Source organism: Coptis chinensis, chromosome 7 (assembly GCF_015680905.1).
Source record: "Coptis chinensis isolate HL-2020 chromosome 7, ASM1568090v1, whole genome shotgun sequence".
NCBI lineage: Eukaryota > Viridiplantae > Streptophyta > Magnoliopsida > Ranunculales > Ranunculaceae > Coptis > Coptis chinensis.
Genome location: NC_141462.1, coordinates 58201900 through 58273988, shown reverse-complemented (window position 1 = coordinate 58273988; position 72089 = coordinate 58201900). Strand labels below are relative to the sequence as shown.

Here is a 72089-nt window from a genome sequence, read left to right as displayed (position 1 = left end):
ATTTTAGGTCTGTTTGTTCTTGTAGATATTTTGCAGTTGTAAGTTGATTGTCTCTGACTTCCTCTAGAGTTTGCGCTATTTGGTGCGCAACTTCACTAACATCTCTTTTCTCAAACTTCCTTCCCTAATTTGGGCATTTCTCTGATCCGGGCACTTCACTCGATAGTTGACTTTCTTCATCTAACGAAATATTAGTTATTCCAATATTTTTAGTTGTTGATCCACCACTGAAGCCACCACTAACATCATTACTATAAGTGGTTTTCTGTATTTTTAAAACCAATATCACTTCTATCTTGATAGTAGTGATCATTTTGGACTTAAAATTAAAACCCAATAACAATGCTCAAATTTAAATGGTTCATTTACAATAGTTAAATAAATAGTATGAGCTCGTGACATTGTATCATCTGCATTCGTACCACTAGCATTCACTCTCGATTGTTGATCATAATAACCTTGAAATAAACTTACCGCATGTTGGATTTGGTGAAAATGAGCTTGAACCACTCGACCAGGTCGTGGTTGGCCTACATAACCAAGTTGACTCATATGCTTGTTCAGTTCCGTAGCAACGTTTTTTTTAAAAAAAAACAAATCTATTTTGCCCCGTTTTTCCAACAATTGCATATTTTTAAATAAAAATCCAACTATGACATAAAATTTCATCTCTTACAGTTGTGAAATTTTTTGAACAACCTTGAACATAGGTATGTTGGCTATTTTCTTGGCTTTGGTTTTGGCTATTTCTACCTATCATATTTCCTCTACCTCTAGACCTTTGTGAAGACATTTTGTTGAATAATTAAAGAAGAAAGATGAGAGAAAGATGGGTGAATTAGTGAAAATTAAGATAGACACTAATGCAATATATATCCGTTGGGACCAACGGTACAAAATCCAGCCGTTTCTATTTAGATAAATATTTGGACGGCAAAACTTATCCGTCTAAGTCATTGCTATAATTGTAAATATTTTGGTTGTGAATTTAACAATTAGAAACAAGGTTTTAGCAGCACCATTGGTGACCCAAATTGCCAAATTTATTGCTAACTATCACATTCGCAACTGGTTTTAGCAGCGCGTTGATGATGCTCTAATCCAACACAAATGGATTGCTACTTGATCTATCACTGTAATGGTGTATACCCCACTAGCAATTAGTAGTTGGTGTCTCATTTAATTTGGTCTCAGTATTATTGTATTGTTGATTTATCACAACTACAAAACTCTGTTTGTGTTTTCTTCTGAATTTCGTTAATTGCATGATTCTGCCATTCCAATTTTATATAATACGATAAATTCAGATGTCATTACCACGGGTTTAGTTGAAAATAAAACGATGATTGACAATAATCCCTAGCCTATAGAAATGTTAAACTACTTGTTGCAAAACACGCTATATCCCAAGTCCCTACCAAAGAAGTAACACTGCTGTTAACTTATATTGATTGTACCAAACAGAGATACGCGGATCCCATGAGTCTAATTATGAGACAGACTTGGGATAGGCTGACCAAAAGGATAGTAGCATGATGATCAACAAAACATAATAACGGCAATCTCTTCTACTTTAGTTTGCAGTTAACTGTGAGTTAACTGACTGTGAGTTAACTGTGATGTAAGTTGAAGTAGTAGTATTAGAATATGTCACTATTAGAATATGTCATATATGTAAAGTCTCACGTTTCTATAAGTTTGGACATCCATATCTAGTAATTTCTCTTATCATGTTTGAGATTAGTATAAATATGTAACTCTAGGTAGAGAACAAGATAAGAAATTCTAACCCTATTATTCTAGCCTCCTCTCTTATCAATTCTGTTTCTTCTTGATTTCTCTCAATATATCAATGTCGCAACTCTCCCATCATCACTAACATATAATTTAACATAGCACGACTTTGATCCATAGTACTCCTCCACTCTCTACGATTTTGTCTCATAAGATTCAATGACCCTTCCAATGTATGGTTATCTCATAGATGACACTGACATCTTTGGAGCATTGTTACTTCTAAGAATATGTTACGGACCGATTCGGATGATTGGGCCCAAATGTTCGGAAAAGCCCATGGGTTGAAGGGTCGTTGCGGACTAGGGTAGGCAGCACGTCTGGAGCAAAAATAGAGGGGATAAGCGTCTGGAGCAAAAATAGAGGGGATAAGGCAAGTATAAATAAGGGGGGAAACCCTAAGGAGAGAAAGAGAGAAAAATCTAGGAAAGAGAATTAGGTCACAACAGTATATATAATGCGGGAGAGGATAATTTTCATAGTTAAAACTTGAAAGACATTTACAAAGGTTCGCGTTGACGATTAATCTTAACTAATTAAGGTGCGAGCGCATACGCATTGTATGTGATTTCACCCCCTACAGCTATGAATATGTACGTGTGTGCTTGCATAATGTCGGTAGTAGAGGGTAGTAGAGGCTCGTGCATGCACCACTGTATAGTACAAAATATGGAAGCATAAAGTTTCCGTAAATATGAGAAAATGGTTCACTGTTGCTTCAACCTCCAAGCATAATGGATCCCCGGATCCACAACTAACCACTCTTCCTGTGATATAGATGGCAGAATCTTACAACCAAGTAGTGCTTGTTTAGTAGGTGGATATTTTAAGGAGAAGGTGTAGTGGTTGTCGCACTCACATGCTTTTACTCTGCAGTGCGATCTCAGGGATTGAGGGCACTCCATCTTGGCTGTTTACGTTACTGAAACAAAACGTTTTCCGAAACAAAAATAAAAATAAAAATAGGATACATCTCTTAAGAACAGGTCTACTAGTTCCAATTTTTAGTGGGGCATATAGATAAGTAGAGTAATAAGATGCGTATGTTAAATTGAAATGATTGTTGTGGCAATAAAAGTATTGGAGGGTTTGGCTTCAAGCATACTTTTTCTCATAATAAGGCCCTGGTCTCTAAGATCTGCTGGAAGCCTATTAGTGAACCCGAGTAAGCTTCTTAAGGCTAAGCATTTTTGAAATGTGCATTTCCTTAAAGCTAAAGCAACTAAATCTGCTTCTAAGTGGTGTGATTGTTATTTATGTTATTCCATACTGGATTATTACTGATGGTCAAGGTATTGGAGGACATTTGGTTCCCTTCCGTACCGTTTAAAAAGCCCTGTGGTTCTAGACCAACCTTCAGAATGATGTCCGGAATATGTGTATGGAAAAAAATAACGATGCTCATTCCTTGAACACTAACCTTCTTGATACTCTGTTTAGTACTGACACTAAAAATGATATTTTAGAAACAACAATTTATCCTTCTCATATTAGTTAATAGATGTTTTGGTCCTCGGAAAAAAAAATGGGTTATTTTCAGTTAAGTCTGCATATTTTTGTTTTTTGTTTTTTTTTCCATTCTAATCGTAAGTCTGTGTATCCCTATGAAACCTTTGTTAAGAAAATCTTTCACTCTTCTGCAAGATTCATGCTCTTCTCAGAATTAGACATTTTGTTTAGAAAATTATGAATCAAATTCTCCCAACTAGGAAGATTCTATATGATAGACATAGTTGTAGCTCTGAGCATTGTCCTCGTTGTTTAATTGAGATGAAACTATTGAACATGCTTTGTTTAGTGTTTGTTTTTTTTTTTTTGTTAATCATGATATTATATATATATTACTTGAAAAGGATCTATCTCTATCCAGATGGTCCCAAGCCATAGTGGCGGGGTATTACATATTCCTTAGAACATGTTCTTCCCTGACATGCCAACTTATGGGCAACTTTGTTTTCAGTTCGATTTACCCACTTGACCAACCTATATTTACATTCTTCTTTTCCAAAAACGTACTGAATGTTTAGTTGTCCTTGTCTTGATAAATTTGGTTTGCTTCTCTTTCAAGCTATTCTTTTTCATGACTGGAACAGTAGCTTCAAGATAAATGATGTGATTGTTGGGGAATATATCAATACCAATCGATTCCCCCACTACACAGATAATTTGTATTTGAACACAATTCAACTCCGGACAAAATCTAAATATCAACTACAACCTATACTAACATGCCCAACTCGCTAAACAACTATTAACAACAGATAATAATATAAAGCAGTAAAAGCAAACCACAACACAAAGATTTACCGTGGTTTGCCAATGATGCCTACTTCCACAAGAGCGGTTCTTAATAAAGTGGGAAGGAAGATTACAATCTCTCCTTTCAGTCTCTCACCTTACTTAGATCACTCTTATCTCTTTCTGGGGTTGTATCTCAGAAAGGTTCTCTCTCTTTGTTTTAGTCCGGATTCCAATCCTTCGACTTGTTAGGTTAGGTTTTCCAAAACCTTGATTTTTGTTTTATCTCCAAAACCAAATTTCGCGAAATCAGAAGCAAAGCCCTTTTAAAATTAGATTCGAAGCTGAAGGCCAATGTATCTTGGAGATCGAGCGGGTCGCCTCTATGGGCGAATTAAGCTCTAGTCTATTGGAACGACCGAAGTCGCCTCTATTCGAGTCTTGGGCGCTCGACCAGGTAATGCCGAATTCGCGTCGCTTCTGTTTTTTTTCTCTCATGTGAGGGATAACTCTAACAATCTCCCCTCCCGAACAAATGAGGGGCTTCCTCCATGCAATTTCCAAATCAATCAGAGGAGGTGGTGCGGTCGCCATTCCGCAATAGCACAACAAACATCAAACTTACCTTTCGGTAAGACTTTGGTCATCATATCCGACCCGTTCTTGTCGGTGATGGATCTTCTCGATACACAAATGCTTGTCTTCAAGTACTTCTCTAATCCAATGATAACGCGACGTATGTATGCTTGGATCTAGAATGAAAACTCGGATTCTTGCTCAAGTGAATGGCGCTCGACCGTCACATAGAACTACAAATTGTTTTCGCTTTTAGCCCTAGTTCGTCGAAGAACCTCTTCATCCATAGCAACTCTTTGCAACACTCGATTGGGTCGCAATATACCGGCTTCAGAAGTGGAGAGGGCAACACACTTTTGCAACTTAGATTGCCAAGAAACCGCTCCCCCCGTAAAAGTAACCGTGATAACCGAGGTGGACTTCATCGAAGTCAACATCACCGCCATGTCCGCATCGGTGTAGCCTTCAAGTAAGGGCTTACTTCCACCAAAGCACAAACATGATTTGGAAGTGCCTTTGAGATATCTCAATATCCACTTAACACCTTCCCAATGTTCTTTACCCGGATTTGATGAAATCGCTTACAACCCCAACGGCGAAAAGCAATATCCGGTCTAGTACACACCATGGCATACATCAAACCGCCCATCAGCGGATGCATAAGGAATCTTTTCCATCCGACTCGCTCATGCTCACCCTTAGGACACATCTCTTTGGTCATGCGGAATGGCCACCAAGCGGATTAACCGACCGGGCTTCGCTTGATTGATCCATGTTGAATCTCTTCAACACCTTTCAATGTAGCTTCTTGAGAAAGCCACAACTTCCCACTCTTTTCGTCACGACGGTGATCCGCGATCCCAAGTATCGCTTTGCTTGACCCAAATCCTTCATCTCAAAGGACTTACTCAAGTCTTTCTTCGAGCTTGATATCTTGTTGATGTTTTGGGCCAACTATCAACATATCATCCACATACAAAGAATAGACAATGAAATCCCCATCCGAAATCTCTCGAACAAACACACAATGATCGGAAGCGGACTTCTTGTATCCTTGTTTTCGCCATAAAGGAATCAAACTTTATGTACCAATCGTCTCGGTGCTTGCTTCAACCCATACAAGCTCTTTATCGCTTGCATACTAGGTGCTCCTTGCCTTTGACCTCAAACCCTCGGTTGGTCCATGTAGACATCTTCTTCAAGGTCTCCATGAAGAAAAGTCGTCTTAACATCTAGCCGCTTTCAACCTCTAGGTTCATACTTGCGGTCATACCCAATACCACCCGGATAGAAGTCATCTTCACTCGAGAGAGAGAAGATCTCATCAAAGTCAATCCCTTTCCTTTGACCCGAATCCCTTCACAACAAGGCGAGCTTTGTGCCTTGGGTGAGGATTGTTCTCCTCATGCTTGACTTTGTATATCCACTTATTCTTGAGAACTTTTCTCCCTGTGGGTTTCTCAACTAACTCATAAGTGTGATTCTTATGCAAAGAATTCATCTCGTCATGCATGGCCTTCAACCACTTTTCTTTGTCTGTACCTTCAAGTGCCTCTTGATAGTACATAGGTTCTCCACCATCCGATAGTAGCACGTACGTATGTGGTGGATACCTAGTTGAAGCTAGTCTCCCTCTGTCAGACCTCCTTGCCCCATCTGCTGGTGCCTCAGGAGGTTGCACTTCTGCTTGCTCTGGTGGTGGTTCATGCATCTCATCTGCATCTTCTATACCAATAGGTTCTATCCCATCATGAGCAATAGGATTCTCATCATGAGCTTCAAACTCATGGTTCTCTGCATTCTCAATGCCTTCGCGACGTTCCACGGTAGGAAACGGTTCTCAATCAACAAGATCATTGGTGAAAGCCTCAGTAACTTCTCACCCTCCTCAAAGTCCGCTATGGTTTGGTCTTCTAAGAACACAACATCTCGACTTCGGATTACCTTCTTGTTAATCGGATCATAGAGTTTGTAACCAAACTTTTCATCTCCATAACCGGAAAAATGCACCGCTTGGCTTTGTCATCAAGCTTGGATCTCTCATCCTTCGAATATGCACAAATGCCCCGCACCCAAATACCCTCAAGTATCCATAATCAACATCATTGCCGACCATACTCTCTCGGATAATCACTATTCGAGGCTTTGCGGCGATAAAGTTGATCACATGCACGGCCAGACGCATTGCTTCTACCCAAGAGCTTCTAGTAGCTTAGAGTGAGATAGCATGCATCTCATCCCTCTACAATGGTACGGTTCATTCTCTCGCTATTCCATTCTCATTGCGGTGTCTTGGGAACGGTGCGCTCATGATTTAATCCCATGACTCGGCAATACTCTTCAAATGGCCCAATGTACTCACCCCCATTATCCACGGCGAATACATTTCAACAACTTCCCCCAATCTCTTTCCACCATCTTTGTGGAATTTCTCAAACACGCCAAGTACTTCATCCTTGGTCTTCGACTATAGGCCCATATCTTTTTCGACGATCATCAATGAATGTCAAGAAGTATTTAAGCTCCCGGTGGGACTTTACTCTCATAGGACCACATAAGTCTCAGGTGCACTAGTTCAAGGACGGTGTCCTTTTCGTGGAGACGGGAATCTTTGGAAAGACACCCGTGTTGCTTTCCTACCAAACAATGAGTACATGTATTTAAATGTGTACCTTTAATGTCGGCATGGCCTTTTGCTTAGCAAGAACTTCCATCCCTTTTATGCCCATGTGACCACGTCTCTTGTGCCACAGTTCAGATGAAGCTTCTTCTTCTGCCACATTCGCTTCTGCTTTACACAAACTAGCCTGTGTTTTGTAAAGAGAGCAAGTTTTCTTTCCTCTGGCTGCTACAATGGAACCTCTGCTCAGTTTCCATACCCCGTTACCAAACGAGTTTACAAAGCCATCGTCATCTAATTTCCCCGCCGAAATTAGGCTTAACCGTATGTCAGGGACATGTCTTACATCCTTGAGTGTCAAGGTGTAGCCGACATTGGTTTCTATATGAACATCTCCAATGCCTATAATCTTCGAGACGCCACTGTTACCCATCCTCACTTCACCATATTCACCACAGCTGTAGGTAGTGAAGAATCCCCTGTGTGGTGTGACGTGATAGGATGCTCCTGTATCTATCACCCACTCTGTGTCTTGACATGAGGTACTAAGACAAAGACACACCACAACTCGACACAATTCCCACTCAGGTCGCCGACTAGTGCGGTAGTATCTCTGCTTGTGTTTCCGTTCCTCTGCACCATGTCTTCATGTACACAGTTATTCTTCTCATCCCTCTTCAGTGTTCTGCACTCATATCTGAAGTGGCCTTTGGTGGCACAATAGTAACATTGCCTCTCTGCCTTAGGAGTTCTAGCTTCACCCCTAGATTTACTTCTGTCATCACCTCTAGAACGAGATGGTTTTCTGTTTCGACCTCTCCCCCGTTTCTCTGTGAAAAGGACCTCTGAGTGAGAGGAGCTGCTCCTTGCACTCCTTCTAGTCTCCTCATTCAACAGAGACATGGTAGCCATCTCCATGGTAACAATTCCATCCTTGGCTGCTCCATGTAGAGAAACTGCTAATGTCTCCCAACTTTCGGGTAGAGAGCCTAATAGGAACAAAGCCTCAACTTCGTCTCCCAAATTGATCTTCATCAAATGCATCTGATTGATGATATTCTGTACTTCATTAAGATGCTCAGACATTGAAGAACCATCTTGGTACTTCGTGTCTGCAAACTTCTTAACGATTAGCACTTTGTTTCCACCCGACTTCCTCTCATATAGGTCTTCGAGTTTCTTCCACAAACTGAATGTTGTAGTCTCTTGAGACACATGGTGAAAGACACTATCGTCAATCCACTGTCGAATGTATCCAATCGCTTTTCTGTCAAGCATTTTCCACTCAGCCTCATCAGTCTTTTCTGGTTTTACTCCCTCATTCTCAATGGGAAGTGCCAAGTCCTTGCAGTATAGCAAGTCTTCCATCTTGGCTTTTCAGATGGTGTAGTTCTTCCTATTCAAATTTATCATGCGAGTGTTCACGGAATGGTCCATCTCTACAAGTTATTTAACCTCAAATCTTCTCTCAGGAATTTCGTCAAACACCTTCTGACCAAGATTTGGATAACACCCTAGGCTATTCTAACCAAGGCTCTGATACCACTTGTTGGGGAATATATCAATACCAATCGATTCCCCCACTACACAGATAACTTGTATTTGAACACAATTCAACTCCGGACAAAATCTAAATATCAACTACAACCTATACTAACATGCCCAACTCGCTAAACAACTATTAACAATAGATAATAATGTAAAGCAGTAAAAGCAAACCACAACACAAAGATTTACCGTGGTTCGGCCAATGATGCCTACTTCCACAAGAGCCAGTTCTTAATAAAGTGGGAAGGAAGATTACAATCTCTCCTTTCAGTCTCTCACCTTACTAGATCACTCTTATCTCTTTACAGGGTTGTATCTTTGTAAAGGTTCTCTCTCTCTTTGTTTTAGTCTGGATTCCAATCCTTCTGACTTGTTAGGTTAGGTTTTCCAAAACCTTGATTTTTTGGTTTTATCTCCAAAAACCAAATTTCGCGGGTACTGTAGCAAAGCCCACGAAAATTAGACTGGCCTTGGCGCCCTCTTCAGAAAGGCCAATGTATCGAGATCGAGCTGGTCGCCCTCTATGAGCTGTGGGTAGCCCCTAGTCTCATGGAAACGACCTTGAAGTCGCGCTCTATCGAGTCTTGGGCTCGACTTGTGCAATGCCGAATTCGCCCGTTTCTGTCCAGCTCTGTTTTCTCTCCTCATGTGAGGGATAACTCCAACAGTGATAAGTAGGATTATCTCACTGTATATCTAAGGATGGTATTCTAGAGATAGTCTAACTAATTAAGCCACTATTGTTTATATAATTTGGATGGATAGGAATAATATTTGTCTTTGAACCAAACTACAAACCCCTTGACAGAAACTAATTTCTAAATCTAAACCAAGCAGCCAGATCCCTTCTATCTACTAAACCACCTATAAACCTGAAGTAATCCCAGAAAAATAGGTGCAAAACCTTTTCATGCTTACATTTTGATGGAGAATTCGATCCGACTACAGAAAAAAGCTGGTGCTGGATTCACTATTAGCAAATGGAATTGTGAAATCACTTGTACAGGAAGCAAGCTCATTGCAGCCGATTCAGCAGAGCTGCTAGCGCTAAAAGTAGGATTGGGATATGTCTGACAAGAAGGAATTGACAATGTGGTGGTTTGCTCTGAAGGCAATTGTCAAAGACCCGAATGGTGTATCTTCAGAGGTGTCTTGGATGAGTATTTTGGAGGTCGTCTTTTGTCCTAGACAGCTGATTCAGCAAAATTTAAGTTGGCATGTATATTATATATTCTAGTCCTTATGTCCATTGCAGTTGTCTTGAAATTTAATAGATTGTGACACATATCTGCAACCTACAATCATTCTAAGTATAAGAGTTCATTCGAGCAGTTTTCACTCAGGCTGAAATTGCGCTCTCCTGCGGCTGAAAGCAGTTTTCTCTCTATCTGATTTACTTACTCTCTTTTCCCCCTCTTTTCTTTTTGAATTTTGAATGTTAAGACAAAGTTGCTAGGTAGAATATCCCACTTTTAGTTTTTTTAGTATTAGTTTCCCTTGGTGCATATCCTTCCATCTTTCCTTCTTGTCATTCCTTCTCTTCCTGCTCTGTCGTTCACCTTCTTGTATACTGCTCTCCCTAGCAGCCATACATCTCTTGGTTCTCTGGGATTCTGGGGTTGGTAGGAGATGGAAGTGATACAAGGTGATGGGCTGAAGGATAATGAAGAGGAAAATCAGGAAAAAACAAAACAAAAAATAGAAAAACTCCAAGCTGATATGAAAAACCTGTTCTGCTCAAAGGAAAAGAAAGTGGTTGCGATAGGATGCAAGAACTTAGAGGTAGACCCAAAAGAGCACACAACCCTGATAGGGAAGCTGTTTGGGGGTAAACACATTCCTTTGCAAGTTTTTGCGGATGAGGTACACAGAAATTGGCAAACAAAAGGTCAGACGAGTATAGAGATGATTGCAAAAGGTATGTACAAGATGGTGTTTGAAAATGGAGATGAATACAACTATGTTAGACAGAATGGGCCTTGGTTGATACAAGGTTTCATTCTGTCCATCAAGAAAGGAAAATATGTAGACCTCCTGGAAGATGATCGGAAGTTTGACAAAGTGGACTTCTGGATCCAGATATATGGACTTCCAAGAGATCGGATAAATGAGGAGAATATCAAAACCATTGGGATGAATCTAGGCAAAGTGAAGGGAGTTGATATCGGATGTTCATCTGAGTTTAAAAACCTAATGGCCAGGGTAAGAGTGAGTATGGACATCAAGGAACGCTTACTTAGGGGAATAGATTTATGCACGGAGCTGGGGGAAACTATTCCAGTGACGTTCAAGTATGAAAAACTAGACATTTTTTGCTATTTTCTGCGGATGTATAGGGCATGATTTGTACTATTGCAATTTAAGAGAAAAACTCTGTGTAGAGATGAGAAGCTTGGGGGGATCTCCTAGGGATATCAAAAATAATTTCTCCTTCCTCCAAAGGGCCAATGTATTCTTCAATGGCTTAGCTGCATCTTCTCCGCCAATTATTACCATTTCGGGGACGCCAAAAAAGCCTCGAGCCGATCAGATACCAGCTAAGGACAGGGGCTCACTGGGTAGACGCTCATGGCAAGGGACGGGGATCCTTGCTACACCGCCAAGAGCAGCCAAGGAGGGGGCTGGGGTGCTGACTAGGACTAAGGAGGCAGAGGAGCAACGGTCTGTTTTGACAGAAGTCAGAACGGTTGAATCAGAAATGGGGAAGGCAGAGTCAGTAGCCGTTGGGGATGTAGACATGGCAGGCCAAGCTGACGAAACCCAGATGATGGAAGAATCGGAACAAGCCCAAAAGATTGATATGACAGAAGCCCAAGCCCAAAAGTTTGAGAGGATAGAAGCCCAAGAAAGCAGCTGTGGATCAGGACAAGGGATGGAACATAAGGAACGAGCCTTAATTGTCTGGGGTTTGGCCTCTAGGGAGATGGACCTGGATAATATGAAGAAGTCTGAGGAGGATGGATTGGATAAGGCCCAAGAGGTTGGATTGGCATACCTGGAAGACAACACGAGAGACCTAGATCCTCTAGCTCTGAGAGAGGACTCCTTGGAAACAGAGAATAGAGCTGGAGATGAGCAGACTTTGCCGCTATCTATCTCACCAGTCTCCAACACAATCATACAAAACACTGAGAAGACCAACAGAGATGAGTTCTATCAATCCACTCCAACAGCTGGAAAAGCTCCACCTTTTTTCAAATTCTCTGGTTTACCTACACGTGGAAGGGGCTTTAAGACGGTGGTGTCTCGAGGAAGGCGTCAAGGAGCACCCAAACAAAGAATAGAGTTAGAAAGAGAGGCGAAGTGGAGAAAAAAAGGAAGAATAGCTCAAGATCTGGAGGTAAGGCAGAAACCATGGATGATAAAGAATGGACAGAGTATTGTCTGAGGAAGGTAGCAAGAGAATCAAAACGAGCAAAAAGAGAAGCAGATGCTCTAAGGGCCAGAGGGCTAGGACACTTGCTCATCCCAGAAGAAGCCCCAGTGATTAGCATCTCAAGTGATTCTATGGTCTCAACTGAGCCATCTAACTCGGGTAGATCTCTAGACTCTACCAACCCATCTGATTTCTCGGGACATTCAATTCCAGAAGATCAGATTCCTTCAGACGCGTTTACAGAATGGGGGGAAGACTATCAAGATATAGAGGTCGGAAATGAGATGGGTGCTCAGCATGAGGAGAGGCCAGAGGAAGTGTCTATTGGAAATGTGCCTGGGGATCTTGCTCAAGGTAGTTTGGAAGAAGATGGGTATGTATCAGAGGAAAGCATCTCGAAGGTGATGATTCCACAACCAAAGCCTTTAGCGGTTGATGACTCCTCAGTGGTACACAAGAGATCTGTTAAGAGTAATCAACAGTATAAAGGGGAAAGTTCAAGGCAGCCATATGGTAAGGAGGGGAGTTGTAGCACAGGTGGTGGACATGGGAGTGGTAGAGCTGAGTCTGGAAACAGTAGGGTCTGTTCTCTCCTCCAGGGTTCGCGGCAGCTGTCCCACAACAGCCGCCTCGCCAGCCATGATACAAGCCTGGAATTGCCGAGGAATAGGTTCCTCCGCGGCAATTCAAAATCTAAAGGACTTAATAGGGAAGTTCGATCCTGATATCATATGTCTGTCTGAAACAAAGGTTGGTGTAGATAGGATGAAAGGTATAAGTAGAATGGTCAAGTATAGGGGTTGCTTTTGTGTTCCAGCAGTTGGTCGGAGTGGGGGGTTAGCAGTTTTATGGAAAGAAGGGGTGGACCTGGAAATCTTGGGAGCTACTAGGAATCAAGTGACAGGTAAACTAAATAATTTTTTTTGCACTGAAACCTGGTTTTTCTCTTTTGTATATGGTGAACCTATTGCGTGCAACAGACATCGGGTCTGGGCTGAGCTCAGGGATGTGGCTACCCTGATCCCAGGACCTTGGTGTCTGTTTGGGGACTTCAACGCCATTACCTCGCTAAATGAAAAAATAGGGGGAAGAAACATGTTTAATAACAATATGGTTGAGTTCAATGGGTTGATAAATGACCTTGGGCTGATTGACCTAGGATTTAAAGGACCTATGTATACTTGGAGAAATAACAGAGCCCCCAACAGTCATATCCTAGAGAGACTTGATAGAGCTCTGGCTACTGATGCCTGGGTTGTCCTTTTTCCTAACATGCATGTGCACAATGTTGTTAATGCTAGCTCTGATCATCTGTCTATTATGATAAATCTCAAAGAAAAGGAGGAGAATAGAACTACACATGAAAAACCCTTTCGGTTTTACAATATGTGGTTTGCTGATAATGCATGCATGGCTGTTATTGAAACTGCCTGGAACTCTATTTATCATGATTTGCCTGACATTAATGTGATCCTAAAACACAAGTTGACACAACAACATCTTACTATATGGAATAAGAAGGTGTTTGGCAACATCTTTACAAATCTGAAAAAAAGTTAACAAGGAGCTGGAAGATGTCCTGACTAAACCTTTCTCCCTAGCCAACTATGAGATAGCAAAAGGACTTAAATCTGAGTTGCTTGAATGGTTGGTTAAGGAGGAAAGTTTCTGGAAACAAAAATCCACTGTTCACTGGTTGAAGGATGGGGGAAAAAATACGAGGTTTTTCCATCTCTCCACCATCTTTAGAAGAAGGAAAAACAGCATTGAGAGGCTGCAGAGGGTGGGGGGGGGATGGAGTGAAGGAAGAGCTGAAGTGGGAGATAACATTAACTCCTACTTCCAAGCTCTCTTCAAATCAGACCAACCCCATCAAAATGATAGCATTCTCAATCTGTTCACTCCTTGTATCACGGATAGGGAAAATGAGATGCTTACTGCCATCCCATCTTCTGAAGATATTTGGAGAGTTGTTAATAAGATGGGAAGCCTGAAGGCTCCTGGGCCTGATGGGTTCCAAGGGTGCTTTTACCAAAACACTTGGGAGGTTGTGGGGAATAGTATTGTGGCTTTTGTGAAGGATTTTTTTCCATAAGGGGGAGCTGAACCCTGTTTTTAATGAAACTTATATTGCTCTCATTCCTAAGATAAATAATCCGGAGATTGTGGCACAATTTAGGCATATAAGTCTCTGCAATTTTTGTTACAAAGTTATCTCTAAAATCCTTGCCAATAGGCTCAAGCAGCATCTGAATAAAATCATTTCTCCCTTCCAAGGGGCTTTCATCAAAGGTAGAAATATAGGAGATAACACTGGGTTAGCTTGTGAGCTTTTTCATCACATGAAAAACATGAAAGATAAAAAACATGGCTGGGTAGCGCTGAAGATGGATATGGCAAAAGCCTATGATAGAGTGGAGTGGTCCCTGGTGGACACCATCTTTGATAGACTGGGTTTTAGCCAGAAGTGGAGGAACCTAAAAAAACAGTGCATATCCACTGTATCTTTTCAAGTGCTTCTTAATGGGAGTCCTCTAAATAAGATAATCCCCGAAAGGGGCCTCAGACAGGGGGATCCCCTATCACCATATCTCTTTATCATCATGTCTGAGGCCCTTTCTAGGATGATTGCAAAAGCTGAGGCTGAGGAGAAAGTCCATGGGATTAAGATCCGGAGGGCTTCTCCTCCCATCTCCCATCTTCTGTATGCAGATGACCTGATCCTGTTCACCAGAGGAAACCTTGAGGATAGGGGGCATCTTAAAGATATCCTCCAAGACTATTGTGCTGCTTCTGGTCAGCTGATAAATTTTGACAAATCTAGCATATTTTTTAGCAGAAACATCAAGTTTCGCAATAAAATAAAGCTAAAGAAGTTTTGGAAAATGAGGCTTTTTGATCCAAAAGACAAATACTTGGGTATACCTATCATGCTATCCAAAAAAAAGGCTGAGGATTTTGACTTCCTAGTTGATAAGATCCATAAGAAAATAAAAGGTTGGAAGGCTAAAGTCCTTTCACAGGCTGGAAGGGCTACCCTGATCCAATCTGTGGTACAAGCTACTCCTCTCTATGCTATGTCTACCTATATGCTCCCCATGTCTACTTGCAACAAGATAGACAAAGCATGCAGAGAGTTTTTCTGGCATGGTGCTGAAAATTCTAACAGTGTCCATACCATTGGGTGGGACAAGTTATGTAAAACCAAACCTGAAGGAGGGTTGGGGTTTAGAAAGATGAGGGACATAAATGTAGCAATGCTAGCCAAGCTCCCTTGGAAAGCTGCTACAGATACTGAGTCTGTTTGGACAAAAAATCTTGCTAGTATATATAGTAAAAAATGGATAGGGGATGTCTGGAAACCTCCTGGGTATGCCTCTTACTTTTGGAAAGATATCCATAATACTTTCAATCTCATAAGTGGAGGGATAGTCTGGGGTATTCACAGTGGTAACTCTACCTCAGTTTTAGATGACCCTTGGGTGATCTGCAATGGAAAACCCCAGACTCTGAGAGAGTTAGGGGTGGAGGATCCCAGACTAGAAGGCCTTCATGTGGCTGACCTTTTCCTGGAGGATAGGACTGGATGGGATGAGGCCAAGTCAAAGCTTCTTTCACCTTTCCTTGTGGCAAGAATCAAAGATATAATGATCGGACCTCTGGGTCTTGGCAAGGATAGGCTGAAATGGAGTGGAGAGAAGGCTGGGAGATTGACTGTGAAATCTGTCTACAAGTACCTAGCCAAAGATAGTGGGGAAGGACAGAGCTCTAGTTTCAATACTAAAACAGTAAAGCTCCTTTGGAAAACCAAAATACCAACCAACATTCAAATGTTCATATAGAAAGCCTATATGAATGCCTTACCTATGGGAGATAGGTTGGCTTCGTGGAAGATGGAGGGGAACTTTTCTTGCCCCCTATGCAATACCAGTTTGGAAACAGAAAACCATTTGTTTTTTGAATGTGATTGGACCAGAAAATTGTGGTTCACTTAAAGCTTGGGATTAAGAATGGAGATTCAGGGTAGGAACAACACTAAGGATTGGATCTCCAAGTTCATAAGCTGGAGCAATAATAAGAGCCAACACATAGCTCAGGCAGGAGTTCAGGCTTGTTATCTCCTATACAACATCTGGAAAACTAGGAATGAAGCCAAGTTTGAACAGAGGCTCCCTAATAGAGAAAGAATTCTCAGAAGGAGTGAGATGGAGGCATGCAACTGCTACAAGGGCTTAGCTACTACCAGAATGCAGAATGAGAACTCTCTCCCTTCTGAAAACTATTTTAATCCAAACTTTTTTGAGTTTAATTCTTTGTTCCCTGTTATTCCTAATGAGTGTATTAATATAAGATATGATGCTGCCTTTCAGGGTATGTCAAGGGAAGCAGCTGCTGGTACTATAGCTTGGGATTCAGAAGGAAAAGTAGTAGGGGCATGTACTAGGAGTTTCCGAGCAAAGTCTGCAGAGGAAGCAGAGATGGTGGCTGCTGAGGTGGCACTAGGACTCACGTTGCTTCATGGGTGGACTGTTGTGTATATAGAAGGGGATTGCTTGGAGGTCACTAAGGCTCTTAATGGCCAGACATGTTCTTGGAAGTCTGAGAGTTTGAGAGACTTTGTAGTAAAGTTAAGCTCTAAATTTGCTTTCTGTAAGTTTAAGCGGATTTCTAGGAGGTTTAATGGAGAGGCACATTTGCTTGCACAATGGGCTTTCCATAAGCAGCAAATGGACCAGCTTCCTCTGTGTATCTTGTAGGACAAGTTAATCCCTGTTGTGGTTTGATGGATTAGTAATATATATGGTATTATCAAAAAAAAAAAAAAAAAATGTCCATTGCAGTTTGTTCAGTAGAGTCCAAACTTGTTTGCTATATGTTAATGAAAGTATCTTTTGGAAACGACAAAAAACAAACCTACTAAACCAGAAGGTTGTTTTACGGGGAACCATAATTAGCTCTAGATGAATAAGGCCACCATTGAGTAAGGCCACGAACCTCCCATCTGTGCGACTCCCTAGGTTCTTATTAGCTTCGCAGCCAAGGATAAATTTTTGAAAACCCAAGAAATTACACTACAATTGGTACAAAAATTCTTCAATATATAAGTCTTCGCCCCTCCGAAAATTCTGGGGGTGGTGTACTAGCTAAAGAGAGTCTCCTCATCAGCAATTTTACGTAATATACGGAAGAAGTTTTCAGCCTCGCCACATTTCAAATTTCTGGTATCTCTGTATCCCCTCTCCCTACTACACACACTCCACCAACCACAAACGAAATTGTTATAATTACATTTAGTTAAAATAATACAAGAAGAAAATAAGGAATGGAAATGACAACCTGAATCTAGGAAAAATGATGTGCCAAGATATTATAATCGTTGTGCAGGATTATCGCACTGAAGGCTGTACAATAGACTCGTCAAATAAAACATGCGACTCATTTGCACCAAAATCCATAGTGCCCATGCCTGTGTTGATGGAAGAGCGTAAGGAATTCCTTGATATATCATCAGAGTTACCTTCTCTACTTGCCTCTGCCACTCTCTCAATCAAGATAGAATCTTGAATCTCTTTCAGAACTTCTGATATTGATGGCCGCATACTCCCATGGGGTTGAACACACATCATGGCTTTCTCAGCTATCTTCCATACTGACTGGATGTTAAATTCATTCCTTAGTGAAGGATCAATTATTCCCTGAATGTCCCCACTTTGAATGTGTAGTTTTGCCTGTGTTAGCCATTAACATTTGATTAATAAAGAGACAAACATAAGTTGATATAAATGGAAGACATATCATATCAGGTTTCCCTATAAATAACTTTAGGGCAATACTGAATTTGCCACCTAAATCTATATAGTCCTAGCTAACTTAAGTACAACCATGCACCACTGCCGCTGCCACCCTCATCCTCCTTGTATGAGCATAAATTCAGAGTGTGTTCTTTCCCTGGAAGTATTTACATATGCACGAAAGCCTTGGGATACAAGCAACATGAAAATGGAAACAAATCAACAATAATATCCCGTATATATGACATGTGAGACACGTGATATAGCATATGTGCATTCTTAACCCTCCTTTTATGCCCATCTGTCCCCATATCTACACAATCATTGCCACCATCCGCCTCATTCTCTCTTCATCGAAACAAAATTTTCGGATTCAACAAATTTAGTTCTCTTCATTTCTCATTTTTCTTGGCAGAGATTACAGAAGCGAAATTCCAAAAGACAAGACAAGAAGAAGAGAAATGGAAGTTGCTAAAAACAAGAGATAAATTTCTGTTGATCCTAATTTTGGTGGTGGTATTTTCTCTATAACCGCTACATCAAATATCCGTATAATTGTGAGCTTAAGTTCTTCGTTTACTTAAGTAGAGAGGAGTTGTTCTTCGGAACAAAATTAGGGGCAGAAGTCTTCATTGGCTGTGGTGGATTGTGGCAGTGTGATGGTGGAAAGATGGGGAAATCATGGGTGATGGAGGGAAGGAAGAGGCCGAAAGAGAGGACGAGAGTAGGAGGGTGGCAGCGGTAGTCATTGGTGGTAGTGGGTACCGTTGTTGGTGAAAGAGAGGGAGATGGTCGGAAAGGAATGGACACATGGTGTGTAAATGTACCCGCTGAACATACTATCCCCTATCTAAATCACCAAATGAGGGGCAAGCAGAGTGAAAAGGTTTTTCCACCGCCTGGACGAAAGAAATAAGGAGTTTTTAGTATTACCCCCTACTAGATGAGCCAATTAGGATTTACCACAACTAGATGAGCAAATTAGGGTCTCCCCCCTGAGTACACACAAAAAAAAAAAAGGTACACGGTCAACCCAGGTTGACCGTGTTTTTTTTTGTGTACTCAGGGGGGAGACCCTAATTTCCCCATCTAGTTGTGGTAAATCCTAATTGACTCATCTAGTAGGGGGGTAATACTAGTTAACCCAAGAAATAATTAAGAAAAACTTTCAACAGTCCTGTATCAAGATAAATAACTGTGCTTACCCACTGGACAATGTTACGAAAGTTGATGCCAAAGCTTTCATTTGATATGGCCTCTTTACCCGTGATCAGCTCAAGAAGAATGACACCAAAACTATAGATATCACTTTTCTCTGTCAATTGCTGAGAGATATAATACCTGTGTCAAGAGATGAGGCCACCAACAATAAGAAAGAGAACTAAAGGTGAAGTTCGTATGTAGTATCCTGTGGGCAGTAACCATATGATGGAAATAAATAATAAAACTAACTCGAGCTTTTTCATCCAGTTGACTCTTTTTTACCTATCAACTCCAGTACGTTTATATCAATATCAATACTATTAAAAAAGTACAACTTTCACCATCCATTCTATATCAGCTATCGAATTTACATTATTTGTTGATGCCAAACACCACCTTTTTCTTTAGTTTTTTCAAAAAGAATCACGACACATAGGGGGAAGGGAACTTCAACAACATTACAAACCCTTTAGTTATATTGAAGAAAGTTGCTATAGATGACCTCAGTATGTCCAACAAAACAGGCGAGAGAACCACTAAAACAGTGTTCCAGTTTAAGTTAGTAGCTCATATCTAGAGAACTAGGAAACACGGATGAGAGTATATAGGATGAACATGTAGTAGACAGGGTAAGCTAAGTATCAACTTCCGTTTGCACAATGGGTGCTTCTCGGAAATAGCAGGTTGTAAGCTGAAACCACTTAATACCGAGCAAAAAAAAAAAAAAAGTCGAAACCACTTAAATTTCTATTATGAGTTTAAAAATGACTTGCTTACAGCTACACATTTAGTAGACAATAAAGATGTCAAATGTTCTTTCATTCTTTGCAGCTAGGTAGACGCTTCAAAAAGGTGATAGTATTTCTCTTTGAACTTTTATTTATTTGTGGAGTGGCCTTTCCTTAAGGCAACAAAAACCACCGATGAAACACAGAATTTACACATTTCGGCCTGAAACTTTTATGCTGAACTGAGCGAAGTGAAAAGCAGAATATGCCTAACCCAGTTACAAGATTAAATCAACGTTTTCATATTCAATTTTACAAATTGGTGTTCCATAAACTCTCAAACAAAAGAAAATATATATGTAATGGAGTCTTACTCGGGATCTAGGTATCCAACAGTTCCTCGAACTACGCTCGACACATGGTTAACCCCATCCACTTCTAGTTTTGAGAGACCAAAATCTGACACCTTTGCTCTCATGTGTTTGTCAAGAAGGATGTTGCTGCTTTTTAGATCTCTATGGATGATTGTTGGCACACAGCCTGTGTGAAGGTATTCGATCCCTGAAGCATATTTGAGAGATAAACCAAATCAATTTTTCTGGAGGAGAGAGGTAGAAAGGTGGGGCTAAATAACCAATTGTCTTTACCTTTTGCAGCATCTTCAGCAATCTCCAGGCGTTTGATCCAATTGATACTTGCCTCCCGTGTTACAGGTCCTAAGAACCAACATGAGTAACCAAAGTTGCTCCCAAAATAAAAGGAGAAAAAAAGTTGCTTCAACATGGTGAGATATGTAGGACTAACCATAAAGATGTTCCTTGAGAGTCCCATTGTGCATATACTCATACACAAGGATGCTTTTTGCTTCAATACTTTTGATTTCTTCTTGGCACAGTTGGCAGTACCCAAGAAACTGCACCAGGTTTCTGTGATGTATTCTGGAGAGCAAAGCCACCTGGATCAAAATGACAAACAGTCAATTAAATTTTATTGCGTGATGATCATATCTTCAGAATCATTAACAAATTCATCCTCAGATGACTGAAACTTAAGAGAATTGAAATGGTAGCACCATCAACTGAATAGCAACTAAAAGAATAAACCGTAACTACAAACTTCCATTCACCAAAAGTAAACTACCATAATTCTCTCACAAACTGAAAGACACGATGAAATTGTATTGTTGTTAGTGGAGACGGCGTTTGGGGAGGAAAGAGAAAGAGGATACGGCCTTATTAGTTTCGCCTTGTATCACTTCAATATATATATGAAAAATAAAAGTTTACAATAATAGAAACCTTCTAAAATATTCGCGCTCCCGCACAAAACGAAAGTAGCAATGTGGGACATCTCCCGAGGAAATTTCTGGGCCTGCAGCCCAGTCCTTAAATTCCTTCCAGAGATGTTCTCTTAGAACTCTAACAGACACCAGAAACAAAACTTTATTCCAAAAGTGATAACAAACTACCAATCAAGTTATAACCTTTATAGATGGAATCTCTTGCTAGTCAAGCTATCCAACTCCTAATTTGACTATTGTACTGTTGTTAGTGATAATCTTGCTAGTCAAACCTATGGTGTTACCAGGTCCAGTGACAAAGCTGAGTATAGAGCTATGACTCATAAAGCTACAGAAATGACGTGGGTTCTTTTACTTCTTCGTGAAGGCCCATTCTTCTATGTAAATGTTTTCTGATAATCAAGTTGCGGTCTTTATTGCAGTAATCTGGTATTTCATGACTGTACAAAGCATGTAATGGTTGATTATCACTTCATCCGTTAGTTATGAGCAAAATGATTGTTACTCCTTTTGTTCAGTCTGGAGACCACCTTGCTGATATGCTCACAAAGCCTTTATTGCATGCTCCATTTCATTCTCTATGTCAAGCTGGGCAATTGTGATCTTTATGCTCCAGCTTGACAGGGCTGTTACAGTTCTAAAGGACATTTTCTGATGGGATTTAAGGGTGCAACTCGCCTCAAAACTAACTTTCTTAGGAAGTTTCTATTTTGTGAAATCCCGCTAATTTTTTATATATAATGGAGTGATACAAGGCCGAAAGTAGCTAAGGTTGTATCATCTTTTCTCTCCATACTATCTTCTTCATTAGCATTAATATATTTTTGGTAGCACATTGTGTGTATTTGTAAAATTGTTAAAGGAAAACCTGTTAGTTGTATTTTATCACACAACATTTGAATTGCTTTTGCCATCAATAAATATTTTCTCCAATTTTTTTATCAATAAAAGAAAGAATCAGTTTTTGGTTATATATAGACAGACAGACAGACAGTAATAATTTTAGTAATTTGTTCGATATAAGCTTAAAAATAAAGTCAATTCCAGTTGGTAAAATACTAAAATTTATGTAAAAAAGTTGAAACTGCTTAATGAAGCAAAAGAAAATAGAAAAAAAGACAAAGAAAGGAGGGGATTTTTTTTAAAAAAAAACTAAAAACAGCAGACACATCAATTGGTCCCAAGTCCCAACTCAAAAAAAAATGAAAAAGTGGTAAATGGCGGTACATGTGAGGGTACCTTTTGTTTTTACTACAAAATCCCATTACAAGCATTAAATGCTACATGGCAGAGTAAAAGACATCAAAAGAGAGGTATGGAGATTGGAGAGGGGTAATATACTCCATCTAAGGAGAAATATAGGAACAAAACCTCCCTTAACATGGACACAAGTGCCAGATGGTGTTAATGTCAAAGTGTTAGTGCCATAGACTGGGTATTGATGCTACACTATGCCAATGGAAGAAACCAGGAACTACAAAAGTCAACTTGGACGATGCTGTCAATGATCACTCAAATAGTTTTGGTGGTACTGCAAGAGATCACACAGGGAGGCTCATATTCGTATACAGTGGAAGTAACTCTAGGAGATCAGTCCATTAGGAGCTACTTACCATTGAAGCAAGTTTGGGAGGGTGCTTAAAACTTAATCTGTTAAGAGTTCAAGTCTGTTCAGACTCTTCTCTAGCGGTGGACATAGTAAATGGGAAGACTAAACCCCGTTGGCACTGTCAAAACATAGTGAAGGCGATTAGCTTGAAGATTGAAAGATGGTTGCTTGCAACATCAGTCATTGTTATCAGGAAACAAATAGAGCAGCTGATTACCTTGCTAAATTTGATAATGTTGATCCTGCTTTCTATATCTTCCCTCCATTAGATGTTTCTCTTGAAACAATTGTAAGTGAGAACGCACTTGGAGCTATTTATGTAAGATTTTAATTTTAATACAGGTAAGGGTCTGCCAAACCCCATAACTTTTCAAAAAAAACATGGACAAAAAGAGTGACAACCTTATTTTTATAATATTTCACAATAGGTCACCCCAGAATTCTTGTAACATTGTGAAGATATAACAAAGAGAAAGAATCTTAAAAAAAGAATAGGAACTTCATACACTCACCATATCTTCACTCAGCCTGTGTTTATTCATTCAGCACTCTTTCAATTATATCTATGCCATAAAAAATAAAGAAAAATAGCTCAATAATCTATAAGTTACCTCATTTGAAAACTCCCTTTTTCCCTGATATGAATTGTTGGTCAAGACTTTAACCGCAATTTCCTTCCCATCTTCCAGTTTGCCATAGTATACTACTCCAAAGCCACCTGAGCCAATTTTCTTCTCAAACTTCCTCGTTGAATATTCAATTTCAGATATTGTAAAGCTGTGTGCCGTCTCTGTGGTAACATCACATATGAATGAAGAAAGTGGTCTCTTGGCTGGTAGAACGCTTGTAATCTCATCTGAAATAGGTTGTGATTTCATGATATATTTAGATGTGATTGAGCAAGCAAGATTAAGAAGGAGAAAGGATCATGGTAGTACACTCAGACCTTCCTCAGAGTATCTCTTCTTTCCCCTATTTACAAATAGGCAAGATATAATGGTAACAATAAGTAGAACGGCAGCCCCAACTAACGACCCAATGATAATAGTCATGTTGTTCCTTTTAGCCTTTCCTTCATGTAGGTTGGCGTTTCCAGAGTATCTGAAATCACCAAAAAAATAACTGAATTAAGTACATCGATGTTCCCAATTAAGAAAATGAAAAGTTGATAATAACTCCATTGACTTGACATTAGGGATATCTACAGCTCTAAGACACCATGACAAGCATACACCTATTACCTATTAATCGTTAATCATGTGTTTAAATCAGCCCCACATTGTGCCCAAGTAAATTCTTCCAAACAAAATTATTCATATTGACACAATAACAATCCCAATCCCAATCACATGTAACGAAAATTCCAAAAAATTTATACTAAATTCAAAATAAATTAAATCAACTCTATATGGCCAAAGGCCTACATGAATGACCTGAGAAGGCCTATTATTTAGAAGCTAATACCAATCGAAACAGTAAATCAAAACCAACTCCTGAAATTTGTAATCAAAATAAACTTAAGAAACTATGCTAGACTAACTAACTTAGAAATAGCAGTGGAATCTAATTCTAAATAGTCCTAAAACTATATCTATGCAAACCCTAAATCACATCATACTAGGGGTGAGCATGGGTCGGTTCGGGACTAAACTGACGACCAAACCGACCCTATCGGTTCATACTTTACAGTAACTGAACCGACTGTGTTATACTTAGGGGTGTTCACTGTTCAGTTGGACCCGAAACCCGACAATAAAAACCAACAGAAACCAACCTGCATCCGATAAAAACCGAACCCGAAACCCACCCGACACATAACAAGGTAGGGTTTGGTGGGGATTTGGTACCCAAACCCGACCCCAAAACCCGATTTAAAAGGACTTCAAGAAACATCAAGAAAGCTATGGAAGGTTGTATTAAGTGTATCTTTGAAGGTGGATTGTTGTTGGAGGTGGAGTGTTACTGGGTTGATTTCTTTTTGTTTTTTTCTATAAACCCTGTTGACTTCAGAGAAATTGAAGGGGAGAACCCGAGAAGTATTTTGAAAGCACCCACCAGGTTCTTCATAGTTTAGTTACTTTAGCACTATGTGCTCATTAACTACCTACTACCTACTACTGGCTAACTTGATCAGACCCTCAAATCATTCTTTTTGCCTACCCCCACAACAACAGGCCCTGAAATCCTTTCATCCTCTCGAGCTAAGTCAGCAGCACCAAAGGCCACACCATCTAAACCACCACGCACCCATTCCATAAACCCAAGACCACCTGATCACATCATTTTGTTCTCCCATTCTTTCTTTCCTAGAGCTCACAAACAAAAACCGGATCAAATTAGAGGCGTGAGAAAACCCTCAACTTTTCTTATCAATTTGGTCACTCGATCACACCCAACTGTTTGGTGTATATTTCCACTTCTTGTTCCTCCCCTCTGATCTGGTTGTATTTGAAAATTCGGGTTTTGAATTGGTTACCTGAAATCGAACTTGACACAATCGGATAGAGGGTAGGTTTCGGTAAGTTTTCTCCTATTTTTACCCAAACCCGAGACCGACTCGAAATTTTTGGTTCGGGGTAAACCGAACCTGACCAGAAACCGAAATTTCGGATACGGGTAATCCGAACCAACCCGAATGAACACCCCTAGTTATACTAACCGAACCGAACCAATTTCCAGCCAAACCGAAACCTGAACCGAACAGACTGGTTTACAGTTTAACCGAAATTAACCGACCCGAACCAACCGGTTTTTGCATATTTTTAAATTAAATCAAATTAAATATGTATATTCTAATATATATTATATATAGCAGGTCAGTTCGGTACGGGTTTGGAACTAAACTGATGACCGAACACACCCTATCGGTCTTCATATATACTTAACCGAACCGACCCGACTAATAAACATAACCGACCTGTAACCAACCGGTTCGGTTGGGTCTGTTCAGCCGGTTTGGTGCACACCCCTACATCATACAGTAAGCTTCACAGGATATATCTCAAAATGAGGATAGAATGTTAAAGCCTTGCAGGTCAAGGTGGATACTTAGCATTCCATGTTTAAACCAATTAATTTTAGCTATGCCCATTTTTATTTTATTTGATGGATTGGTAAACTGAATTTGTATTATAAACAAGCAAAAGGAGTCATAGAATGATGTATCCAACAATTCTACAACACAATCACAAAAGAGAACTCAAAAAAACAACCAATCATAAATGGCACATTACAATTCTCAATTCTGAGAGCATTACTACAATGGCCCAACAAAGACTCCCGGCAGAAAGCGAAACTCTAGTAGTTCCCTCCACTCCTCCCATACCTTCAACAAAGACTAGGGTTTTATCGAGGAAAGTAGCCTCCCCCACGGAAGACGCTCTACCATCATAGTGTCTCCTGTTCCTCTCCAGCCTGATGCCCCACACAATCGCAAAAGGGCAGTCTGCTGTGCGACCTCCGAGGAATGCACCCTCAAAACGTAATAGTTCCTTCATTGGTCATGGAACTGCCCAAACCAAACCTGACTGCAGACAAAATTGCTCTACACCTCCCCACCGAAATGATAATGGATATGAGAGTGTGCCAACCGACTTCCCATCAGATGGACAAAAGGGCCAGAAACTAAGGAAAATTTTCCTTCCCCAGATAAGGGTCTATGGTAAGATGTTTATTATGTGCCCCATACCACATAAAAAGGGAAACCTTACAAGGAATTGTACAACTCCAAATATAGTTCTAGTAAAATCAATAAATAAGACGAGGAGATGGGAATATTAAGCATAACAGAAGGACTACGATGGAAACTCAGAAAGTTCTAATTCTCACCAATCGCCGAAAGTTGACATTCTCTATAACGTCTAAATAAGAATAGTCTAAAACCTCACGGTGACGGAATGTCTTTTATCAGACAAGAACACAATGCTCTTCGTCCAATTTTTCAGGCAACAAACGAATCAAAGACACATGACAACACAATGGAGATCAGATTTATAAAGGTCAACATGTACAACACTTTGTATATATAGATAGGGGTGCCAACGGGTCGGTTTTGGGTCGGGTCTTAGCGGTTTCGGTTTCGGTTTCGGTTTTATTATTTGCGGTTTTATCGATTTCGGTTCTCAACAGTTTTAGTATGAGAATTATAGAACCCAACCCAAAATCATAAAAACCCATGGGTTTTTATCGGTTTCGGTTCTAATTCGGGTCTTTATTATTTATTATGATTATTAAACAATTTCAATCATTTAAATACTAAAACTTGCATTGTTTTTTTTTATTTATTTATTTATTTTATATATAATTAGTGATGTATCAACAATCATATTTACATCAATTTATGAATATGTATCAATCATACACGTTAAAACATTTACTATTCATGTGATAATTTAAACCTTTGATATAGAAATTAAAATAATCAAATATCTAACCTTATTATTTTGATTTTTTTTTTACCTACATACACATAAATTTGTTTCCTTGTATTAACTCGATCGTGTACACGTGCAATCACATATATTTGTTACATTGATATATTTTACGTGCATACACATATATTTATATACGTGTATTAACTCGTATTTTAAATCGAACATGCAAGTACATGCATCTTACAATTACATCTCATCACTAATTTTTAATATGAACACTATATATTGGTTTATAATAAGTGCGTGTACCACAATATATCAAGCATGTGTATCCTATTTAAATATACACGTGTATAAGTTAATAAATATAAAATATATTAGTTAATTCATAATATACACGTTGACATTATTATTAACAATCTATGATACACTTGTTTAACGTATAATTATAAAATATACATTTAACAACACACATTCACTATTATGCTATATATATTGAATAGACTTTTACACGTGAAAAATATATTTTATATTATGATGTATGAGTTTGATTATCTTAAATATAATATAATATTAAATTTTATATATCGAAATCATAATAATCGGTTTCGGTTTCGGTTTGGGTACCCACGGGTTTTTTACTATTCGGTTCAACGGTTTCGGTTCTTTATTGGTTCGGTTTTTAATGACCCATTTTAAATGAGTCTAACTTTTTAAGACCCAGAACCGGAACATTCGGTTTCGGTTCGGTTCGGTTTCGGGTAATCGGGTACCCATTGGCACCCCTATATATGGACAACACAATAAATATTTGTCTTTGTGACAGAGCAGAGGGAGAAATTTGTGATGGTCAAGGTAGACCATGTTAAAGAATTCCATTTGATCATGCGTCACTTCTCTCTTTTCCATTTATTTTTTGGACAATTGTTTTAAGCTCAAACCGAGCGCCACAAGAAGTATTAAGACTCATTAGGAACAAAAGGAAGATGAAGAAAAGATAAAATTCGTTTCTTGGTCTTAATTCCTCATTTTCATATAGCACCAACAGTAGATCAAAGATGCAGTTGGCCGCTCACAAATTCATAATAAAAAAGCAGGTAAATGGGTTGAATATATTGCTCAAGGATCCAAACATAAATTTCAATTCAGCAAACATATAAAGAGGGGAAGATTAAAAGATGATCAACAAAGAAGAGTATCACAATGCATCTGTACAAAAGAGTAACACATTTCAAATGCTATCAGGCTATTACTAAACAAACAATTGGAATTTGTAAATATTCAAAGGCATTAGTGGAACATAGAGAAAACCTACTTCAAAACAAGATTGCCATTGAGAAGACTTGAGGGAACTATTCCAGATAACGTATTGTTTTGCAAGTACCTGCAACCATCAGAAATATATGAAAATATTGCAATATGATCATGCAACATTGCAATAACAGGTTTAGCTCATTAAAAATTCATTTCTTGGTCTTAATCCCTCATTTTCATTACGACTTGCAGCATAACTCACATAACGTTGGCTTATTTTACCGGGGGAAAAAAAAAGAACCGCTACCTTCAAATCTTCAACATAAGTCAAATGCCATCGAGAATGATGAATATAGTGATTTATCTTGCGTCTCAACTTAGACCATTCAACTATTAACGTTCATACATGATGAAAGTTTCAGGTGCAGGTGCCGACTAGCAAAGTCGATAAAACCTTTGGGTGATGATACCAGAGGTCTGGGGTTCGAACCCCGCCAGTATCAAAGAGTTACTGATCTCATTTAAAACAGGCTTGCCAATAAAAAAAAAAAAAGTTTAAGGTAAGAAAACTTACAGTTCTCTCAAATTTTGTAGGTTTGTTAAAGACGAAGGCAGCTCTCCAGACAAATGATTGTTCTCAAGATGACTACAGCAAACAAAAGAAAAATGGAGAGTCTTTCTTAACTTAAGATTCAAAAAGTTAAACCAAGTTAACCAACGCACAAGCTAAATGAAACTTTACATGATCTTCAAGTTTGTGCATTTGGTAAAATCAGGAATTGGGCCAGTGAGTGCATTTCCATCAAGCCATCTGCAATAATAAGCACTTGCTAACTTACAAAAGAACACAATCAAATATATGCATGCAGTCATAATGTTAAATAAGCAATTTTACTAGATCTTACAGCTCAATTAGGCCTGGCAAATTTGTTAAGTCCACAGGAATATTTCCAGTGAGATTCTTCCCAGACAAAATACTGCAGGGTATCAACCAACACAATATTACTTCAAATTAGCAACACTTTTAGCACTTACATGGACTAATCTACAAGCGCCAAACATAAGCCCTACTCAAGTTAAGGCTTAAGAGTTTTAAGTAATCTGTGCAGACCAAAAAGCTGGACTTCTGAACTTACATTGATACTATTCTTGGTTGAGGATCCGAGTTGCACTGCAACCACGACCATGGAACAGGCAAGCATGGATCACCACCTTCTCCAGCCCAATCTGCTAATGGGTAGTGTGAAACTAGACTGGCAACAGCTATTGCTGCAAATCATAATCCTTGCATCAGAATGTCACACTTTGACTTAAAGAAACAAAAAAATAAGGATGAATATGGACAACAATCATGCATGGCTACCATCTAGAGAACCATCATTTATCTCCAAGTACTTATTGATTTCCATGGCATTTAAAAGGGGCCCTCTGGTTGATTCAGTAGCTTTCACAAACCGAAAGTTTAACACAAAAGGTAGTGATATGTTGGGGTATCCCGGTTCATACACACGATATCTTCCATGAGCATTCTCTTGTATATTTACAGCAGCTGAGCTTACATCAGGCATGCCTGGGAGAGAAAGCCTAAATATCCGAGTATCATTTGGACTCAAATCTTCAATTTCAGCAAAGTATGAGACAGCCCATCCATAACCCGGAAAACCATATAAGTTTAATCGGTAAGTTAATGTTCCTTTTGTACCAACGACTGCTGTCTGCATCACTTTTTGAGGTGGGCTATCATTTCCGCCCATAGTGATTGGAACTCGAGTTGACACCTTCTCAGTTCCATCGGCAACATCAACAAGATAATTAGCCTTCTTCAAAGAGTCAGATTCCCATATTCTGTCAAAGGGATCATCTGGGTACCTACAATATCAAAAAAGGTTTTTAATGTGAACATATTGGCAGTAAATGAGTAAGAAGGAACAAAAATAAAATACCCTTTTGGAACTGACAGTTCAATACATTCTCACACTAACATGATTACAAAGTATGAGGGGAGACAGATATTTACTGAAAGTAATGAATAAAACCAAGAGCAGAGTTATTTTGCTCTCAAGCTCTAGTACTGCCGTGGTTCATTCAAAAGTTGAGAACAAAAAAAAACATCATTCCAGAACTCAAATAGAGACCAAACCTGACAGGCTCATCACTCTCCGCCCCGAAGTTAATTCTAGCAGCCACACTGAGAAAAAATTGTGTCTCCTGATTGGTGTAATAAATAGAACCATTGAATGGGCGAAGCTCAAGAGCAGAAATAAAAGGTTGCCCAGTTGTAGCATTGGATAAACAGACTGAAACTGTAGGTGACGTAGCCAAAAAAATTAATTCTTGCATCTCTATGGTAGTAGCATCAGAAATAACTATGGTCGACCAATGGGTTGCCCCAAGTGATAAGTCAAACTTTGGGTAGACGTTATTGTTGTCAAAATTCCCATATAAGAAGCTCGCTCTGACAAGATATCGAGTCCTAGTTTTGACGTCAAGTGTATAGCAATATTTTCTGTTGTCTGCAGGGAAGTATCTCAGTGTCATGTATTGCGTTCTACTCTCATTCACAACGGATATTTTTGCTGCTTTACCGTACAAGAATTGATTATCGGACATCCAGTCAAGCCCAAGATCATCTCTGAAATTGTCTGTGCTCCCACAGTTTAAGCTTAGAAAACCTGATTCACAAGATCAAATGGTTCAACAATATAAGAGCAAATAAGAAACTGAGGCTTTAAATTTTCCTAACCATACAAATCTGTTCCATGAGTTCTTATATCAATCAACTTATTACTTCATTAATGAATAGCTAGGTTACATTGACACGGGCACGCATGTCGGTGTCCGACATGGATACGGGGTGTCGGATACGGCGAGCAGTTGAAGATCGACACGGGGACACGGATAGGAATAATTAATTAATTTTTTAATAATTATAAATTTATTAAATTAGATGGTAAATCAGAAATTCGAGGTAAATTAAATACAATATGTGTCGGACACGGACACGTGGATACGTATCCGACACAGAATTTTTTCAAAATATGGCGTGTCCATGTAACCTAGATTTATTGAATAGCCACAAAAGTACCTTGGTAAATAAGAATGGAAAAGCAAAAGTATAGTCTATGGCACCCTTGCTTACAGACATTTTATTTTACTATATTTTTCTTAATAATTATTATTCATATTACGCCCAAAGTCTGTCATCAGTCATCAGTCATCAGTAGCCCTGAAAATGGTAACGAAACATGGAGCCATGAATGCTAAGTAAGTCATCAGGGTTGTTTCCACCTATGCACCACACCACAAGAACAATCATGTCACTCTATGAAGACTTGCTTTTTTGAAGTTCACATAAGTAGCCACATAACAAGGACACTTGCTCCAAACAGTACCGAACAGGGAGCCTTGGCCCTAGCAAACTAAGGCCTATATGGTAATTTCACCATGAGTAATTAAACTCCTAAAAATTATATGAACAAAACTCCCTACCCACAGCTAAGTGAGCTTTGAATCCACAATCTCCCGCATGACACATGTGAGGTGGGACGCACAACCACTTAGCCATAGGTTCACACACAGGATATTAGTAGAACTGATACAGAAATACCCAAAAACATTCTAAACAAAACTTGACACCAATTTAAAGCAATCACAGTGCCTTCTTGGTTGTTACTGAGATTGCAACCAAAATTAGCCTGACAACTAACAGACTGACAATTCCCAGCCTCCGGAAGAGTGAAAAAAAATTAAAAATTAAACAATACAAAAAAAGAACATAGTATAGGAGATGACATAATACATATACGATAAAATGCATATATGAAAATCTCTTATGTTTGTAGTCACTGCTAATACTCAATAACATTCCTTATTCATCACTTACTGAACACCCAGATACAAGTATTGGTGGACACCACCAAGCGAAAATAAAGCTTCGAAAGTACCAATACTAAAATTGTGCACGCACTTGCTAGGGAACATTATGTCCTCTATCCTTCTGTTTACCTTTTCAGCATCCCCAGTATCCCCCCTTTCCCCCAATCTAATATTTGTTGTGTGCTCTCCCTCCTAACTTCAACAAAATTGGAAGAATTAAAAACTTCTTGGGGCTCAAACTTACCAATTTAGAATTGATCGAGCAACTGGCTCCAAGGTAGGATGACGGTATTGATTATCGCTTGATTAGCAGAAGATACAAAGAAATAAGACAACCCGCTTTCCGGTGGTCAACTCTAGCCTACTAGTCGATTGAGCAAATTTTTGGTCAGATACTTAAGGGGCTGGATGCCGGTTTTGAATAGAAATCTTATTTTCGACGGTGAAAATTACTCCTTAAGTAACATGTTTAGCACCAAAATAGTATAAATGAGGAGTCTAGCACCATAGCACAAGTGATGTGTCTAGAACCAAAATAGTAAAGAAAACACAAGAACAGAAATAGCTTTGGTCCCCAATCACGGTGTTAGTAAAAATGGTATGAATGAGACGAGTAAAAATGGTCTTGGTTCTGAAGTTGCATTCTTCATCTTGATGATGTAAGTTCTCATTTCCTTGTTATTCTTCTTTCCTGACATCTTAAGCCTTTGTCAACTCTAAGGGGCTTACATTGCACCAACGGATCTTAAACACATACCGGTTCTAAATCAGAGCAAGCTCGGGTCGTAACATTTATACGGTGTGAAGGTTTCGAGCGTGAAGTTTGTTGCACGTAATTCAGGCTTGTGGCAAGCGACAAAAGGAGATCTTTCGGTTCAATCAGGAAATAAACAAGGTTGAAGGATACAAAAGGAAATCTGAAAGCACTGCTGATTAGACATGAATTAATCTAATTTGCAGGATTATTGTGATTCAGTGGTGTCTTGTGAATGAAATCTTGCCAGAGGTGGCGCATGAGGATTTCCAGCTCAGGCTTGAGATTTAAATATAATGACACTAACAATCACTTGCATTTTTTGTCATATCTGAAGCTGAAGATTTACAACATTACAAGCATTCCGTAGAAACTGGAAAGAAAGAGTATTATAGCGTGTTTCATGGGTACAGGTACGAATGTCCAATTTAGACACCGGTACGGAGGTTCCTGGACACGGCTAATATTTGATTTAATTTTAATTTTCTTTGATACAAAAACTATTTGACAAGAAGGTTATAGAAGAGATAAATAAAATTTTGTAGTTAAGGATTTCAATTCTAATATTTTATGTTTCTTTGGGTCATATCTTTTTTTTTTATCGGTAAAGTATAATTTTATTAATATAACTAAAGATATATACATAAGGATGAGATATCCCACATTACATATGCATAGAAGAAAAGAAAATAAAAAACATAAAGTACGTGGCATGTCCCTAAGTCCGATCATCTCATTAGACTCCCATCTAAACACAAACGCCTCAAAAGGTATGTCTCGTGTCTCAATATGCACCTTCGACCAGAAACATAAAAGTGTTTTGATGACCAGTACAACTTTCTCCATAGGCATTGTTGCTCCCTCAAAGTGTCTCTGATTCCTCTCCAACCAAATGCCCCACAGGATCACAAAAGGCAACATGCTCCAAAGTCATCTTCCCTTCTCAGAGTGGACTCTCAAGTCCCATGAGGCTAATAACATTGTCACCGCAATCGGACAAACCCAAGAAACCCCCAACTCTAGAATAAAATGACACCAAACCCGCCATGAAAAAGGACAAGGTAAAAGAATATGATTCACCGGCTCTCCATCCCTTAAACTTAAACATAACAAACAAAAGTTGACAAAGACTTCTTTGACACATCTTTTTCTAAAATTGTCTATAGTCAAGATTTTATCGAGAGTTGCACACCAAACATAAAAAGCAACCTTTGATGGAACTTTAGACCCCAGATAATATGACTAAGAAAGTTAGGAAAGGCATTAAGATCATGACAGGGAATTAGTGAGCAGAGCTTAAAATAAAAAAATCTAGAAGAAAATCTCTCTTTCTTGTCGATAGACCAAATCCTTTTATCTCTGTCCGGTCTCACAGAAAGAATAGAGTCTAACATCATCGTGAGAGCAACTACACTCACTATATCCTTGTCAGAGAGAGCAATATGAATACCTAGGTCCCAAGCAATAAAACCATTGTGTTCCCTCATGAACGATCGAACTAGCAGGTTCCTTAAGTCAGAAACGACATATAATCTAGGGAAAACATGTGACAAAGAACTCTCGTCTAGCCAAATATCTTCCTAAAAGCAGATGTTATCACATTTGCCTAAAGTAAATATAATATGTTTGTATAACGCCTCTCGCTCTCTGAACGCCTTTCCAAATACCAGTCATAAGGTATGGCCACTTGACCACTCTTCCACCCCAAACCTAGACACAATCACTTTCCTACAAAGGCTCTCATTTTCCTCCCCAAACCTCCAAAGTCATTTACCTAGCAAGGCAAGGTTAAACTCTCGTAAGCTTCGAAGACCTAAACCACCTTCTTGTCTAGAAAGACACACCTCCTAACTAACCAAATGAACCCTATACCTCTTCTCACGGTTATCCCCAAAAAAATTTCTAATTATCGCCTCCAATTTAGCTGCAACACTCTTAAGGAATGTAGAAAAGGGACATATAATACACAAGAAGGCTGGAAAAAATGCTCTTAATCTAGATCACTAGATCACCTTTAGACAAAAATCGACCCTTCCACACAACTAGGCTACAACTAAATCTCTCAATAACTGAATCCCAAATGGAGCTCTATCTATAACTAGCTCCCAAAAGAAGGCCCAAGTATCTGGATGGGAGAGTAGTAATATTATAACCTATTGAGGACGCCAAAGTATCCAAATTATCCCCATCACTCACCCCAAAAATAGTACTCTCTGCCATATTCACCTTAAGACCCGATACAACCTCAAAACAACAGAAGATACCCCTAAGATATCTCACTTGCTCTAAGTACTGCCCAACAAAAACCACCGTATCACCCACGAACTGAAGATGAAAGACCAAAACCTGGTCCTTACCAAGTCTAAAACCCTCTAAAAATCCTAACCTATTAGCCCTCTCGATCATTTTAACGAAAACCTCCACGACTACGAGGAAAAGAAGCGGGGATAAAGGATCCCCCTGTCTTATATCTCGAGAACTCTTAAAAAACCTCGCAAGCAACCCGTTTATGAAAATAGAAAAAGAGGCCAAGGAGACACATCTTGTTATCCACTTAACTCCAAAACCCATACGCATCATAACGTAATCTGGAAAATCCTAAATCGATTTTACATAAGATGCCCAGTTTAGCACTCCTCTTCCTGTCATCAATGGCCTCATTAGCAATTAACACCCCATCCAAAATTTGTCGTCCAAAAATGAAAACCCCTTGCTCTTGAGCGATCACTCTAGATAACACCATTTTTAACCCAATAAAGAGAACCTTTGAAATGATTTTGTAATTACTTCCTATGAGACTAATAGGGCGCAAATCTCTAATATTCTCCACTCCTTGATTTTTGGGAATAAACTTCATTTATGCTATGGGCTAAAAAACTTGACTCGTAAAAATCTCGGACCATATCCATAAAATCATCTTTCACCACCCCCCCCTCCCCCCCAAACTTTTCTAAAAAACTCAATTGGAAATCCATATGGACCAAGAGATTTATCACTCTTCAAACACTTCATAACTTCCCACTCCCACTCCTCCTCCATGCTCTTTTCTAGCTCATCCCTTTCCTCATCTAAAATGCATTCTAAGCCAAGATTATCAACCCGAGGGCAGATACAATTAGGCTCGGTATACAACTTAAAATAATATTGCACCACCTTATTTCTGAGATTATTTTCCACACTCACCTCCTTGCCCTAAATCAGCAATCTCTTAAGAAAATTCTCTCTAAATCTAGCTTTGGCACATTAGTAGAAAATTTCTTATTGAAGGTACATTATCCTCCACCTTCTTTATCTTAGAAGTGCCGGTGTCGTATTTGAGTCGTGTGTCTATGTAGGACACAACGACACGGGACACGGCACAAAATTATGAAGTTCCAATGCAACGGAGGTAATACAAAACTACTTAGTGGTCATCAATAGTATTCTACATAGAAGGATTGGAAACTGATAATAAGATAAAGAGAGTAAAGGTGCTTCCTGATTGGGGGAGGGTGCTGTTTATCATGTGTTAGAGTCTAGTTGTTTTTGGGGTGTCCATGGCTATGGCATTTTGACGTTAGAATCTTACTAATGTCGTAAGAGGATGATGTAATCTGTTTTTGGCTATGTCAATAGACGTATATTAAATCAATTAAAAAAGTTATAGTATTATACAGTAGTTGATAACAGCATTGTCCAATGAGCACACCGGTATACCATTTCTATGTGAAAATGATTACTGAATTAACTAAAGTTGCTATATTTTCACTTTTAAAAAAAAACAAGGGCGGGAAACAATAATGACTCACAAGCGGATGGCTAGGTGTTTTGAAAAACAAATAAAATAAATAAATAAGCAAACAAATAGAAAAGGTGCAAACAACTAGTACAATGTAGCTTGTTCGGAGACCTTCAAAATGAAACTTAAAAGGATAGAACTTTGGAAATTAAGATTACTAAAATATTCTACCTTTTACAGATCAAACTAGAAAGCCAAATTTTAGGATGTGCTTGACGGTGTGGGATAGTTTTCCTAGGCAGGCCCTCACTTTTTAGTGCTTTCACAAGATATAAAATCCCCACTTGCTTTCTTTATTGCATCATGTGACTTCTCCCATGCCCCTCTCTATGCGAATTTTCTCATGAAAGTATCTTGAGGTTGGAAAAGTATAATATATAAGCTTCCTACCTTATGAATATTTCTCACATGCCTAAAATAAATCTGCAGGCTAAAATTTCTAGACTAATCTTAAGAAAATATATAATATTGAGACATACTAAAGAACCAAAAAAAAGGAGAAAGATTCCGCAGCTCACAAAATAACTACGAAAATATTAATAGCATTTATCCATCATATTAATTTGCTTTGAATTGAGACCCTTTGAAAGACACAACAAGACCACTTGAACCACAATATTTCCTCGCGAGAAAAACAATATTTCACAATTTATCTGACCAATTTTATAAAAATCACTTCTCAATAACATTTCCGCGCTGTCAGTTGCTAACATTATTCTTACTCCTATATTCAAATCCTATGCGGCCTTTGCCATTGTGCATAAATGATAGTGCAGTAACTGCTAAACAGCCCTTCAGAAATTTCTTTTCACATGAACAACCACATCAACTTGTGGTAATCTCATAGTATAATATTTCTTATTAAAGACAACAAATTTCTTATTTCTGATGTATGATAAAATGGACTGGTATGTTAAATTCAAGAAGCCCACTTTAACTCAAAATGCAATAAAGTAAGTATAACACAAAACAACAAGACAGACATATGTAGAGATGAGTCATATAGAATGCTTACCAGGCATCTGAGCTCTAGTGCTGTTGATGAAGAGAAGGAGAAGAACAGAGAAGAAACTGCACCATCCAAGTTTCATCTCCATTTTTTTTTTTTACTACTGGGAGAGAAGAGAGTGGGAAAAAGAGTGACCTGAAAAAACAAGATTCCTTACTGAGCTCTGGCTGTTTTAAGTAGTTGTGCAGTGTAGTAGTGTACTGTAAGTAGTAGTAAGTGATGAGTGGGGTCCACATATATTTTAGGCTTAGGTTGAACTCATCGTAACAAACGAACGTTTTACCAATTCAACTTAACCTTTAAGGCAAATGATAAGGAGATCATTCGCTTTAAATTTAGTGAACACTTCATATCGGCCGTTGGATGACATGATTATATGATTTGGTGTGGCTTGTCAGTTGTGGGCCATGTAACAATTTCGATTTTGAGAAGGAATTTCTCCATCCATCAACTATTTGCCTTGATCTCCAAAATTTAGAGAAAATAATCTCTCCTTATCACTCTTCAATCTTTAAATCTGATTTAGAATTATTGCTTTTCCAAGATTTTGATATGCTCAACTTGTCACTTGCCCCCGTGTACCATGTTGTTGGTCTCCACTTTCCATCTCATTTAATTGATCAAGTTTATGTAACAGAATTAGTTACACTTTGTTAATATCTTTATTTAGATAGAGATGAGTAGCATTAGTTCATTTAATTAGCATAAGTGGTGGGGCCCAATTTATTTTAACATTCCCTAATCTCTTTAAGATGGTCAAAAGTAAAACCAGCAGCGAATTACAGCGAGATTAATTTGTTTTTGACTTGTAAACTGTGGTATGAAAACCTTTGAGATTGTGGAGTGTCGCCTGTGTCAGTATTCAATGATATCTTTTGATCTTTACCAAAGCTTAGATTAAAATGCTAACTTTCAACAAGGCCAGCCATCTGTTTAAGCAGTCACTTTTAGCTTTGTTGCAGACTTTACGTAAAGTTAGAACTTATTTCACTTTCTTAACTTTTGCATCCGCGTAACCTGTTGGAAGGGAATAAAACGCTGTTTTTGGTGTGAGCACTCTTTTTCAACTTTTCTTACTGGCTAAGGTTCTATGCCTGTGCTCAATTATTTATTTATTTTAAAGGAAATTCATTCAAAGTTTCAAACCAATGTTATGAAATTCATTCAGCGGGGTTACTCTACCAATAACATCAGCCCATAAGATGTTATTATTAAATTGTCAACTTGGGCTTGACCATGTGACTCCGGAAATATTGTATGGCAAGGCCACAAAAAAGCTTGCTGAAGCTCTTGCCAATGATGTATGGTTTACACCTTGCTAATTGGTATTGAATGGCTGCATAGCAATCATAGAAAATAATCTGGAATTTAATAATGAGATGTTATCAAGTAAAGCAAGTTTCAGGAATTAGTGTAAACAATTAAACACTGTGAAGCCAATATAAGTTCATAATAACAGGAGAAATCCAACAGTGGAACTTCCTCCGGCAATGTAAATACAAGGCAGATCAAAGTAGATCTACACACTCTCGCGTGGTGATACGACAACATCAAGTGGTAACAGACATATTGTTGAATAGGGGCTACTGACTATATCTAAGACAAATCTAGAGTTTTGTATCCTGGATGGGTATGACATACTATATAACCAAACAATTGAAAAAAAAGAATGCAGAACAATCAACTGAATGGAACGATGGCTGATGGATATAGAGTTCTGTCTGATCTCAGCTAGAATTTAATCTGCTTATGCACTCATTTTAAGTGGAACACGCAATGTTGGCGCATGAAATTACCAATGTGCGTACTCAGGATTATATTCCAAGGCTTCCCTGTATATCATTTCTTTTATCTGCTCTTCTGTTAAGACCTGTTGCTCAAATTCAAAGGAGAAAGGCTCAGGGCAAACTGGTTCATCAGCTATATCATGTAACCTTGCAAGATATGGATGATCCAAAGCTTCCTCAACTGCATGCATGAATAATGTTGACATTAATAGACAGCACAACATGCAAACAGAAAAGAGAAGGAAATTAAGAAAAAAAAAATGCCAAGCTTGACATGATAAAAGCCATCTTTTGGCCCAAGTCTTTGCCCAAGGTCCTACTGGTCAAACAACATAGTTTTAATATGAGTATCGTTATTTGAAATAATAATATGCGAACTAAATGTTAGATTTCTTCCAATTGCCAAATATCCCATTAGGCATGTTAGCACAACAAACAGACATACCACACAGTATGATACAAAACACTGGGATGCATTAGGAAGACGAAACACTTTTAAAACGTCAGCTGCCAAATATGACACTATTCAACTACTTCATCCAGTTTGGTACCTTATACAGAGTGTGAAAGACACAATAGTGAAGAGACCAATAAGAAGGTGGACCGAGTTGGTGAGATCAAATAGAAAGAACCTATGTGATCCCTCGTCTCTGAGATCAGCACTTGAGACAACGATGGTTATGGTGAAGATGGCACACATATTGTAACTCAAGCTTTCAGCCGTGATCCATCAAAACTGATGAATGAGCATAGATGCTTATCAGACTTGCTGGAAAATTGCTCTTTTTGGTAGTCATTCTATGTTACTACTAGCTTCTAAATTAGGAATCTTTGTTTAATTAGGATTAGTAAGAGGCTATTAGTAGTTACTATTTTGGATACAGGTGAGAATTAGAAACAGGGTTTTCTTATATAAAGGTGTTGAAACCTCATTATTATTTGGTTGTTAATTGAATCATTGGTTGAGTTCAATTGATGGGAATTCGTTTTTTACTTTTGGGTATTTATCAACTTTAATTCATTGGTGTTTATTCATCGAAGTTGCTTCCGCCTTCGATTATACATTACGTTGGAGGGCGGCAGATTTTAGATGGTCCTCTTATCGCTAATGAATGTTTGGATACCCGGGTAAAGGCGAAGCAAAATGGAGTGCTATGTAAAGTAGACATCACAAAGGCCTACGACCACGTTAATTGGACATTTTTGGACTACCTACTCAAAAGGATGGGATTTGGTGAGAAATTTAGAGTTTGGATTACCACATGCATCTCCACTGCATCTTTCTCTATTATGGTTGACGGTTCTCTTGTGGGCTTCTTTAGAAGCGAGCGTAGTCTGAGGCAAGGAGACCCCATATCTCCTTTCTTGTTCAACATTGTTATGGACGCCTTAACTAGGATGGTGTCCAAGTTGATGGATTTGGGTTTCGTAAGGGGTTTTAGACCATCTCCGAGTGGTCCTGAAGTTGGAATCTTACAGTTTGCTGATGACACATTTTTTCTCCTGGATGCATCTATTTCACAGATCATGGTGATCAAGTCTTGGCTTCTTATTTTTTAGGCATGCTCAGGTCTTAAGGCCAATATGTCTAAGACCTCCATATATGAAGTCGGCACGGTTGAGAATTTTGATCTCTTTGGCACAAGTCATGGGATGTGGGATTGAAAAGCTACCTTGTAGGTACTTGGGTTTACCGCTCGGAGCGTCGTACAAGAACAAGAAAGCCTAGGACCCGGTGATTGAAACAGTGGAAAGGCGGGTAGGTGGTTGGAGAAGGAAACTTCTCTCGAAAGGTGCTAGACTAATTCTTATCCAAAGTGTTCTAAGTAACCTACTTATCTACTATATGTCTCTCCTTACCATCCCGGTTAGCGTTGCTAAAAGAATTGAGCAAAAAATAAGGGATTTCTTATGGGGTACAACAAGTGAAAAATGGAAGTATCACCTTGTAGGTTGGGAAAAGTTATGCATACCGAAAGATGAAAGTGGCTCAGCTATAAGAGATTTAGTCACCATGAACAAGGCTCTCTTAGGCCGTTGGTTATAGAGATATGGCCATGAGGAGGAGGCATTGTGGAGAAAGGTGATCGACTCAAAGTATGGAATTGTCGAGAATGGTCGGTAGTCGAAATAGGTTGTGCAAGCACACAGTATTAGCTTCTGGAAAGGCATTACTGCCGTTTTATCGAACTTCAAGGAGGGCATTGCTCTCCAGCTTGGCAATGGCACCTCAATTCGGTTCTGGCAAGATACTTGGTTAGGGGACAAACCTCTATGTGACCAATTCCCTCTGGTTTTCCAAGCTACAACTATGAGACATGCCCAGATTTGCAACCTAGCTAGCAGTGATCAGAATGGGGTGTCTTGGAACTTGCAAATTCGGAGGGCATGTAATAATTGGGAGGTACAACAGTACGCCAATCTGTCCAACCTCCTATCTAGCGTATCACTTACTGATCAAACAAATATTTGGCGTTGGAGGTGGACCAAGGAAGGCGTATTTTCAGTTAAAACATCTTATAGGCATATGGTGGTACGCAACAGAGATGAAGCTTATGAGGTACAAAAGTTTCCCATGAAGCTCGTATGGAAAGTTCCAATTCCACTCAATGTAAAACTATTTTTCTGATCAGCATTGCTTCGGGGCACTCTCATGGCAGACGTTCTTATTCACAGAGGGATGCATATTTCACCTACTTGCTCAATATGTGGTTTTCTTAAGGAGTCGTTAGCCCATTTAACCCTTCATTGTTCCTTTGCTTTGGAAGTGTGGTCCATTTTAATGCGACTTGTGGAACTCTCTTTCCCAAGACTAGCACAGGCTGACTCTGTTGAACAATGGCTCGCGAGGTGGCCAAAAAAGAATGGGACTAATTTTGGTGTTAAACTGTGGAGACTTGTTCCGTATGCAACTATTTGGGTGTTGTGGAGATTAAGGAACGGTCGGATCTTTCGGCATAAGGAAACTCCACCCGCTCAAGCTGTATTGGAGGTGAAATCTTTTCTTTGGTATTGGCTTGCTATCTATCCAGAGAGGAAGGATTATAGGTTTAGGGACTTGGTTCTCCACTGGGAACTTTTTATTACTGGTGGCTAATTAGTTTTTGCCCATTATTGAGGGTGCACTGCTGTTTGTAACGATGTGTTGTTATAGGTAAGGCTCTCTCTCACTTCCTCTGTATTGTCTCCAGACTATCATATTTCAATAAAATTCACTTATCAAAAAAAAAAAGATGGCTCACTTATTAATAATTCTAGCTTTCGTGTATGAGAAAGACTTTACCAAACTCATCCTAGTCACTTTAGTCTTAGGTCCACAAAGAGCCATCAGTCGATGATGCTTGAATGCCATATTCTACTGAGGACTCAGCATAACATTATCAATAAACTATTATCATTATGTACCATATATTTTTGGAAGTGGAAGATGAACTATTATTTCAGTGTTTTGAACGGTCTCTTAAATGGGCTTGGCAGACTGGGTTATGATCATTACGATGACTTCCTTGACTGCACTCTTACAATAGAAAAAAGATAAACTCAACAATCAAAACATAAAAGAATTAAAAATAAAATAAAATAAATCAAAATAAAAAAACCTTCCTAAACTAGTACACAGAAGAAAGAATTACCTGTAATTCTCTGGTTGGGGTCAAATGACAGCATTCTCTCAACAAGGTCAAGAGCCTCTGGATTAATGTGTGGAAAAATACTTGTAAAAGCCTGGCGAGGATGCGATGGTAGTTGCTTAATATACCTCTTCGCATCTTCATTACGAACAAATCCAAGTTCAGCCTCTGTGGGTGTCCCGAGAAGCTGTAAGGTTAAGAAACACGTGTAAGCATTTTTAGATATAACAAACACCTGGAATATATAAAACATTAATTTGACAGTACAGATATCTTGCCAAATTTCATCTCACCTCTGTCAGTAAACGCATCTGATGTACATGATCTCTACCTGCAAACAACGGTCGTCTGTTCATCAATTCCATAAAGATGCAACCAACAGACCACACATCAATGGAAGCAGTGTAATCCGCAGAATTTAGTAGCAACTCCGGGGCCCTGTACCATCTGGTGACAACATATTCTGTCATAAACTCATTCTCTGAAGTTGGACGAGCTAGACCAAAATCGCAAATCTTCAGATCACAATTTGCATTTAGCAAAAGGTTGCTCGGTTTTAAGTCTCTGTGAATGACATTGGCGGAATGTATATACTTTAGCCCACGAAGGAGTTGATACAGAAAGTACTGCACAGTACGCAAACAAGGAAATAAACATCAGCAATTGCACAACTCAAGACTGTACTTTAGAGATCAATCGGTACAATGTCACCTGAGAGTGTTCTTCTGATAAATCTTGATTGGAACGTATAATTTGGTGCAGATCAGTATCCATGAGTTCCGTGGCATAATAGACATCAGCAAATGCGCTTCGTACAGGTGGAGGGACCACATCTCTTATGCCAATGACCTTTTAATACAAAAGAAATTCAACCATTTTCACATCACTCCATGAACCATCAATGAACCAGTACGTGATAGTATTTAATAGTAACAATACAACGAGCATTGAAGTTGCCAAGTTGGTCTTTTGCTGCTCACAGGTAGTGCTTGCAGCTGTTTGCAACCAATCACTATCCAATCAATTTGGAAGAGGAACGAAAAAAATATCAAGGGCTTGTAACAAATTATTGATATTTGTTTTTCCCCCTTTTTGTTCTACCAGACAAAGAGACTGATTTTCCCATCAACATCGAAAAAGCAAATTGTCAGTTGACATATAGCAAGGCAATTACGAATCAGTATATTGATTGTGTAAAGGAAGATTTTCTAACCTAAAAGTAGGTAAAGAATATTTATTTAGTATTTTTCATCATTTACACACAAGGCTATAAGACTATATGTTTCTCACTTACTTTTATTTATTTTTCTTAATTACGGCATTCCATTCTCACTAAAACTTACCACCCTTCTTTTTTCCTGTGTTTATCATTTTTACACGTCAATATCCACCTCATGATTCCACCAATAACATGTTTTCCCCCTTCCCAATACATCTGTTATTGTTTTTTTTTTTTTTAAATAGTGACATGTGTCTCATTTTGCTAGACCATCTCATATTCTTTTCCGGTGACGTGTATGTACACTTGTCCGCTCTTCTCTATTCTATTGAATGAATGAAGGGCGGCATTTAGCGGGAAAAAAAAAGACATCTGTCCAGGAAGATGATCCACCATTCACCGAGCTTTTGGAAAGAGAATCTCAGGGATATGGAATCTCCTCGAAAAGGCACTTTGATATACCACAGATATATTCCTAGCATGATAGATTACAGTAAGTAAGAGATAGATATAGAAAGTATATTGGCCTTACTAGCATAGATCACTTTCTGTGAGCTTTTTGCACATTAAAAATGTTATATATGTCCAAAAAAGCCAGTAGGGACAACATATACCGTGTACCATATCCAACTTATCTGCCCTCACTTTCATTTCAAGTATTCCAATCAAAAGAATCTTCTTCTCTAAGATGAATTTTTGAACCTCTTCTGCCTTGTGATAGGTCCCTCACATTCCAGGGACATATAGAGGCACTAACACTGCGTGCTTAGAGGTGTGTTTCCCCTATGGTCTACCCCATCCCCTCTTTTTAGTAGTGCTTTGATCCCGAGTATCCTTCATTGGTCTTGTCGTAATCCCTTCATTTTTTTTTTGTTGAAGTTCATGATCATTAGGGACTGTATCTTCCTCATCATTCCTCACAATCTTCTTGTTATTGAATTATTGCACTCGACTACCAGAGCTCTCATAGCCACTTTTTATTTTAGCACCACCCTGCTCTGCTAAGGCAAGGAAAGCCTCTCCATCTCTAATATACTTAAATAACTGTAACAACTTCAGTTTCTCCTAGTTTCTGTACGATATTATCAACACTAATCTGCTCAATAATCTAATCTGAGACTACATTCTATAGCTCACCCAAATTCTCTTCTTCCTCGTTATGAGCAAGGCACTACCTCCATCCTCAATACATAGAGGTGTGCCACCTTCATTCGAGTTGTTAGGAGTTGAGCTCAACTGAGTTGCTAAGGGTGCCGCCTTCTTTAGCCTGCAAAGAGATGGAACAAGGCAAATATCCACGTCATTTTTCACCCTACTTGTCTCACCAAACTCCACTTCCAAGGGTAATCAATCTTTCCCCACTTCCTTAGTTGAGTTTCAATATCCACCTCTGCTACTTCGTTGTAGCTTTGTCAACATAAAAAAGGTTTCCTAAATTACTAGCAATACAGCTAATACATATTTGGGAAGTTCCACTATAACCCAGAGAGGGATTATTTGTATCTTCTTCCTCTGCTGTTCAATCTACATAGACCAACGGCTCACCACATAAATCCTCCCAGCAATGAAGATACCATTCTCCAACACTATCAGAATCAGACAATCCTCATCAGAGACAAATTTGAAGTAAAGTAAGTCCTTCTCAGCAGCCATACCATTAGCTTCCCTTCGTCTTCCATTGCTTGCTCAAAGTACTTTTTACCAGAGGGAACCTAAGTCTTTGTTCCACAAAGAATCCCACTAAGTAATCAGTCCACTCAGTAGCCCCTTCTTCAATAACCTTCTTTAATACTTATATCACCCATTGTATTCTGTCAGATTTGGGTGAACCTTAACTTTTATTTTACTTAACAAAAGGAAAGAAAATAAATAATAATAATAATAACAACAACAATAAAGAAAACAATTCTTTATAATAGAGGCTGACGCTTAGCAACTAGGCGTAAAAAACTAAACACACACACACCACACACCTCTCTCCCCTGGCCCCCCGCGAAAGGTTGTATTTCGTCATGTTTGGGTGAGCCTTAACTTGTCACCCTCAACACATGTCTTATTTAAGAGTTCCTTAACCAGAAACTTATCGACTTAAAACTACCACATCCTACTCTCTTGGTACTGGTAAGATTGGCTATCAACAAGTTTCTTCTGAAACTTAGCAAATAGAGGTAGAACGATTACATCATCGCCTACTCGCCTCCATTCAAGTGTTTGTCCGATATGTGGTATTTGCTTCATCATTCATTTGATGTGGATGTCGCCTTTGCTAAGGGAATATGAATATTTTATTTTTCACAGCAAACAACACATTAAGACCATGATTTATCATGCCTAATGAAACAGAAAATGTATACCACATTATTATCAGAACAGTGTTACGTTCCAATAATTGATTAAAGATATCAACGATATTTAACAAAAGTCAAAACAACCATTTCTTAGAACTTGAGCAAATACTAAATTCTCGGAATTATAGTCATGAGTATTATTTCATGTACATAAGCAAAGCAACTTTTAAGAAAGATATGCATAAATTTCTAGGATATTAAAGATTCGTAAACCAAGGTACCTACTATCACCTTCACCTAACTCGGAAGACCTTTTTATCCAACAAACCCCATACACACTTAACCAGGTCACCTTGTCTGACTTGTCCCAAAATACTCTGGATCTATTTTCGACCTAATGCTATACTTCTTGTTCCCGGATGTAGCCTAAATCTCTACTTTGATTGCAACTTCTCTAAAGCTATTTGGAACTGGTATGGGCCTAACAAAGAAGTGAAAAGATCTACACCAGATAGAAAATGGATTTTCTCCTACCTTAGAGGAAAGTCTTTGTACAAGCTGCTCCTTCAAACTTCACTATCTTCTACTTTCTATTGTATCTACCTTGAGAGAAATCCCAAGACATTAAACAGACCTCTAGAGGGACTGAAAAGCCACCTCAATTGATCCTGGCTTAGAGATGTCAAAACCAAGCCTGGATACATCACTCTTTAGTTCAAGGATAAAGCATGGAACAGATATGCAGCAGCGGAGATTGGCCAACAGTTGAATTGGTTACTATGCAGCTGCGGAGATTGGTCAACCAATGCAATTGGTTACTATGCAGCAGGTACAAGTACAATGGATCCCTCCTCTAGAACCTTGGGTAGCTTTTAACACTTATGGAACTCTAAGAGACCACATGGCAGGCTAAGGTGGTATAGTTAACTACTAAGGAATGTAAATAGAGACATTCCACAGGCCTACAATGCAGGTTGACCCAACGTTCTATTTTTTTCTTGGAAATGATAGATGTTGCAAAGTGAAAGGAGATAGCTACTGCTATCGCGATCAAGAAGTTAAAAATACAAACAGATTCTTTGCAGACTAGAAGAATCCTTAATGGTCAGTTACGTCTTTCTATGGTGAGTTAAGTGTTTGACTGAACACATAAAGATCTTAACTAGACAATACAAAGAAATCCTGTTTAGGCACAGTTTGAAAGTCTTTTATACTTTTCCTTTGGATACTGTAGCAGACTAGCAACTGATATTCTAGTCAGGAATGATGCCAAGGGCATGTTTTACTCGATATAATATCAAGTGAAAAAATCTGACTGTGGTCTGTCTAACCCCATGCTAAACAAAAGATGCATTCAACATCGTTATGAGTACAGGGCTACATCTCAATTATTAAGCAATAGACAACAAAGCTACTGAACAAAAGTCAAAGCATATCCATTTCCTAGAACTTGATCAAATATAAAATTGTTAATTATTAATACAAAATAATTGACCAATAATATATTAACAGCTAAACAAAACAACTCACATTCTCATGATCTAAATGCCGAAGAAGCTTAATCTCTCTCAACGTTCTTTTGGCATCCATATGGTTATCAAAAGCATTAGCTATCTTCTTTATCGCCACCATCTCATTCGTCTCCGAATTCAACACCGAACTAAAACAAAACATCCACACTCAAAATCTCAACAATATCATTCAAACCAATTAACGAACATAGAATAATAAAAAAAATAATTACCAAACTATTCCATAAGCCCCACGTCCAATAGGCATAATAGGAGGACGATATTTCGTAGTGATCTCAAATAAATTACCGAAAATATTGTACTGAATAAACCGACCGGAATGAGTTTGCACAACTGGGAAATCAGATGCTGGTATCTGTCCTTGTGGTACGTCTGTCATGCTTGCGTCAGCAGTTGTAGCTCCTTGCATTATTATTTTTGGTTTCCTGGAAAGTTTGAGTGATCAAGTTTTGAGGAAATGTTTATGTGTGAAGTATTTGAAGTGGGTTGGTGTTATATATGGGTTACGTGGTAGGTGCTGAGATAACGCGTGGGAATGAAATGGACGGTTAATATTCGCGCCGCCTTTGAATCTAATGGTTCAGATTGAAGCATCCATTCAACGAGTTATTCTTTTTTGTACTTTTTTTTAAGTTAAGGTGTGTTTCTTACATTATGTGGGATATATCGAACAGTGCAGGCAAGTATGAGTGATCTTGGTCAATGGTCAAACACAAAAGAAATGTCTCAATTTAATCTCTATCTCTACTACTTATAATCAGCGTGGGTGAGTTAGCCGTTTGCGTTGTAACTCTGTTCTGCCCAACCGCTGTTTTATGAACTCGTGTCCCATAGAACCATATAAGCCAGTCAAACAAAAAATTAGTTCTAAATTTTTGTTGTCCAGTTCTGTTTCTGAAATCTGAATTCTGTCTGTTTTTCAATGTTTGCTTTTTGTTGGGCCTTGTATGAGAGTAAGCTGTCCCTATTGATCTCACATCCTTTTTATGTCCCTCAACACTATTCTTTTTATACCCCCTCCCTTCTTCTCATAACCGTCCACCTGTTCCGCCATCTCACGGCTCCCGGTTTGCCACGCATAGGGTTTCCGTACACCTTTTCACTCCACGGCACGATACTGTACACCCGACTCTACCGCTTGTATTATTTCGGGCTCGCTATTTCTGATTATCCACTACTCTCCGACTCCAGTTACTGCAGCTTGCATCGGCCCACTGACCTTTGACCTTATTAGTCGCGGATCCTACCGCTACAGATGCCCCTTCTCGATGCCGCGGCCTTAGAGTTGGCCCGAGATCGAGAACCTTCTCCTCTTTTCTTTATTTGGATTCATTTGGTCTTCTATTGGGGTTCACGTGCGTGCAGGGCACTCATTACGCGCGCCGTTTCTGCGCCTCCTCGTGTTCTGCACCCCACGTGTCAACCTCCTAGCAGTTCCTCTACTGTCCCTTCGGTTTTCGCACCCGAGCAATTACCCTTTTGCCCCTGCACTATTTAAACTCCCGCTTCCATTCTCTCCCTCACTTTCTTCATTTGGTTTTTTTCTTCCTCTACCTCTTTCTCCCTCTCTCAAACCTTACTGCTCTTCCTCCCTTGAATTCTTCCCCTTCGGCGTGGCTCCGGTTGGATTTTGTCATCGTTGGGCTCAGGTTCAGGTTCGTTTTTCTTGGTTTTTGTTCTTCTTAGCTTACTGCTGGCATTGTCTTCTTCTTCAGATTTACCTTACAACTATTAGTATTAAATTTCCCCTTATAGTCTATTCATCTTCTTCTCGATGTCGGCGACGGCCTCTGAGAATCCCTCTCCCTCTTATTTCGATGACTCTTCGTCCTCTAGATCTACTGAGGTGGCATCTCCTCCTCTTGTGGCCGCTACGGCGGCCCCCTCCACCTCCAGCCACTTCCTTGCTCCCTTGTTGCCGCCTTCTAGATATTGTAGACCTAATTTAAGTGCAATTAGGGCTGCCTATGGCATTCCAGCTGGCATTCTGATAGAACATGTGCCTTCTGTCACCCATTATCCTCACTTAATGCCGCCGCGGCCTGGGTGCTTAGTAGTGACAGTAGGTCAGATTGTTGTCGGGCTGCGGCTCCCTCTCACTGTGTTGGATGTCGAGGTGTGTAATCATTTCAACATCCCTCCCTGTCAAGGAATCAGAAATTTCTGGAGAGTCATGTATGCCGCGAATTACTACAACAAGACCGGCAACCCCCAGCTAACCAGCCGTGACATTATCTCCCAATATTTCATAAAGAAAAGCACTAAGGATGTGGGTATAGGGTACCAATCCTTCTGTGTCCGCCCCCAAAAGAAAACTTTCTTACTCCGCGTCACCACCTCGGATAAACAGTGGCACCACTACCCACTGTATGTATCCGGTGACTTCCTGCCCACGGACCTCCCTGCCAGGATGACACTTAACCACCTCGTTTTTCAGTCCAGTGGTGAGTTTCGTTACTGCCTTTTCTTCTTTCGGCCTTAGCTTCGCAAACTAATATTCTTTCGTTTGTATTCCCTTGCAGGTTGGCAGCCTGATTCTAAGTCAGGAATATATTCTAGCTACATTTGCCCAATCTTCGATAGACTCCGCACCCTTGGTACTACCCAAGCTGACCGTTTGAACGTCCATCCCACCACAGGCACTCCTCTACTTGAAGCTCTGCAACTCCGCGACTTTTTGGGAGTTACAGCCCCCTTCTACCGTCCACCCCTTCCCAAAGAACGTAGACCTCGATCCTCTCCCAAAAATCGTTCCCGCTCTCGCTCCCACCGCCATCAACCTACTCGCGACTCCCACCCCCCATCCGTAGCCCCTTCGTCCCGTGCTCATCTCCCCTTGGCTCCCGAACCTTTGCCCTCCTATCGGGCCATCTCCACCTGGGAAGATCAATATACCCCTACACAGTCCCCCTCCGTGAACATGGACCTCTCACAGATGAAGCTATTTGATAGTGACGATGAAATCACAGAAGTCTCTCCGTCCACAGTGGTTACTCCTGCTGATGGGCCACCGAGCAAACGCCAGAGGACGGTAGTGCCCGAAGACCCGATTCCTGTCACCCGGACAGTGGCGGAAGAAGAAGCTCCCCCTACCACCACTCGTAGACCAGGCAAAGAGACTGCTCCCCCCACCGACTCCAGTATCACCCCTGCTGATTTTACCCCTGTCTTTAAAGTTCGCCACCGCAGAGTCAATATAGCGAACTCGGCCCTTGAAAATCCTGCCGTTGCCTCCTCCATCTTCTATGGCTCTCATTTGCCGAAGGACCTGGCTTATGCAGAAGCAAGTGCCTTTGAACACCATCGCACCTCCTTGTACACCAACTGGGAGAAGGTACTTCCCCTTCACTATATTCTTGCTCTTTGGTCCTTCCCTTATAATTTACTTGTCTTGTTTGTATTCAGGTGAGTCTGGACATATCATTTATGTTTCGCGGTATTTTCAGCGCTTGGTCCAAGATAGAGTCTCTGGATAAAGAGGTCGGCGGTCCAGACGGTCTGAGAGCCACTTGTGTCCGACTCCAACAAGAGCTCGAAGCTGCTGATCTAGCTAAAACCCGGGCTCAAGATGAACTGAGGATCACGGAAAACAACCATCAGGATTATATGGATTCCGTCAATGACCGTCTGAGTCAGCAACGCACTTCTCTCGTCCAGCAGCACCAACAAGATACCGCGGCACTACTAGAACAGCATAAGGTGGATATGGCGACCCTCCAAACCCACTACCGATCATTGGTAGACAAGAGGGTGGCTAGAAAATTTTAGGAGGAACATGCACGGCTTCTCAAGGAGGGCCGCCTCCTTCCAGAGGTGCCGCCGACCCCCGTCGATGAGGAGATGGGAATCGCAGTCCAGTCCCAGCCCGAGGGGTCGGTTGACGCTGAGGTGACTGCTGAAAAGACTGTTGAAGAGACCGCGAATGAAGAGGCCGCTACCCCCTCTACTGAAGATGTCAACCCGGAGGATCCCATCGATATTACGTCAGATATACCTTTAGCTTCCCCTTGAATCTGTTTTTCCGGGGTCTGTAATTGATTGTGTATGTTCTAGCGCCTTAAACGGCGATGCACACTTCCATTTTGGTTTTTCTCCTTTTGAGAGGAGCGTTGTGATGTATTGTGACTTTACTGACTGTGTTTACCTCCTTCCGGAGAGGTTCTCTTTTTTATATTATGTTTACTTAAGACTTTTGCTATCTCTGATCTCATACGCTTTTGCTTCCTCTCCCCTCAACTTTCTTTTTCGACCGGGGCATTGCCTTGCCCTCGAGGTTTGATTCGGACTCCATGTCTGCGAAAGATTCTACACCTCCCCCGCTCTCTCTCCGTGGCTGACACGCCTGCTCGGGCATTGCCTTGCCCCATAAGTTTGATTCGGACTCCATGTCCGCGAAGGGCTCCTCCCCCTTACTCTCTCAGTGGCTGACACGCCTGCTGGGGCATTGCCTTGCCCCTAAGTTTGATTCGGACTCCATGTCCGCGAAGGGCTCTTCCCCGCTCTCTCATTATGGTGACCGCTTTCTTTGGGGGCATTGCCTTGTCCCTAAGTTTGATTCAGACTCCATGTCCACGAAGGGCTCTTCCCCCACTCTCTCATTATGGTCGATACGCATCTTTGGACATTGCCCTTTGCTCCTAAATTTAACGCTCTTTGTTAACATTCCAAAAGTCTTTGTAGTATTATATATGTGCAAACAGCCCCAGTCCCTTGCCCCGGATTGGTAATACATTCAAACATAAAACTTTTTCAACATTTTTACATTCCAAGGTCTTTCTATCAATCTTCCTTCCTCGGTCTGCAGTCTGTATGTTCCAGCTCCTCCGATCTCCACCACAGTGTACGGTCTTTCCCAGTTAGGCCCCAGCTTTCATTCATTCACCCTTTTTGTGCTTGGAGTCACTCTTCTGAGAACCAGATCCCCCACTTGAAACGGACGGGGCTTCAATCGCTTGCCGTATTGTCTTTGCAGGCGCCGGTGATATTCTTCTAGCCTGATGCGCACGGCATCCCGTTTCTCCTCTACCAAATTCATGTCTCTGGCCAATATGCCCCAGTTCAGCCCAGCCTCAACCGCATTTGTGCGTATCGTAGCCGCCACCATCTCCGAAGGGATCACAGCTTTCACACCATATGCCAAGGAGAAAGGCGTCTCTTTCGTAGAGGTCCGTGGTGTAGTACGGTACGCCCATAGCACGTGGCTCAGCTTCTCAGCCCATGCTCCCTTCCGGTCCTCCAACTTTCTCTTGAGATTGTTCATGATTGTCTTATTAGAGGATTCGGCCTGTCCATTACCTTCTGGATTGTACGGAGCTGAGAATCCCTGTTTCACATTAGAGGCCTGCAAGAACTCTCTCACTTTTGACCCCGTGAACTGTGTCCCATTGTTTGCGATGATGGAATGCGGCACTCCAAACCTACTAATAATGTTCTCCCATAAAAACTTGATCACCTGTTCCTCCTTAACTTGCTGCAAGGCCACGACCTCCACCCATTTGGTAAAATAATCCGTAGCGGCTAACATGAACATTCTTCTTCCCTTTGCCATTGGCAACGGTCCCACGATATCCATGGCCCACATGGCAAATGGCCATAGACTGGACACATTGTGCAACGGTTCGGCTGGTGCAAATATTAGCTGAGCAAATCGTTGACACTTGCCACATTTCTTGGCAAACTCCACCGCATCTCTTTTCATGTGAGGCCAGAAGTAGCCTTGCGTTAGCAACCGGTGTGCCGTTGTTCTCCCCACCGAGTGGCTTCCGCAGTCCCCGGTGTGCAGTTCTGCCAATACCTCTTGTGCTAGGCTCGGCCCTAGGCACCTTAGCAGCGGTCCATCAAAATTCTTTTGGTGCATTTCTCCTTCTACCAGAGTGTATCTGCGTGCCGTTTGTTCTAATCTCCTTCTTTCCTTCTCATCTATCACCTCTCCTCCCATCAGGAAATGTCTGATAGGGCTCATCCATCCCCCTTCCACTTCCGCCGCCTGACACACCTCCACCACTTTCTCAATGCTTGACCTCTCCAACTTCTTTATATTTATGATCCTCTCCTCCGACCCCGGCATTGCGGCCGCGATGTATGCAAGGGCGTCCGCATACCGGTTCTCACCGCGGACCAAATGTACGAATCTGACTTTCTTGAACTTAGCTGCCTCTCGATGCAATACCTCCAAGTATTTCGCCATTTAAGCACATCTAGCAACGAATCCTCCATTCACTTGGCATACCACCAGGTTGGAATCCGAATAAACCGTTAATTCCCCCACCCCCAAATCCTCGGCCATTCTACGGCCTCATATTTCGACTCATTGTTGGTGGCTGCGAATGCGAGCCTCATGGATAACTCGATTCGGTCATTGTCAGGAGCGACCAACACTATGCCTATTCCGTTGCCCGCATCTGTCGCAAACCCGTCCGTGAACACCCTCCACCCATTCCTTTTATCCCAGGGATATGACCCATCTGGCTCTCCCTCCTGCTCGGGCTCCATGAGCATCTCTTCCCCCCAAGTGGGGTCCTCCGCTGGGAACTCTGCTAGAAACTCCGCTACTGCCTGCGCCTTTTCCGCGGTTCTTGGTTGATATTGTATTTCATAAGAGCTTAGCATGACCGCCCATTTGAGCATCCTTCCGGACTTCTCCGCTTTTAGCGCTTGTTTGAGGGGTACGTAAGTTTGTCACCACCACTATTGAATGTGCCTCGAAGTATGGTTTCAACTTTAATGCTGAGAATATCAGTGTCAAGGCATATTTCTCGACCTTGCTGTATCGGGTCTCCGCATCCAATGGTGTTTTGCTTTGGAAATATACCGGCCTTTCAACCTTGTCTACCACCCGGACAAGAACCGATCTTACCGCGTACTCGGACACTCCCAAGTACAAATACAGTTTCTCCCTTAGTTCAGGCCGCGATAACAAGGGCGCCCGACCCAAATACCTTTTTAACTCTTGGAAAGCCTCCTCACATTCCGGTGTCCACACAAAGTTTGGAGTCCTCCTCAACAGTCTATATAGCGGCCTACATTTGTCAGACGATTTAGATATGAAACGGTTCAATGTCGCGACCCTTCTTGCTAACCTCTGTACTTCTTTAATGTCCTGGGGTGACGACATCTCCACTAGTGCTCAGATTTGCTCAGGATTAGCTTCTATTCCCCGGTGCGTCACTATGTACCCCAAAAATTTCCCTGTAGTTACTCCGAACTTACATTTCTCGGGATTTTGTTTCAAATTGTGCGCTCGCAATATGCTGAACGTTTCCTTCAACCCTTCCAAATGTTCCTCTTCGGACATGCTTTTCTCCACCATATCATCGATGTATATCTCAATACCCTTACGTATCTTGCTCGCAAACATCTTCTCCCCCAGTCGCTGGAAGGTGGCCCCAGCGTTCTTCAAACCAAATGGCATCCTTGTGTAGCAATATGTACCTCCCTTCACTATGAACGATGTCCTCTCTTGATCCGGTTCATACATCGCGACCTGGTTATATCCCATGGAGGCATCCATGAAAGAGAAAATCTTGAACCCCGCTGTTCGATCCACTAGCTCATCCATCCGCGGCATTGGGTAACTGTCCTTAGGGCACTCCGAGTTGACGTCCGTGAAGTCCACACATATACTCACCTTTCCATTCTTCTTAGGTACCACGACTATGTTGGACAACCAGTCTGTGAACTCCACTTCCCGAATTATGCCTGCTCCCTTTAACTTTGCAATCTCTTCTCGGATTCCCTCCGCGTACTTCGGCCTCACACCGCGCATTCTCTGTCTCACTGGTTTGGCATCTTCCCTCATGTGTAACTGGTGACATGCAAACTCTGGATCCAACCCTGTAATCTCCTCAATCGTCCAAGTAAAGACATCTTTATTCTCTGAAAGAAATAGTATTAATTCGTTCTTCCACTTTTCTGGCAAATTAGATCCCACCGATGTGAACTTCTCCTCCTCCCCCGTTCCCACGTTTACGGTCTTAATCTTGTCCAGCATTTTCGGTACAGCCGGCGTCTCGGCCTCCTCTTCCGCGGAGGCACACTGTAATTGCTACGCCTGTCTCTTTCTCGGTTTCGAGGCCTCTCCTTCATCTCCTCGGATTAACCTCTTCACCGTTCCCTCCCTGATGACTATTCCTAGCTATCACCGCGCACTTCATGCATCCCTGTTGGTGTAGGAAATCTGATCACCTGATAATATGTGGATGGAACCGCCTTCATCTTGTGGATCCATCGCCTCCCAAGGATGGCATTGTACTGCGAATTTGTGTCTACCACCTTGAACCGAGAGAACATTATCACTGGCCATGTGGTCACGGGCAATAAGAGCTCCCCTAGTGGTTCGGTCATACTCCTATTGAACCAATACAAATTGGTCCGCGACGGCCTCAACTGTCTCCGGTCTATCTTCATTTCCTCCATCGTCCCCACGAACAACAAGTCCACTGCGCTGCCGCAATCGATCAATACCCTTTTCACCATGTAATTTCCCGTAGCCACTATGATCACCAACGCGTCCTCATGTGGGGAGTCAACCATCTTCAAGTCTGCTTCTGTAAACACTATGCTTCCTTTTCTAGTCGCGGGCCATAGGGCGAGCCGCGAATAACCTATCTTTTCATTAACTTGTTGTATGCTAGCTGTCCTCCATATCCTATCCCGGTGAGCGTTGTGACTCAAGATTTCCCCGCTAAATATGACATTTATCGTACCCAGTATTCTCCCTTGATTCGGCGGCTGCTCCTCTTTCCCTTTCCCCTTGGTAAACTCTTTCAGTAGCCCCCTCCCAATCATCCTTTGGACCAACCATTTGAGAGCATACCATTCATTCGTCTCATGGTTCTGTACCCGATGATAGGCACAGTACGGCTTACCCGGTATTTCGTCTGGCTTGCTTCGCGGACCTTCATAATCTGACAAATCTCAAATCAGCGGCAGCAATTCACTCAACGGTCGGTCTATTGGTGTCGGCTCTATTTCTCGATATGGCTTCCGTTCCCTATTTTCCCTTCGAGCTTCAACCCTCCCCCTTTCCGGCCATGACGCGTCACCACGACGTCCTCCGCTTCCCCTGTCTGATGACTCGTATCTTCCGCGGTCATCGTTTCGATCCAAAGCCAACACAACCTTCCCCAACCTCCTCGTCTCTTTCTACAGTGTATCCTCATACCTTATATATTTTTCCACCCTCGGATATAAGTCTTGCAGTGTCGCGCTCTCATTCTTAGCTACGGATTCGTGTACCCTGGTTCCCGGTCACAGCACCCTCTCAAAGGCAATCACCGCGGTCCTTTCATCCAAGTTCTCCACCTTTAGCGTTTCCGCCTTGAATCTGCACAAGAATTCTCTCACTGACTCCGCAGTCCTCTGCCTCATGTTGAATAGGGCCGCTATGTCCACCACTCTCCTTTTCTGATGTATGAAGTGGTCCACGAAAGCTTGCTCTAACTCAAGGAAGTTGTTTATATTCTTCGAGGGCAGCCTATAATGCCAGTCCGAGGCTCCCCCTTTCAAGTTCGCTGGGAACATCATACACCGTAGTCCGTCGTACTTGGGTTCCTGCCCCAACGACATCTGTTGCCGGAAGTGGTGGATGTGGTCCGCCGGATCTCTTGTCCCATCATACCTCTCAAATCGAGGCTGGTTGAACCGCTTAGGGACCTCCGCCTTCCAAATTGCATCCGCCAACGGGTTGCGGTTCAATCCTGCCACTACTTGGTTCGCCGTTCCACCTGTGCCTTTCGCTTGCTCCAAGCTCGCTTTCAAATCGTTGGCGATCATCTCCTTCACCTGTTCCCTAGTGAGTCCCAGCACACCGTTCTCCCCCGCATTAGGTCTCCCTTCTTCTTCTCTCACCGTCTCTGACACCCCCCTTTCCGATTCCTCTACGGTCTCCCTCTCCCTTCGCAACTCCTCATTCTCTTCCCTCAAGCTCGCCACTTCCTCTCTTAACTGTCTCGTTTCTTCCGATGACGATGCTGCTGTCTCTTCCACTCCCTGCTCTCCCCCATCATCCCCCACCGATTAAGCCGCTTCCTCCACGACCGGTACCTTCCTCGGTCGTCCTACGCCTCTCTTTGCTTTTAATGCCATACCTACTACTATTCAGATCTCTTCTTCCCCACAGACGGCGCAAAATGTATGAGAGTAAGTTGCCCATACTAATCTCACCTCCTCTTTCTGTCCCTCAACACTATTCTTTTTATACCCCCTCCCCTCTCCTCACAACCGTCCACCTGTCCCGCCATCTCACGTCTCCCGGTCTGCCACACGTAGGGTTTCCGTACACCTTTTCACTCCGCGACACGATACTATACACCCAACTCTACCGCTTGTATTACTTCGGGCTCGCTATTTCTGATTATCCACTACTCCCCGACTCCAGTTACTGTATCTTGCATCGGCCCACTGACCTTTGACCTTGTTAGTCGCGGATCCTACCGCTACAGGCCCTACCACAAAAAAGTGAATAAAATTAAAAAAAAAAAAATTAAACCAATGTAATTCACGTGCAAAGCACGTGTTAATTGCTAGTAACTATATAATAACTGCTAGTAAATATATAATAACTATATAGTAACTATATAATAATTGCTAGTAATTATATATATAAAAAAAAAAAAAAAAAAAGGATTCTAAAGAAAAGAAATGTGGACCAGTGACGTCATATGCGATAGTAAGGGCAAATTCAAGTGTGATTCTATCACTTGAATTCCCTCCCTTTTAAGGTAAGTTTATCTAGGTTCTACTATCTTTTATCCACATCTCGTCTTCTTTCTTTACCTTTTATAGCAATCTTCACCCGTTACTTCATCAAAGACAGCTCCTACTCTTCCTTCCACTAACTGTTAGTTAAGCTAACAACGTGGGTGAGAGAGTACTGCCATCCTTGTGAAGTAATACCCTTTCCCTAGCAGAGAGAATCTCTCATTTGTGCACAATTTCACATCTTCTTAGGTGTGAGTTTGGGTATAAAGGGTTGTTCTCCTCGTTTGTACGATCGGGATCTCTAAATGCCTGTTTAGTTTAGGCCCCTAAGGTAATAGTTATGGTTGAGGCTTCGGGGGTTCAAGAAGTTCAGACTTCTTCTAGTCGAGCTCCTACATCTTGGAGCTCCTTGTTTGGGCTATAGAGCCATGAGTGCTCAGATAGCTCCCTGGAATGGATTGAAACGGATAGTGCGGTTGAGATTCTAGAAGTTCCAAATGAAATACTGGATGAGGGAACATAAATATGGAAGGATCATTTGGTGGGTTTCTTTGTAGAGAAGAGATTACCATACCCACTGGTAAAGCAAAATCTTGACAGAGCATGGAAAACCAAAGCTGATTATGAGATCTCCACAGATAAAGATGTGTTATATTTTAAATTTAGAGAAGAAGAGGATAGACAAAAAGTTCTAGACATGGGACCTTTGTTCATGGTTGGAAAGGTGTTCATGGTAAGACCTTGGACTGAAGAACTGGAAACACAGAGGACGAATATGAGTACCCTTCCGATTTGGGTGAAACTGTGGGATATCCCAAAACAAATGTGGATGAAAAGGGGTATTAGTCTAATAGCCAGCAGGATAGGTAAACCACATTGTTGGGATGCAACGACCCAAAAGAAACAAAGGCTGGATTATGCAAAGGTTTGCATAGAGGTACCATTGAATGCTCAATACCCTGATGTGCTAAGATTTAAAATGAGAAATGGTACTATTGTTGATGTTGGAGTAGAGTATCTCTGGATTCCTTCAACATGCTCAATATGTACAAAGACAGGCCACAAAGACTCCATATGCCCATCCATTACTAAACAGAGGACCAATGTGGTAAGAAGGAATGTCAATGTGACTAGGAATGAAAGACAGCAACCACAACAAAGGCAGAGAAACCTAATGTGGGTTCGTAGAAACACTAATGGAGGGATACAGGGAACCCAAGGAGAGATCCTACTGTCTAATGAGGTTGGGACTGAGCCAGTTGGTAATGGCATTGTAACAGTGAGTGAAAACTCAAGTCTCATGCTTGTAGAACGAAATGGTCAACAGGAAGGGATGCTTGAAGTAACAATTGGAGCGGAAGTGCCAACCTCAAACCAATTTCAAGCGCTATCTACGGAGGTAGAGAAAGAGGGAGTTGATCAAGAAATAGTAGAAAAGACTACCCAAGATGAACAGGCGAGTGAAAGTATCCAAGTGACTACTGCAATGAGTATTGTGAATAGAATCCATGCTAGTGTTCATAGAGAGAGGAGGATCTCTACTGAAGGGGACAATACTTCAAATAATGATATTATGGCTATTGTTAGTGTTCCTGAGAAACATACTACTAACCTATCAGATGAGGTAGTGGAGTGCATGGACAATGTCCAGACAGTGGAAGCCATATATGCATATGGAGAATTCTGTAGTATGGGAGCAGAAATACAAATAACTAAACCTGGCGCAGAACAATATGAGTCCAATCATGAAGAGTTCACTGCAGTGAGGGAAGAACTTACTTTTCATGAAGCTTGCAATGATTTTGAAGCAGAAAGAGAGATATTTATTGATCATATAATCCCTGAGCCTCTTCTGATGGAGGAGTTGCAATCTCAGTCTACACAAAAGAGAGAGACTCGATCGCAGAAACAAAAATAGAAAACTAATTCCCAAAGCCTAGAGAAAGACAAGAAGCAATCCAAAGATGATAGCCCTGTTCAAAGGAAGGCTAAACCGAAAGGTTCAGGTAGACAAAAACCTCCTCTTAAACATTAATGATAAAGTTGGGCGCTTGGAATGTGAGGGGAATAAACGACCACTCAAAAGCTAGTGAAGTGAATAAGGTAAGGTTAGAAAATAAATTGTGTATGTTTGCACTCTTAGAAACTAAGGTCAAAAAGGAAAATTTTGATACTATCAGAAGTATTTGTTGCCCCTTTTGGTCTCACCTGAGTAACTATGATAGTGATAGAGATGGTAGAATTTGGGTTTGTTGGGATCATAATTTTGTACAAGTCAAGATGATCAAGGAAACTTCCCAGTTGCTACATTGTGAAGTCCAAGTGCTGCCTACTGGTTATTTTTTTGAGCTCACATGTGTGTATGCAAAAAATTCAAGACAGGAGAGACTCGTCTTATGGTCTGACCTGAAGATGTTGCACAGTTATATCATTCTACCGTGGACTGTATGTGGTGACTTTAATGGTACTTTGTACTCTTATGAAAGATTGGGATGTGAACCTTCTAACCCAAGTGAGCTAGCTGAATTCATGGATTGTGTAGTGAGTACTGAGCTATCTGATCTAAAGTTCATGGGTAGTTTGTTTACTTGGACAAATAACTCAGGTAAATACTATAAGATCGACAGATGCCTAGTGAACAACTTGTAGGTTACTGCCTTCCCAGCCTCAGAAGCAGAGTTTCTTCCTAAAGGAGTGTCTGATCATACACCAATGATATTGTCTTGGTATTTGGATTCAAAGAAAATTTATCATTTTCGATTCTCAAGAATGCATGGGCCCCACCACGAAGTTTAAGGATCGTTAGTAGTTGGTTAGGTGAGCAGTGCCTAGGTAATCCAGTTTTTATTTTGACCTGTAAGTTAAAGAGATTGAAACATGTTCTAAAGACTTGGTCTAAGGAATATTTTTCCCACCTTACAAAAAGAACTGAGGAGGCTAGAGTAGAGATGTTTAAGGTGCAAAGAGACTTACAGATGTCACCTGGTGATTTTAGTCTGATTTATCTAGAAAAACAAGTTAGAAAAGTGTATAGTGATATGCTGACAATGGAATACGAAGAGATCAAACAAAGGTCAGGTTGTACTTAGTACTTGCTGGGGGACAGATGCACTGCTTATTTTCACAATGTGGTGAAAGAAAGGAAGGGCAGAAATAAGATTTGGTCTGCCACAGATGAGTCTGGGAATAAGCAAAATAATAAAAAGGAGGTTGTTAATATATTCACCAATCACTATAGGAACTTGCTGGGAGCTACTATAAGGGATGATATACCTTCTGGGTTTTATAACTCTTTGCAAGTCAGCGCCACCATTGATCATGAGCTAGTTGAATCTATGGCAACTGATATTACTAAACTAGAGATAAAGGAAGCTCTATTTGGCATAGATGATTACAAAGCTCTAGGACCTGATGGGTTTAATGCATGCTTCTACAAGGTATGTTGGTCGATAGTAGGAGTGGACTTTGTAAATGCAATGAGGTATGTCTTCCTTAATAGTGTTATGCCGAGAGGGTTTAACTCTACCTTCATATGTTTGGTTCCTAAAGTCCCTAATCCTGCCAAGGTTACAGATTTCAGACCTATTTCATGTTGCAATATCACCTACAAATGTATCTCCAAGGTTCTTACTACTAGAATGAAAGCAGCAATGTCTCTCTTGATTTCTATGAACCAGTTGGCATTTGTGCCTGGTAGGTCTATACAAGACAGCTTGCTCTTATCTCATGAACGCCTTAGAAATTATAAAAGGAAGTATGTGTCATCTAGATGCTCACTTAAAGTTGATATAAGTAAAGCATATGATACAGTGAGTTGGGAGGCTGTTGATGCTATGTTATGCAAGTTTTGCTTTCCATATAAAATGAAGAAATGGATTCAAATGTGTTATACAACACCAAGTTATTCATTACTTATTAATGGTTATGCAGAAGACTACTTCCAAGGTAAAAGAGGATTGAGGCAGGGGGATCCCATCTCTCCTTACCTATTTGTTATGATCATGGAGGTGTTAAGTTGTATGCTTAAACAAGGATTCATGAATAAAACTATAGCTCCTCATCCAAAGTGTAAGAGAACAGAGGTGGTTAATTTATGCTCTGCAGATGATTTAATGCTATTCTTCAAGGGGGATAGTGCCTCGATAAAAGCAGTCAAAGGGGATCTAGGCACTAGCTATGGGGTGGAGGTTTAACAGCCAAAAGACTACCTTAATAGTGGTAGGGTTGAATCAAGGAGAAGGTCAACTTCTAGCAGATACTATTGGTGTCAAATTGGTAACTCCACCAATCTCTTACCTAGGGCTACCACTAGTGACCTCTAGGATGGGTATACCCGAGTGCCAACCACTAGTGGAGAAGGTTACAAAGAGGATATAGAATTGGAAATCGAGAGTTCTTTCTTATGCAGGGAAGTTACAACTTATTCACTTAGTTTTCTCGATCTTCCACGTGTATTGGGCTAAAACCTTTATACTCCCCCTTACTATGTTGGAGCAAGTAGTAAAAGTGTGCATGAAATTCTTGTAGAGTGGTCCAGATATGAAGAATAAGATGCATCATGCAGGTAAGAAGTGTACTAGCTACACTACAACAGAGCATGGTTTTAGCAGCGCCATACTCCATCGCTAAAGGTGCCTTTGAGCGTGGCAAAAGATCTGTCGCAACGCACCAGATGGCGTTGCAAAGGCGTGGCTAAAAAGTGCGTCTCAAATACTCAAATGCAATGCCAAAGGTGGTGTGGCAAATGTTCCTAGTTTGTTGCGACGCCTGAGGGTGCTGCTAATACACTAATTCCGTTGCTACTTCATTTATTAAAATTAAATTAATTGCAAAAAAATTTCAAACTATTTGCAACGCATGGCGTCGCAAAAGAGAGCTTGTAACAACTAGGATGGCGTTGCAAAAGTGATACCTTTAGCTTAGGGGTGTAATACGGGGCGGGCCGGGTCAACCGCGGGTCAAATAGTGATGGGGCGGGGCGGGGCGGGGGTAGGGGATACAAATCCAGTGGTCCCCGACGGGGCGGGGCGGGGTTGAAGTGTTATGTCTTAGTACCATCACCCAGCCCGTTGGGTCAGCTTACGGGGGGGATTTTGGGCGGGTCACCTGGGTCGGGTGGAAATTATCATTTTAACCCAATTTCACTAAAAAAAACTTTCTAATTCTGCAAGTAATATATTTCCAAGTCACAGCATAAAGAAAAAATGGAATCAATCAATAAAAAATAAACAAAAATAAAAAAACTTGAATTTGAACCCAAAACTATATTTGTAAATTTGAAATTTATTTATCGTGATTTACCATTTATAAATTATTTTCCATAGCATGATAAAATGAAGATGGGAGCGAGGATCTATGGTACAAAACAATAAAATATAAACTAAAAGAATTCGAAATGAATACAAGGATGAATGATTTATCTTCTTCAAAATTCGAAAGTTGAATTTGAACTTTTGATATTTTCCCAATGTTCAAACTTGAATATGTGAAATTGATGTTGAACTCATAAGTTTGTATTCATATTTCTCAAATTCCTACAAAAGTTAAAAGAAATTATAAACAAAATACAAAAATATTAGAGTTAGAGTCTTGAAATTGCGGGTCAACGGGGTTGGGTCAACGGCTTTTGACACGGTGCGGGTCGGGCGGCTTGACGGGTCGGGTTTGAGCATATAACCTACATCCATAGCCCAACCGCATAAAAACGGTGGCGGGGCGGGGTGGGTCTATTTTCGGGTCGGTGCGGGTTTGGGTGGCGGGTGAAGACCGGGTACCCTACCGGATGATGGGTCAACGGTTTTTTTTTACACTCCTACTTTAGCTACACAACTAGGCGTCCCAAAAGGCAACCTTTTGCAACACTATTTCAGTTGCGGAAAGTTTAAATATTTGCCTACATAGTGCGGGAAATTTAAATATTTAGCTGAACATTTGGCATGGCAAAAGACGTCCAAAAATTTAGCCACACACCAAGCGTGGCAAAAGATGTCTACGTTACTGTAGAATCAAAGCTTTTAGCTACACCAAATTTGTTGCGAATGATAAAAACTCCTGTGCTTTATTTGGGACGCATTTAGCATTGCAAATGGTGCAATTCATACATATACATGTACATTTCCATTTACATAATCCTACCCAAAACAATTTTTATAGAACACAGTAACCCTATAACAATTCACCACAAATCATAACAAAATGAATTTCATTACTAAATCATTCAATACAAAAGATCTTAAAGAATTCACATAACTATTTTTTGCGAAAAAACATCGTCTCACATAATCTTAACAACGTTCAACTAAATTTAGACGAATTATTCAAAACTAAAATTCCACAAATAATGTCTATAACATGCTAATTTGAGCAAAGATCCACTGAGCTTCTTCTTGATTCTACTACTTACGCGACTAATCTGCACAACAAAAAAAAAAAAAAAAAAAAAAATCACGTAAGTAAATTTATTAGAAACATTAATAAACCTAATATACACTCAAGTTGGCAATGCATGTGAAACTATACACCTCCTATATGCGTAAATTGGTGCCCATGGCCAAAAGCTTAGAAAGAACTTATCAAAGTTATAACTTCATCACATTCATGAAGGGTGAGGATCAAATAAGAAGACAAAAATAGCAAAAAACTAATAGATTTTGAACTAAATTGTACATGTAAATGCCAAACCATTAAAAAACCTCGTGTCATAAAATTATCACCAATGAAACAATAAAATAAGCAAGGCTAAACATCAAGTAAATCAAGCAAATAAGCTCAACTACAAAAAGCAGTTCCAACAGATGGCAGAGTCAGATGTAAAGGTATCGACCAACCTATAATGAGATTTTTAACCCCCTACATATGATTTAGGAGTCAAGAAGTCCTGCCTTCGGCTATTCCTTCTATCCCTTGCTACTGTTTAACAGGAGCGGAATATCCTTTGTCCTAACCTTTATCCTTCGGCTATTCCTTCTATCATTTACAACTATTTTAAAAGTACCAAGTTCTACTCAAAGAAGTTTATCAGATGAAAATTTACAATTTCATACCTCCGATGTCCCATGGCCAAAAGCGAGAATCAGATATAGTGTTTCAAAAATAACAGAGGAATCTATATGCTCATAGTTGTAGAGCTCCCCCAAGAAACACATATGTGCAATGCGTCTTTGCTGAAAACTATAATCGTTCAACTCTAAACCCAATCTAATCTCCTCCAGAACCTGAAATAATCATAACAATCTATAAGAAAGCTAGGACAAAGTGAAGGTATACACATAACAATGATCAACTGATATAACTGAAGAACTGCAATTAATCACGTTTGAATATCCCTATTTTAAATAGTAACACTTGATTGTCAAGTGAAAGCCTAACTATGAGTGAGTTTGCATGTTGTGAGTGTGTGATTGTCAAGTGTCCAGTAGCTCAACTAGTCATGGCCCTGGTAGTTGTATTAGGAGGTCTTGGGTTCGATTTCCACTTACATCAGGTTTGGGGGTTCAATTTCTTTACACCTAGTTGCTTGGGCTGTAAGCATCAATCTCTATTATAAAGAGGTTTTTTGTTAGAGAGAGAGAATAGGAACCTACCTTGTCCACAACTGCCACAGCAAATTCATCATGATAACGACTCAGACCAGCTGTAAGGGAAGCAATCACGTGAACTTGGCTATATTTTCCCTTGTGAACTTTCATAAAACATTTTATAAGGTATGGTTCGCATTCATTCCAGGGCAATTTACGAAACTGTCTCAGAATATGCTCAATGGAGGATTTGTCCAGTCCGGAAAAGCACTTTCTAATATACTACAAAAAAAAAAAAAGAACGGAGGGGAAGAAAAACATTTTAAGAAAGCTATAAAATCTGCGGTTCTTTGTCAAAAAGAAAAAAATTCACATGACCACATTGGTGAACGTATTAGCTGATTCATATCAAGTCAAACGTAAGCTATACCTGATGCAAAAGTGGACGGGTTTTAGACACTCGAGCAGATCTTTCAGGTGGTTTGCACAGATAATAAGCGTTTTCAACAAGGGTGCGTAATACTAGTTAACCCACAAAAACTAAGATTAAACATATAAACGGGAGAAAATCTACCAAAATACATTTATAAGATAAACTAAAACTTGTCACTAAATATTAAATAAAACAATATTAACTTTGAGCAACGAACTAAAGGTAGACAAGTTGCGGGGAGCAGTCATGGTTGATCCAGACTTAATTTGTTCACTTGAGAACTCTTAGTAATCAATGGCCTAATGGATCTGTGGTCAGTTTTTAACACACCAGATGATGTTTCCACCCGGTGAGTAGATGGAGAATGGAGGGTCAGATACAGCAATTATAGGCACACCATGACCTTGGGACTATTAACATACCACCAGCAGTCCCACAAGGAGCTGCTTGTGTCACTTCTCACCTACCTACGACCACCACCCCTCAGGATGACATCTTGCCAGATTGTGTCATCCATACCCTCTCCAATCTCCATACAGAGAAGAGTAGACCATGTCTATGCCGGCTAGAAATCTATACTAAAAAGAACATAAACCTCCCCTATATAGAGGTTCTTAGATCGTGGGGTCCCAACTGTCCCTTAGAAATCTAACGATGATAAAAAGAACAAAACTCACCCTCTATTTTTAATATATTACAATACACTCCACGAAGGTTACGAAGAAGTACCCGTGATGAGCTTTGAGAACTCTACGACGGTGAACTTACCAGGGAAAGAATACAATTAAGCCCTCATCTTTTGGAACTACATCCATGATTTGTAGAACTAGGGCTTGATGGAGATGCCGCGTTACGCTTCAAGGTCACCCTCTTCATCCCTTCCTCCTTCAATAATGATGAAATCTTCAGCCCTAACAAAATTTCCATTGGAACCAATGAGGGCCCGATTCTATGGGCTGCGCTTTGCATCTTGTTCAAGGAAAGGTTCAACTTCATTGAGGTATATGGATGATGAAAGCTGCTTGTTCCCACACTTCCTTTCGTATATAAGCAGCCCTTCATAACCGATTGAGTAGCAAAAATTCAGAGCTAATGTCACAACAAAGAGAATACAGAGGGTACATTTATAAAGAGCGGATGCATCGGTGGCATAAGCGGACAAATAAATTACCACTCATCCAAGATATCTTGCTAAGTTCCCTCTCGCTTCAATTTGAAGTGTTCCACGTTTTTCATTTTTACTGTACATGCAATAGGGTTCATTCCATTATCAATAATTTATATGGGACAACACTACTGTGAGGGAAATATCAATGTCGGCGATGGATATGAAGCTAGAAATGAGATTTGAAGAGCACAAACAAGAAAGAGCATTTGACAAACAAATACTTCTATTGGACACATACCACAAGAGTTAGGACTAAGGAAAAAAAAAATCACAAAATAAGAATTATTAGTCACTTCATGACAAGGCTCTCATATTAGACTGAGAATTTGTCTCATTTATTATTGGAATCATACATCTCCCAATCTTGTTCTACCAAATTCGTCCTATTAGAACATTCATGTAATTAAACTTACCTTAAATAGTAGGCTTTGTATCTTTCTTTGGACCTTCTTTGAAGAGAACCGACAAGCCATTCATGAATAAAAATGTCTGTAACTAGATGAACAACCAACAGTCATAATCATAAGGTGAGTATCAACATAATTTACTCAGCAGGTGCAAATAGAAAAAAAAAAATGATAAAACAAATCCTAAGACCTCAAGAATTCTAATCAGTATCTAAGCCAAGCAACAATTACATGCTTTTGCATCAAATCCCAACCCAAGTAATACACAAATTTTATAGACACACTTTCAAGAATTCTCAAAAGTCAAATATGAAGTCGTCACCATGTTGTGAATGTTGTCCTTCCATTGTTGACCCAAGTACCGTTTTATTTTTCCCCACATAATCATATGTTTTGCATTGAGTTTTACAGTTTTACACAAAGGCAGAGGACAAACACCATCACCAGAAAGCAGGACAGACAGAAAAACACGGACTCAACATCCCCAGAGACCCAAAAAACAACACCACCACATGCTACAAATGCTAAGCAAAAATGTAAAGGAATATTAAAAGAAAGAAGAACCAACCTGAAGAATGAATGTTTCCGACTTTTATTCTCTAGTAGTAATTTCAGATTCTACACCTGTAAAATAAATTAAAAGAACCAACCAGAAAAATTAACCCAAAAAGAATCCAAAACTAAAACCAATTAACCCCGAAAAGAGTAGCAACCAAAAACTCGAAGCTTGGCCGGTTGATTGGCACTTAGTCCAATTGAAGTGAAAGTGTAGGGCTAAGAAATATATGCAATTGAATCTTTATTATGATGGTTTTTCTTTTGGGTTTTCTTTCCAAATCCCTTATGCTCAACCGCCCGCCTTTTGCACGGTGCTCATGACGCTTCTACGGATAACAAGGCCACCTTCACAACCTATTATTGATTGAGAGAGTACAACGTACTATGAACACCAACAAAATTCAAAAGGCTCTTTTACTATCTCTCGTTAACTGGGTTTTCAATATGGTGGGCGGCAAAGAAGAGAAAAAGATGAGAAAAAATAAACCCAATTTAGGTTTTGGATTTTACTTTTTTTATTTTTGGTTTTGTTGGAGCGCCAACAATAAAAATAGGCCCGCCCATAAAAAAAACCTTTAGAAGAAATTAACTCCCGCCCATAAAAGCCCAATAGCAACTTCTCTCTAGCTGCAACACATACTACATCCAATAAGACATGGACATTTACAAAAGGTTTTTACAACGAAAGTGGCGTCACAAATGATTGAGTTAACTTTAACAGCAAAAATGGCATGGTAAATGATAAAGCCCTCTATAAAAATTGCATTTTCTGTTTTTTGAAAAAAAAAATTATAACTATTTGCCACGCAAGAGGTGTCACAATAAATAAATTTATGTACAGTTAAGCTAATAGCACAACAAACCTTTAGCAGCCCCATATGGCGTTGCAATAGGTGACCTTTAACAACAATTTTTTGGCGTTGCAAAAGGGTGCGCTGCAAAAGACCCCTTTTGTTGTAGTATAGCCTCACAAAAAAGGAAGGAGGGCTAGGTATAATTGATTTGAAGTTGTGGAATATTACAGCCTATTGTGGACTAGTATTTAAAGTGATTTCGAAAGGGGAAAGCTTATGGGTGAAATGGATATGGAAGCAAAACCTTAAGAATAAGTTCTTCTGGACTATGAGGATCCCAAAGGATTGCTCCTGGGTTTGGAGAGGTATCCTTGAGATGAGACCCATTGCAAAGCAGTATATCACCTACAGTATAGCTATAGGTAAGAGCACTTTACTATGGCATGATATATGGTGCAAGAGTTCTCCACTGTTAGAAGATCAGGAAGCCAAGAACCTTTTTTACCTGCCTCTAGATGTTACGGTGAGTGATTTACTTACTCATGGGAGATGGAATGCTCTGGTTCATGATCTCCCACAGGGCACTCTGAAGGAAAACATCCTGCAGACTGAGGTATGTAGCAACTTGACTGAGGATAGAACCATTTGGGTCCCCCACCCTAATAAAGTCTATACTTTAAAATCTGCTTACTCTGCACTCATAATTCCTAGGGAGACTGTGCAATGGTACAATATGGTTTGGGGGAAGCTAGTAGTGCCTAAACACTCTTTCACAGCATGGCAGTTGTTTTCGGGTAGCTTACCCACGCAGGATAGGCTGATAAAAAGGAAAGTATTGCAGGGATCAAGATGTTGTTTGTGTAACGATGCAAGAGAGAATTCAAAACATCTCTTCTTTGAATGTTCTTTTAGTAAAGCCTTATGGGGTAGTGTTAAACAACACATTGGGCTGGCTGTACAAGCTCAGAACACTAATAGAGAGTGGATGCAGTTGATAAGGATATGTCAGAGGAATTCATGTGAGGCAGAGGTGTATAAGGTGTATATGTGTGCTGTTATCAGTTACATCTGGAGGGAAAGAAATTATCGAAGGTTCAGGAATACGTCACAAGAATGGCAAACTGTGAAACAGAGGTTGATTACAGATATGGGAATTTATTTGCAAGGGCAACTCAAGATGGTAAAAGACACAAGTCAGGCGAGGGTTCTACTAGATAGACTAGGTCTTATAGTGGAGTTTGTCAGGAAGGAGCCTATTCAATGCATCTAGAAGAAGCCAGAGGAGGGTCTAGTTAAACTGAACATAGACGGAGCTATGTCAGAGAGTAGATGTGGTATTGGAGGTATTATTCGAGACTCGAATGGGGAAGTGCAACTAGCTTTTACTGGTTCTGGTGGGCTTCGAAGTGTACTATTCCAAGAGTTGAAAGCTATATTATGTGGTCTAAAGGGCAGCCTAAAGATCCAAAGCTCAAGGATTCAAGTAGCTTCTGATTCATTGAGAGCAGTGAATATTTTGAAGGGAAAGGAGAGTCCACCTTGGCAGTGTGCAAAAGTTACAGCAGCTATAAAAAAGCTTCTGAGAGAGTTTGTTAGCGTTAGTTTTGTCCATGTATTTAGGGAAACAAATCGCGCTGCCGATCACCTGGCTTCTTTAGCTACAGACCATGAAGTGGAATATTTTGTTCCTCCTCTTACTTCAGTGCTTATGTCTATTGTTGAGGAGGACAAAAAAGAAACTGTGTACTTAAGATTTTGATTGTTAGTTAAGAATGCAGGTAGAGGTCATGCCATAACCTCAAATCTATTAAAAAAAAACTACCGAGTTATTGAGGAGAAAGAGAGAGAGAGCGTATGTTCTGAGTTTGGGTGAAGAGATTAGAGTGTGAAGAAGGAAAACGAAAGAGGGTCGCCACATGCCAAAAAAACGTTCGCTCCACCTCACTCGATCAGCATCTCACAACTTATTTGGGGTATATCTAAGGGGATGGTTATATGAACTCCACTTCAAGTGACTCTAAAAAAAATCCATCACTAAATACAATGAATTAGAAGTTGATTTTTGGTGGAGATGTTCTCCACCCAATAGAGATTATCCTCACAAAAAAATCAGCTCATTTGAAGATGTACAACCTCGTCAAAAAGCATTTATAATGTTATGAGATTATCCAATGGCCCATATTTTTTTAATTTCAGTACTACTTTTGACAAGGTTAAATATATTCAAT

The 72089-nt window shown here is 40.2% G+C and overlaps 5 protein-coding genes across 8 annotated transcripts; 3 read left to right on the top strand and 2 right to left on the bottom strand.

The window, feature by feature from the left end:
• Positions 1 to 16162: 16162 nt before the first annotated feature.
• On the top strand, positions 16163 to 16909 carry LOC147488142 (uncharacterized). The gene has a single exon (XM_086574277.1). The coding sequence runs from the start codon at positions 16163 to 16165 to the stop codon at positions 16907 to 16909; it is 747 nt and encodes a 248-aa protein (XP_086430403.1).
• A 321-nt stretch (positions 16910 to 17230) lies between these two features.
• On the bottom strand, positions 17231 to 38426 carry LOC147488141 (putative LRR receptor-like serine/threonine-protein kinase At1g67720). 4 transcript variants are annotated; one of them, XR_015200676.1, is made up of 17 exons: positions 38126 to 38426; positions 37835 to 37963; positions 30552 to 31083; positions 29775 to 30280; positions 29548 to 29680; positions 29317 to 29388; positions 29154 to 29222; positions 28986 to 29057; positions 28473 to 28541; positions 23731 to 23885; positions 23396 to 23640; positions 20680 to 20830; positions 20523 to 20591; positions 20250 to 20436; positions 19150 to 19285; positions 17490 to 17881; positions 17231 to 17398 (listed from the first exon to the last, which is right to left on the bottom strand). XR_015200676.1 is itself a non-coding variant. In XM_086569716.1 (16 exons), the coding sequence occupies exons 2-16, from the start codon at positions 37914 to 37916 to the stop codon at positions 17540 to 17542; spliced, it is 2820 nt and encodes a 939-aa protein (XP_086425842.1). In that variant the 5' UTR covers positions 37917 to 37963; positions 38112 to 38369; the 3' UTR covers positions 17231 to 17539. The 4 variants fall into 4 exon arrangements, 2 of the variants coding, with proteins under 2 accessions (XP_086425842.1, XP_086425840.1); XR_015200675.1 differs by lacking the exon at positions 38126 to 38426 and having other exon boundaries at positions 37835 to 38046; XM_086569716.1 differs by having other exon boundaries at positions 17231 to 17881; positions 38112 to 38369.
• An 801-nt stretch (positions 38427 to 39227) lies between these two features.
• Positions 39228 to 48987, bottom strand: LOC147488140 (mitogen-activated protein kinase 3-like). The gene is made up of 6 exons (XM_086569717.1): positions 48496 to 48987; positions 48282 to 48411; positions 43956 to 44093; positions 43538 to 43870; positions 43248 to 43431; positions 39228 to 39796 (listed from the first exon to the last, which is right to left on the bottom strand). The coding sequence occupies exons 1-6, from the start codon at positions 48690 to 48692 to the stop codon at positions 39621 to 39623; spliced, it is 1158 nt and encodes a 385-aa protein (XP_086425843.1). The 5' UTR covers positions 48693 to 48987; the 3' UTR covers positions 39228 to 39620.
• A 21202-nt stretch (positions 48988 to 70189) lies between these two features.
• Positions 70190 to 71131, top strand: LOC147488139 (uncharacterized). The gene has a single exon (XM_086574276.1). It carries the CDS (start codon positions 70190 to 70192, stop codon positions 71129 to 71131), a length of 942 nt encoding a protein of 313 aa, XP_086430402.1.
• A 45-nt stretch (positions 71132 to 71176) lies between these two features.
• LOC147488138 (uncharacterized) lies at positions 71177 to 71620 on the top strand. Its single transcript, XM_086574275.1, has one exon. It carries the CDS (start codon positions 71177 to 71179, stop codon positions 71618 to 71620), a length of 444 nt encoding a protein of 147 aa, XP_086430401.1.
• The last annotated feature ends 469 nt before the right edge of the window (positions 71621 to 72089 follow it).

Coding starts and splice junctions, on each gene's coding strand:
- LOC147488142 (XM_086574277.1), top strand. CDS start 16,163: ATGGAGATTCAGGGTAGGAACAACACTAAGGATTGGATCTCCAAGTTC.
- LOC147488141 (XM_086569716.1), bottom strand. CDS start 37,916: ATGGAGATGAAACTTGGATGGTGCAGTTTCTTCTCTGTTCTTCTCCTT. Junction 29,681..29,774: donor AAATGATGGTTCTCTAGATG/GTAGCCATGCAT, acceptor TATGATTTGCAG/CAATAGCTGTTGCCAGTCTA. Junction 28,542..28,985: donor CTACAAAATTTGAGAGAACT/GTAAGTTTTCTT, acceptor TGATGGTTGCAG/GTACTTGCAAAACAATACGT.
- LOC147488140 (XM_086569717.1), bottom strand. CDS start 48,692: ATGCAAGGAGCTACAACTGCTGACGCAAGCATGACAGACGTACCACAA. Junction 44,094..48,281: donor GGCATTTAGATCATGAGAAT/GTGAGTTGTTTT, acceptor TTGTATTAAAAG/GTCATTGGCATAAGAGATGT. Junction 43,432..43,537: donor AGATGCGTTTACTGACAGAG/GTGAGATGAAAT, acceptor TTAACCTTACAG/CTTCTCGGGACACCCACAGA.
- LOC147488139 (XM_086574276.1), top strand. CDS start 70,190: ATGAGGATCCCAAAGGATTGCTCCTGGGTTTGGAGAGGTATCCTTGAG.
- LOC147488138 (XM_086574275.1), top strand. CDS start 71,177: ATGTCAGAGAGTAGATGTGGTATTGGAGGTATTATTCGAGACTCGAAT.